Genomic DNA, 54,875 nt, shown 5'->3' with positions numbered 1-54,875 from the left:
GAAAATATCTTCAGGCTATCCCTAGCGAATAATGCTTTTTACAAACCAAATTATCCCTTAGCTGTTTTTTGCATTTACACAATTCATATTTTCCAAGTCAAAACAACTGTAGTTTACATGTCAATTCTTCCTTCAAATAAAACTGATGTTTCAAACAACCCAATCCAAAAATGGGCAGAAGAGCTAAACAAGCAATTCTCCAGTGAAGGCATACAAATGGCCAATAGACACATGAAAAACTGCTCAATATCACTAATTATCAGAGAAATGCAAATCAAAACTACAATGAGGTATCACCTCACAGCAGTCAGAATCGCCATCATTAAAAAGTCCACAAACGATAAATGCTGGAGAGGGTGTGGAGAACAGGGAACCCTCCTACACTGTTGGTGGGAACATAGTTTGGTGCAGCCATTATGGAAAACAGCATGGAGATTCCTCAAATAACTAAAAATAGACTTACCCTATGATCCAGCAATCCCACTTCTGGGCATATATCCAGAGGGAACTCTAATTTGAAAAGATATATGCACCCCAATGTTCATAGCAACACTATTTACAATAGCCATGACATGGAAACAACTTAAATGTCCATTGACAGATGACTAGATAAAGAAGTTGTGGTATATTTCTACAATGGAATACTACTCAGCCATAAAAAAGAATAAAATAATGCCATTTGCATCAATATAGATGGACCTGGAGATCGTCATTCTAAGTGATGTAAATCAGAAAGAGAAAGAAAAATACCATATAATATCACTTATATGTGGAATCTAAAAAAGATAAATGAACTTATTTACAAAACAAACAGACTCATAGCTATAGAAAACAAACTTATGGTTACCAGAGGGGAAGGGGAAGGGAGGGATAAATTGGGAGTTGGAGACCTGCAGATGCTAACTACTATAGATAAAATAGATAAACAACAAGGTGCTACTGTACAGCACAGGGAACTATATTCAATATCTTGCAGTAACCTATAATGAAAAGGAATATATGCGTGTATATGAATGACTGAAATATGCTACACACCAGAAATTAATACAACATTGTAAACTGACTATACTTTAATTTAAAAAATGACAAAACGTAAAGAATGTGACCAACGGTATTTTACTCCCAATTGTCTACTTCTTCTCTTGTAAGAGCACTATACTTCCAGGATACCTGATGTACCAACATGGGATCCTGCACAGTGTCACTGCAGACCAAGATGACATATCACCACTAGCCAGCTGGATGACCACAGACAAGTTACTTGCCCTCTCTGAGTTTCAATTACCTCATCTACAAAAAGAGGTAATTAATAATAATTGTATTGGTTATAATGCAAATAAAGGCATTAATATATAAGTGCAGTGAATTTTAGTTCTTTGTCCTATCTTCATGTTTTATTTGGCCTCCCCACCATGAGCTTTCAGGGAGGGGTGGTAGTAAGGGCAGGGCCTGAAGCCCAATAAATGTTAGCTGTTATACTGGAATCGTAACTTCTGTGAAGACTAAAACCAAATGCAACTTCATGTGCTGACTGATGTCTGGCATTCCACAGTTAAGGTCTCTCTTCCTTCATCTTGAAGCTAATGTAGGAAGATTCCACTTTGCTGAAAATGTTTGTTTCAATTGTTTGTCCCCAAAAGAAAGCTACTAGTATATATAAGATTATGTAATAAAATAAAATAGCTTTCAAAGTTGTAACCTATGGTTGGAGAGGAAATAAATAAAATAGAGACAAAAAAAAGATCAATGAAACCAAGATATCTTTTTGAAAAGGCAAACAAAATTGATAAGCCTTCAGCTAGGCTCATCAGGGAAAAAATAGAGATCCAAATAAAAATAAGAAATAAAAGAGTAGAAATTACAACCATACCACAGAGATATTTTTTAAATCATAAGAGAATACTACAAACAGTTATACAGCAACAAATTGGACAGCCCAGAAGAAATGGACAAACTTCTAGAAAGACACAACCTGCCAAGACTGAATCAGGAAGAAACAGACTGTCTAAACAGACTGATCATTAGTAGTGAAATTGAATTCATCATCTAAAAACTCCCAGCCAAAAAAAAAAAAAAAAAAAAAAAAAAAAAAAAACCACATTCCTGGACTGGACTGCTTCATGGGGAATTCTACCAAACATATAAAGAACTATATCTATCCTCAAACTATCCCAAAAAAGTTGAAGAGGAGGAAACACTCCCAAATTAATTCTACAATACCACCATTACTCTGATACCAAAACCAGACAAAGACACTACCAAAAAAGAAAATTATAGGCCAATATCTCTGGTAAGTGTGGATGCAGAAATCTTCAACAAAATATCAGCAAACCAAATCCAGCAATATATAAAAAGGGTCACATGGGATTTATTCCAGGGATGCAAGTCTGCCCTTATTACCTCTTTCTATACGGTATTTTTGTTAACACATTATAGTAGATATAACATGTTTTCAATACTTTTACTCTTTGACCTTTATCCTATAGCTAAGTGATTAACACACCATCCTATTGCAGATGTAGAGTTTTCTAGACCTGATTGAACGTTTACTTTTACCAGCATGTTGCATACTTTTGTATGTTTTCATGTCACTGATTAGCTTTTCTTCGTTTCAGCTTGAAGAACTCCTTTTAGCGTTTCTTGCAAGGCAGTTTAAGTGGTGATGAATGCCCACAGCTTTTGTTTGTCTGGGAAACTTTTTGTTTTTCCTTCATAACTTAAAGATAGTTGCCAGATAGCAAATTCTTGGCTGGCAATTTCTTTCTTTCAACACTTTGAACATGTCATTCCTCTGCTAGAGCTTCTGCTGAAAAATCTGTTGATACTTTAATGGGGATCCTTTGCAGGTTACAATATTTTGCCCCCAGTTTCTTTTAGAATTCTTTATCTTTGGTTTTTGACGGCCTCATTATAATGTGTCTTGGGGTAGGTCTTTTTGCACCGAGACAGTAGGGTTAACTGCTAGCTTTACACAGTTCAATTATCTTTAGCTTTACATAGTTCAGTTATTTCCTTAAATAAATTTTCTGCTCCCTTCTCCCCCTGTTCTCCTCCTAGAACCCCAATTATTCAAATATTTTTCCTTTTTTATGGATTCCAACAGATTACATAGGATTTCTTTACTTTTTCACAGTCTTCTCTTTTTCTTTGTTCACCTCTAACTGGGTTATTTCAAAATTCCTAGCCTCTAACTCACTTATTCTATCTTCCATTTACTCTACTCTGCTGAAGATGCTCCTTATTGCATTTTCTATCTCATTCATTGAGTTCTTCAGCCCCAGAATCTCTGTTTGGTCCTTTCTTTCTTTCTTTTTTTAAAAATTATATCTATCTCTTTGGAAGAAATTTCATTTTGGTCATATATTCTTTTTTGAGAACTTGTGGAGTTGTCTTTCTAAGTTTTATCACAGTTTATTAAGTTTCTTTATAACAGGTGTTTTGTATTCTTAACATTAGGCCACAAAATTCTGTGCCTTTGAGCTCAGTAACTGGAAAAGTATTATTTTCTTTTTGTGATGGCTTATTTCCTAGGTTTTTCATATTTCTTGTAGTTTCGTGTTGCTGCTTTTGCGTCTGAAGTAGCAGACACCTCCTTGATGTTTGCCAGTTGCTTTCAGATGGGCTATTCTGTTCACGTTGTTGTTATTATCTGGGGTTTAATCTGTTTTTGTATTGCTACACCTGCTCCGCTCTTCTTGCTCCCTCTTGTGGTAGGAGTACTTTTTATGTCTTCTTGGTTCTTACCAGTACTAGGCTGGCTACTGGAATCCTCTCTTTCATTTTCCAGAAGATGGTGCTATAGTTCAAGTTTGTGTTTTCTTGCCCACAAAGCATGGCCTGTTTTCTGAATTCTCCTTGTCTGCTGGAGCTCTCTGTCTCTCTGCCTCCTGTGTAAGTGCACACAAGGAGCCAGTGCAGAGTAGGGGAAGGTGTGGGGCCAGCACTGGAGCATTGGAAGCGCCCACAGATCTGGTAGAGAGATCCCAGGGTGCGGTAGACCCAGAGGATTGTGGGTAGACTTCCTCCTGAGTGCAGTCAGCAGGAATGAAGTCCCTTATCGGCCTCTTTCACAATCTCCTCCCTCCCCAAGTCATGGAGGTCCCACTTCAGAACTTTGGGTGCTGCTGGAGAGAAATGGGTTTCTCCAGTCACTTCCTGCACAGCTGGGGTAGCCAGGCACTCACACTCACCACTATCCTTTTTCCCCAAGGGAAAAGTCACCACCTGGATAGGTCTGCCCTTGTCCCCACCCCCAACAGCATTGCCTTCTAAGGGGTGAAGGGGCTAGGAAAGTTCCTCTTACCACCACCTACATTGCAATCAAACTCATTTTTTTTCTAGAATGGGATTCTGGAATCTCTCCTCAGGAAAGATGGACTTCTGCAAGTTCTCTTTCATGCGTGGGTATCTACCCAGGCCAGCACCCTCCAGGTTTTTTCCTGGCCATGCTGAGAGAGGTCTGGGCAGGTTTGCTGGCTCCCCTGGTTCCACAACTCATAGCAAGATCTGTGCACCTATTGCTGTATGCACAGGTGAGCAAGTCTCCTCCCAGATTCCTTGGCATAGAGCATTAGACCCCACAACACCCACAAAGGTGCTTTTGTTCATGGATAGATATCTATTCATTGTTTAAAAGGGAGGATAAAAAGGAGAAACGTTTTACACCATCATGATGCTGACACCACTCCAGGCAGCACTTCTGGTGTCTTGTGGAGGGACATTAACGCAGCTGCAGTCAGACAACTGGTTGGCTAGGACTTGGCTTTTTCCTGATGGCCTCATTCACAGATCTGGTGGTCAGTTTGGGCTGCCACACCTTGATTCCCCTCCACATCACCTCTCTAGCAGGATAGCACAGACTTGTTTTCTTGGCAGCTGGGCTCCAAGAGAGCCAGTATCAACACGTGAAAGCTTATCCAGCCTCTGCTTGCTTCAGACTTGCTGATGTCCCATTGGTCAACACAAGCCCCAGGGCCAAGTCCAGAACTGATGCAGAAGGAGACCACGTGGGGGTGGGTCCTGAGAGGCAGGATGCCCTGGGGGCCAGTAATGTAGCAATGTGCCATATTCGAGTATAACGCAGCAGGAGAACTGGGACGGGAAATACCCAACTCCAGCCCCGTCCTCCTGTCTCACTTAAGGGGGAAGGAGGAGAAGCTGAAAAGCACTTGTGAAGGTCAGAGCCCAGGAACACAAGCTCATTAAAAGGCTGAGACTTAATCACAGCAGCACGGGCTTTACTGATGCCCTTGATGGGTTGTGTCATAGAAGAGCATTAGGGGCAGAGAGAAAATAAGATTGGACAACGTTCAAAAGCAAAGTGGAACATGGGCAAAGGAGAGAGCGAGGACAGACAACCTAAAAGGGGCTTGTGGTAAAAGAGAACAGAAAAGGTACCTGGAGGGAAACATGACATAAAGAGAGGGTTTTTTTCTTTTAATGGGAAATATTGTAACATGCTTTTATGCTTATAGAAGAGACCCAGTAGATGGTTCATAGGACCTCTATTTCTCTATAACCTTTGAAGGACAACTGTTAACATCTGCTTTAAAGTTTCTCGAAGCCAAAATTCCTTTCCCACACTTGAAGTTTAGGATTTTAAGGATTCCACCAAGCACGTGCTGAAACGGATCCTAAAATTACTTCAGAAAGAAATGTCTGGCTTTGCCTGCAGGGGCCCTTCTCTCCAGGTCACTTAGTTTTTGTAATTTTGTCACTGGATGTCAACCCTGCGCCGTGCTGATGTGGATTCCAAAGCACGTGGACTCTTCCTGTTGGCAATAAAGACACCAGCATCTCAGTCTCTCGTTAGCAAACTGTCTCCTTCTGAGCTCCTAGCAAATCTTGGCTGGTAGTAGTGACATTCAGAGAAGACTGACCGACAAGTTAGCTTTCAGCTACTCCTCTAAATTCTCTAAATTCACTCCTTACATCAAAATTTGGACACCTAACGGATAAACAGTGTCATCCATTTATCACTTCACTGGATCATCTTTACTGAGTTACATTTCAGTGTTATTCCCTCCACTTTTCCTAAGAAGCAACCATATTCAGGAGTTACATGTGTGTCAGGAGAATCTCACGTGACTTTTATTCTTTCCCATGAGTCGAAATTTTCTTTTTCCCTCATAAGAAAAGAAGTTTTTGTCTGACATGGAATGGGCTTAGAAGTGGTTGTTCCTGTCCTCCCAAGAAAGAAAGCTGAATAGACTGAAAATCAACAACCTTTCTTAGCTCCGTGAGAAAACTGAGGTCACAAGGCAAGTCGTCACTGAAAATTATAGAGAGGCAGGTGAACACAGAGTCACAGCTTCCTGGGAGCAGAAGCCCACTGCTGGAGCCAGTATGGGCAGAAAGGCTTGCTGGAAGCGCAGTGTGGACCTGCTATAAGTTACAAATCCCAGGAGCCCCATCTTAGCGGAGCCTTAAACATTCATAAGATTTACCTTCAGGAGCCCCTCTGGGTCCTCAGAGTAGAGATCAGAGAAAATTACCCTCATGTTTCTCACAAGGGGAGAGGACAAGTAGCTATTTTGAAATAAGTCCATAGCATTCTGTTCCTTTTAACAAAATCCTGCCCTCAAGAGAAACTATTTAACCAGAGCCTAACCAGCTTAGGTTTTACCAGAGCCCAGCTGACCTGAGGAAAGGGAAATAACCAGCTCCAGCCCTCTCAGTCCTGTGTGACTTCAGGGGGAAGGAGTGCGACAGACGCTGGGGAGCATCTGAGAGGGTCAGAGCACTCTTTTCACGGCTCATTAAAAGACTGAGACCTAATCGCGGGATCCTAGAATGCTTCTCCTCCCCCGGTATCTTAGCATCGCATCATTTGGGCTCCTAATAACAGAGTCAGCAGAAAAGCAAATAAAAAATAGGTATTTGTGATCAATTGCTATGAGTTATTGGTCCCAATTCTTTATGCCCCTGTGGTTCTTCACACTCACACGCTTGCTACGGCTTCAAGGTACGCAGGGTGCATGTGTCTCTGCCCCTTGACTTGGGGCTTGGCTACGTGACTGGCTTTGGCCAATGGGATAATAGTAAATAAGTGAAGAGTGAAATCTGCTTGTACGGAGGGTCTTGCCCTCTTGTGTTCCTGTCATCCACCACGAGAAGAGTTCCCTTCCGGGAGCTGCTGCCCCTTCAATCTGGAACCCAAAGCAAATACACATGGGCACACCTTGGCCTGGCCCATAAGCTGCAACCACGTGCAGCCAACCCACTGCCTGAAGCCCAGCTACCCAGGGAAGCCCAGCGGAGGTCAGCTGAACAATAGTTGACATGCAGGTCTGTGAGCATAAAAACTAATGCTTGTTTTTGCAAGACACTGAGTTTTGGAGTATGTGTGGTACAGCAAAAGCTGACCAATACAGAAGTTTGTAGCTAGAAGTGAGCTGCTGCTGTAACAAAAATGTAAAAATATATTTGGGACTGAGAAGCAAGTGGCCAAGAAACTGTTATAAGCTGGAAAAATGATGGCCTATGTTATGCAGTAGTAAGATATTTGATAAAATTGTCACCTGCAATTATTGAAACATAACGTACCTAATGAAATGAGGAACAAAGTTTTAAGCTGGACTGTTGGCTGTGGACTAGCCACTACTAGCTACATTTGACAAAAGTCCTAGGGCAAAGAGAGCTAGGAAATGAGCTTAGGGGGAAAAAAAAAAAAACTGGCCAGATTTCAAGCAGAGATTAGAGGGACTATGGAGATCACAGAAATTGCAGAGTTGGGGAAATGGAACTATTTCTCTTCAAATCACAGGAGTGGCTATTAAAACACAGCCTTGAGAAAAGGACCAAATCAAAAGTATAGCTCTTTATAAGCCCTTGGAAAGGACTAAGGGAGCACAGAGCAGATCCTTCCAGCTGCACAAAAGGACCACTAGAAATACAAAAAACCTTGGCCCAGGAGCCTGAAGGGCCCCCAGATTTCCTTTTCCGTGTCTAAAGAGAGCCGTATTCCCAAAAGAGTGGTAGGTGTTGCTTTGGGCACATGATACAGATTGTAATCAAATACTTAGAAAACTCACCAAGTTTTTAGGAGAACTGTGTGGGCAAAAGTCACCTTACAAACCTGGACTATTAAAAAAAAATTCTGAGTCTGTTCAAGATGTAGAAGGATGTGTGGGAGTCTGTATTTTAAAGACAGGGAGCAGGTTGAGAAGGCTGCTCTGCCACCAAGAAGGGCATATTCCTCCATGGCCTCTTCAGAAGAGGCTAAGGAGAATGACGGACAGTCATTCCGTGAAGAACGTGAACTTTGGAGTCACTTCCAGGGGCAGAACCAAGGGACATTCCCTGCCCCCAGGACAGGGGGATCTGACAACACTTATGGAGGGGCTTTCAGAATTGCTAGGAATATGACGGCTCAGCCTGTCACTCCTCCTCCTTTCAAATCAACGTGTTCCTTGTGGTTATCCGGTCCCTGCGCCACCATCCTACCTAGGGGTGGGGAGAGGGATAACTTGCCTTCTGAGTTCATAGGTCTCCTGATCAAGTGGACCTGATGGAAGTCATGAAAATCTGGACTTTGAACTGATGTTGTGATTTAGATGAGACTTGTAAGGGATCTTGGAATGGGTGTGAGTGTATTTTGCATGAGGGAAGGTCGTGAATAATTTTAGATCGAATCACTGGTTCCAATTATTGACTCCCTTGTGGTAGTACCATACACTGACACCTACTATGGATTGACTTGGCCCCTAAAAATTCACGTGTTGAAGCCCTGACCCCCAGTGTGACTGTCTTTGGACACTGAGTCTTTGGGAGGTAATTAAGTTTAAATGAGGTTATAAGAGTGGGCCCCTAATCCAGTAAGACTAGTGGCCTTATAGGAAGAGAAAGAGAGGAAGAATTCTCACTCTCTATCCACATATAGCATTGAAGAAAGTCCCCGTGAACACGCAGTGACATGGAGGTCACCTACAAGCCAAGAGAAGAGGCCTCAGAATGAAACCTACTTTGCCAGCATCTTGATCTTGGACTTCCCAACCTCTAGAACTGTGAGAAATAACTGTCTTCTTGTTTAAGATATCCAGGCTATGGTATCTTGTTAAGGCAGCCTGAGCAGACTGAGACAACACTCTTACCATGGCCTCCTGGTGGGCAGAGAGTGTTTCTCCAGGTCTTGACTTTGGGCCTGGCCATGTGACTTGCTTTGACTAATAAGATGTTAGGGGATATCATATGAGTAGAGGATTGACATGTACTTACACAGCATGGCTTGCCTCTTATGCTCAAGTGATCCCTCCAGCCTGGTCCTTCCCCACAAAATCCAGTGGTTTACATAAAAAGTATTTAATTTCATGTTTACTGGTCTTTAGGTCAACTATGGGTCAGATGATCTAGGCTGGGCTCCACTGGCAGCTCTTCTGCAGGCAGAGAATTGGTTGGGAGTGGTTCCAGGCTCTGGGTTGAGTTAAGGTCAGCTCCCCACGTTGTCTGAAGACCAGGCTCAAGGAGCAGCTACCCAGGAGAAACTCTTCATAGCCAATCATAGAAGCATCAGAGGCAAGCCCCACTGTGCAAGCACAGGTCAATTCTCTGCTCACATTCCGTCCACTAACATCCCACTGCTGTGCAGCAAAAGCTGACAACGACATTACTTGAATTTTGAGACCACATTTCCTCAAACAATGCTGTTGTCCCTCTACCCTTGATATCTCTTCTTCGTAAATTTCTGTCCACTGATCCCCTCACTCTGCTGTGGGCTATAATTCCCCAGATCATCTTTGCCGGATTCAGAATTGAGCAGGGTAACTCTCCTCCATTGAGATGGTCTTGTCAGCTGTCTCAAAAATCCTGAATAAAGTCCTACTTTTTCGCTTTAACAAGTGTCAGTATAATTTCTTCTTTAATGAGTTTCCAACAAAAACCCAAACCCAGGATCTCGTTTCTGGAATGAGAAGGGCTTGAGGCCTTCTCCGCTCACTTTTATTGTATTGTCCACAGAGCTGCAAGCAAACAAATCCTTTGAACATTCTGGAGAAGACCATTCTATACAGTTACTTCCTCCACAGCATGACATTCTTGGGATGTAACAAGGCAATAACTAAGAAAAGCAGGAAGTTCCTTCTCCGTGTATATTACATACGAAGTTCTGAATATATGCCTGCCAGGATACCAGCAGGCTTCCCGAAAGATCCCAGACCCTTCCTCACCTTCCTCCACTCCTTCGCTGGTGATCTCTTCAGAACGCATTCCTTGAAGCGTGGCGAGTGCCTTGAGTGCTCAGCCAAGCAAGTGCAAAGCACTGGTTCATGCAAATGAGCACAGGAACGCGTACACCCAGGTTACACTCAGTTCAAACATAAATCCAGGCTCTTCCTGCCTCATCTATGCCGAGGTCGCACCGGCGCGCCGGACGCCGACAGAGAGGGAGCAGAGAGGGCAGAAGGCACGACTGTCCAGGCCGGCAAGGTGGAGCCGGGCGGAGGGTCGGGAGCTCCGCCGGGAGGAGCGCGCGGCGCAGACCGGCCGGAAGCCACGCCGGGAGGAGGGTCGGGAGCTGGCGCGGGCGCCGTCCCCCCGGCGCCGCCGAGGCCTGCTGACATCAGCCGCGCTCCTCCCCTCGCCTCCCAACACCCTCAGCTCCCGGCCGGACCCTCCCTCCTCCCACCACGTGTCCTCCCCGCTCCCTCCCGAGGGGCCGCGCGCACTGGAAGCCGGAGAGACGGAAAGGATGGCGCTGTGACAGCCGGGCCGGAGCCCTTGGCGTCTCCACCCGCGGCCCCGGCCCGCGCCCCGGCGCTCGGCCCGGCGGTGAGTGCGCGCGGGCGGGCGGAGCGGGGGCGGGGACCGGGGGCGGCGCGGCCCGCGGCCCTGGGCGGCTCGGCCGCGGCGGGGACGGGGGCGGGGGCGCCTAGGCTGCAGCTGCAACCGCCGCCGCCGCCGCCTTTGTTGCGGGCCCGCCGGGGGAGGCAGGCGGCGCCGGCCCCGGCAGCTCGGCAGGTGCGCTGGGGCCGGGAGCGGGCCAAGCGGGGAGGCGGGCTGGGCCGGGCGCGGGCAGGGGGGCGGCGGGAGCGCCCCCGGCGCGGGGCCGCGGAGAAAGGGAAATGGGACAAGATGGCTGGAGAAACCCGAGCGCGCCCGGGGGCGCGGCGGCGGCGGGCGGGGCGCCGGGCAGCGGGGGTGGGCGGCGGCGGCCGGAGCTGCGGGCACCTCTTCGCCGGCACCCACCTCCGCCGCGGGTCGGCGCGCCCCACCCTCTCCGCAACCTCCCTCCAGGGGAGCCGGCGGGATAGGCCATGGCCAAGTTCGGCCCCAGCTTTAGAGATCTGAAGCCTGTTCCGCCCGCCCCAGACCTATTCCTGCCGCATTCGCCTGTCCTTCTTGGAAATATCGAAGAAGTGACTTTGAATTCTCGAAGGATTTTTCTTTGGAAGCCCCGGAGGATGCGGTCGACAAGATGCACATTCACTCCACACCCAGGAATTGCCCGTGCCCCTAGAGGGCAGGAGCGCGGCCCATTGTACTGGTCAAGGAGTTCAACGAAAGAGAATTTGCGGCCCAGAGGCATCGAGTTATTTCCCGGTGGGGATAGGCCCCCAGAGCCTGGCCCCAGCTGATTTGTGCACCTTCTTGGGTATCCAGGCGTTAGCCCTCACGAACCGTCACTGATTCCTGGGCTTGGAAAGTCACTTAAGGCAGAACGACTCGAACTTCTGACCAGGCTCATGGACAGAACCTTTGAATTTGGAAGATCCAGGGGATGGGTATTCTGGGCCAACCAACCTCCTGATGCTGAACTGGCCTGTAGGAACAACCCCGTTGTGCAAGTGCTCTGTTTTCAAACACCTTCCTTGATAGGAAGCCAACACCCCTGTCTAGCTGCTGATTCCATGTTTGGGTGGCACTAGCCGTGAAAAAGTTCTGCCTCCCCATGCACTCTTCGAAACCTCTTCTCGGAATGTTTACCCACCCGCCTGTTCTGCCCTTGGGTCTTTACAGAACCAGTCTGGTCTCTCTTCCCAGATGGCTTTTTAAATATTTGAAGGCAGCCAGGTATGCTATCTGCCTGCACCCCTTCTTATCATAATTAAATATGTCACCTTCCAGCTTCCTGGTGCTTTCCCCAGAGCCCCTACTCCCCAGGCCTGACTCTGTCCCCTTCCTTCAGGATCCAGCCATACTGTGCTTGGGGCTGAAAAGGTTTGTGTAGGCTGAGCTGCCCTCCCCTCGCCATCACAGACTTTGCAGATGAAGAGTTCACACTAGCCTGATTTTTCTGAAATGAATCTTGCTTGCAGAGATGGAGTCCACAGCCTACCCTCTTAATTTGACCCTGAAAGAAGAGGAAGAAGAAGAAGAGATTCAGAGCCGGGAGCTAGAGGATGGCCCCACAGACATGCAGAAAGTCCGAATCTGCTCAGAGGGTGGATGGGTAAGTAAGAAGGTTTGGGGTCCACTCTCGGCTGTCGGGCAGGCCTGGGAGCCAGGCTTGTGTTAAGTCTTCTCCTCAGGCAGACGTAGGAAGTAAAAATAGTCTAGCCCAGCCTGGTGTATGTGCATTCCTGAGAAAACAGTCCTGTAGCTTTAAAAGGCACAGTGAAGAATGGAGGAACTGGTTATGGGAACAGTCCCCCTTCAGCCACATAGCTTATCGCCAACAAGATTGGAAGTCCAGGAGGCCACGACTGCATCTCTCCTGTGCCCCTGGATTCCCTGTATCCTACTCAGTGCCAGGCATATCGTGGACACCAGCTAAATGTCTGCTGACCTATGTTAAAGAAAAATTACTCTGACACTTGTTCAGATGATAAGGAAGACCATTCAGGACTATTTGAGAGAGGTTTCAAGACTGTCACAATAAAGGAGAGAGGTGATGCGCAACAGTAAACACGAAGTGGGGATTTATGGCCAAAGAGCAGAGTGGAGGGCTCAGCAGGTGGAAAATTACCAAGAGGAGACATCAAGGGTGGGGGGTTCTTTCTAAACTGACTTAGGATTCTGGCTAAAACTGGGCTGGGTGTGCTGAGGACAGGAGGGGAGCCAAGATGGAGGCCTGGTGGAGAAGAGGACTCAGTGGAGCCTAATTAAAGTTTGGGTGAAGACAGAGTCTTTGTCACCTACTGCTGGTTGAAAGGAACCATTTAAACTATTTAAGGAAGGCTTGGTGCACTGAGCTGACAGGAGGAGAGGATGAGGCGAGGCCAGTGGTTATGTGTGAAAGCCTCTTACAATAGTTCACACTGGAGAGGGCTGCCATCCAGCTGGCCTGGCTGGAAGAATTGGGTAGTAGCAGCAGTGAATAGGGAGCATATCCTAACAGAATCATGTGATGGAGTAAGAGCAAACTTATAAAAATGTAAACCCCACGAGGGGCTGTGTGCTACACTGAGTCTGAGTTCTCTCCTTACATGCCGAGGACGTCACCCTCAGGGCCGCTCTTTCTAAAGGGCCCTAGGGTTCACTCCAGCCACCATGCAGAGGCCTGAGTGGCTGGCAAGAAAGCACAGGCTGGGGAGCCAGACTTTCTAATAACTCTGTGACCTTGGGCAAGATACTTATTAGCCTGGTTTCCTCACCCATAACATTGCGGGAGAAGTCCCCCATCGCTATATTAAAGGATGCAATAAGAGAATGCATTTAGCCATGCCAGAGGGAGCACCCTCCATGGTTCCTGGCACACGTCAGGCACTCTGTCGGTGCACTGGGACCAGCCTCTACCCTCAGATCCCTGCCGGCTTTACTGGGTAGGTGTGTGGCCTCAGCGGTGTGCCTGGGTGGTGTGTGAGAAGATAAGTGTTGGAGGGCCCGCTTGCTGGGCCGAGCACATGAGCTGAAGGGAGAACACCTATCTGATGAGGCCTTGATCTTCTGCGGGGAGGGCCTAGGGCAGGGATCCAGGGCCCCTACCTGTGAGGCTGAGCCAGGGTGTCTGGGGGTTGGACACTGCTGCCTGCTTTCAGAGTTTTGCCAGGGGCCGGCCCTGTTTACCTTCTGCTGCACTCGGCCAGATAAAAGGCCTCTGTGGAGAGAGGAGAGGCCTGCGCGGGAGGGCCTGGCGGAAGGCTCGCTGATTCTCACAGAAGGTGGCTGTGAGGGGAATTTCTAAGCCGCTGCCCTGTGCACCTCTGGAGCATAATGTGGGCTTGTCTGAGGACCCTCCATGGCTCGATCAGAAATAGGAGATGAATCCAGCCCTGGCCTCCAGCTGCCTTCTCACCACTTCAGGGCTGCTGACAGTGGTACCACGCCTGGGACGTGTTACCTTCTACTAAGTATCCATATCGATGGCCCCTCTGAAATGACAGGCATAGCAGGTCCTGTGTCCTGTTTTATCAGCAAAGGGAAAGCGACTATAAATAGGTATGGCCTAGATCTGGAATTTCCTAGGGAGAGAAAAGGCCAAAGGGAGAGTTGTTGAAAAGCCTGGGAAGTGGGAAGGGGTGGGATGGAAAATTCCTGGCCGACTGGCTTTCCAGATCATTGAAGGCTGAGCAGAGCCCAGAGACCAATTCATTCGTACCTCTTGGTATGTTACACTTGGGATTTTTGTCCATTCTAACTCCAAAGAGCAGGCTCAGTTTTGTGACAGTTGAATTTTAATGATTATTTGAAACGATTCCAAGTGGAACAAGAGAAGGGAAGTCCAGAGATTATTTGCTTAAATCTTGTACGCAGAAACATGTTTTTAAGGGATTACTATCTACCAGAAGTGTCCTCGGCTTAGGGAAACAAAACGGAGTAAGCCCAGGTTCTGCCCTCAGTGAGCCTACATTCTGGTGGAAGGAGCAGATACATAAGGCAAGAGGCACCCCCACAGCATCGAGCCCAGGACATTTCAGGGCACGCGGCCCGGCTTGGGGTGGGCTTCCTGGGAAGCAGGACGTCTGGGCTGAGTCCAGGAAGGTGGGTGGGGGTCAGCCAGGCCAGGAATGGGGAGGACCTCTGAGGCAGCGGGGATCCATATGCGGAGACACGGAGGGTCAGAGACACGGAGATTTGTTCAGGGAACTGCGGGCAGCGGAGGACCCCTGAGCACGGGAGGTGGGAGTAGGGGCGAGAGCGCTGGTCACCAGTGAGACCACTCTGTCCTTGTAAGGCCGGGAGCCTTGAAGTTAGATAGCACTAGGTCCCAATCTCAGCCCTCCCATTTATTGGCTGTGTGACTTTGGACCAGAAACAGGACTGCTCTGAGCCAGTTTCCTCCTTGATGAAATGGAGTTGTTGGGGAAAATAAATGAAGTAGTTCCAGGGCCTTCCCTAGGAAGTTCTCCCTATGTGGAAGGGGCCGTCAGGGTGAGGAGGGACGAGGTGGGCTTGGGGAATCAGGAAAGGCCAGGACATCTAAATGATTGATGGCCAGATACCTAAAGAAGCTGCAGACTGTGCACTGAACTTTTCTAAGCTGATGAGAAATATTACTGTGATCCCCTGCACTCCTGAGTCAGCCACGGGGGATAGCTCTGAGAGCAGCCGTCCACTGATCCCTCACCACTGAACACGATGAGCTTTGGAGTAGGAATTTTTTTGTTTCCATGGAGGTACTGGGGGTTGAACCCAGGATTTTTAATGACCGAAAGAAAACATAGTAAAAAGAAAAGCAAATAATTGAGCAAGAGGAAGTTGGTCTGCGTGATTTGGCTGCATCCAGCCTCCCAGGTGCCCCCTTCCACTGGGGGCGGGGAGGTGGGGGGAGACGGTTAGGGAGAGGGGAGCAGAGTGCCCTTCCCTGCCCTTAGGGCTTTGTGCTGTGTGTCCAGGCATCAAAGCAAACCAGTTTGCTCTAGTATCTCATTACATAAATTCAAGCTCTAATTAGTCCTTCTCTCCTCCTACTCATGCTCTTGTGGATTGGAAACGGCCGGATGAGGCCCTTTCTCTCACTGGCTCCTCCCTGGGCAGCTTTGGGTTCTGAGTCCAACGCTGGGGCTAGTTCCCCCGGAAATGGAGAATAGTGCCCAGGAAACCCCACCCCCACCCCGGCCTGAGGGTCTGTGACTGAGGGGGAGAGCAGGGTAGGGATGGGCATGTTGCAGGGGGAACTGTCTCAGGGTGCTTCCCTGAATGTGGTTGGTTCCAGCACTGGATGAGGGGTGAGCAGTGATGAGCTCTCCCTGTGATGTGATGGGATGTGATGTCCAGTGTCTCCTTACCTGGTTTTTGGTGGTGGGGAGTTTTATTCTCAAGGTGCCGCTCGCATTTGTGAACGGACGGGCACTCAGCAGGGCACGGGGGGACCTTGCTGGTGTCCGGGTTTTGCCTCTCAGATCCCTGTGAGTGATGTGTTCCTGGGTCCCAGCCCCTCGCCTGTGAGATGAAGGTGTGTGATCTGTGTCGGTGTGTGCCTGCGAGTCGCTGAGAAAGGCCTGTTCACTGTTGCAGGTGCCGGCCCTATTCGATGAGGTGGCCATATATTTTTCTGATGAGGAGTGGGAAGTTTTGACGGAGCAACAAAAGGCCCTCTACCGGGAGGTCATGAGGATGAATTATGAAACTGTCCTGTCCCTGGGTAAAGCTTTGTTTTCCTTTGTCTCCTAGAAGCTCTGAGCCCAGAGAATTGTTTCCATGTCTTCCCTGGTGTATCCAACACCCCTCTCTCTGGAACTTGGACTCTGTCCCCTCAATGCCTGTGCCCATTTAATTTCCTGTTTTTGATTTAGGCAGGATATAAATATTGTGTCTTTCTAGTTGGCAACTTGTGCCAGCTCTCAGGCCCATCCTCATTCAATCCAGGCATTCACATCAAAAAAAAGAAAAATTAAGACATAATCTAAAAAATGTCACCACGGGTCTGAAGCTGTGCTTCATGTGTTCCTTAGGCAGGAAGGCAGGCCTCCTTATTACCCTGTGAGCCTCAGAAGCTTGGGGACATAATCCAAAGACTCCTTGCTTCCTTCCCCACATTGATATCCATATTATTAGAATGTTAACCATTTAGACGGATTTTCCCATTTGCTCATACAGGTAGCAGAACATTCATTAGATCAGTGGCTGCATCCACCCACTTCCCTGCTAGATGCAGTTCTTTTTTTTTTGGTTGTTGCAGGTGATCCATAAATTCCCTTGGACAGACATAGTCCAATCATAATTTTTCTTTAAGTATCCCTGAGCCCTTTCCCCTGCCTTTCATAAATCTCCATATTGAGAAGACCCTGGTGGGGTGAGAGTGGAGGGGAGGGTTCCTTAAGTATTATAAAGTATTTATTTTGGCAGTGCTCCAGGACCGCAACACACAGCCGTTACCTGTTTTATTTCCTATAAACAGAATTCCCATTCCCTAAGCCCGACATGATCACTCGGTTGGAAGGGGAGGAGGAATCTCATCATTCTGACGACTGGCAACTCCAAGGAGGAACTTTTGCAGGTACTATGATTCACCCAATCCAGCATCCAGCCAGTGGGGAATGATGAAGATGGATTTTAAGTTTCCATGTACGTTCTGTGGGGTATTAAGAAGTTTCAAAATCTCTTTCCTGTGCTGTGTGACCTTAGGCAACTTCATCCACCTCTCTGAGCCTTCATGTCTTCATCTGACTTTGGGTAATATAAATCTCAACGTGCACCCTTGTGATGGAGTTGAAGCAAATTGAAGTTTGTATGGTGTTGGTCCAGCACACATCCTGGGTGCCTTGGTAGCATACTGTACACTTTGAAAACTAAGGGAGATAGTGTGGCAAAGCATGCACCCCAGGTTATTTACTTGTCCTGTCCTTTTCTTTTTGGATAGAAAGAGCAACAGCAGTTATAGTACACATTTGAGCAAATATGTCTAAGAGGCACATGGTCTTTTATCAAGAAACATAGTTATAAGGGTAGGAGTTGGATAAATACAGCTTCCAAACAGCCAGAGTGGTTTTATTTGCCTTCTCTCTGTGATCATTTAAAATGCCATATTTCATTAATTCTAAGACACATTTTTTTCCCTCACCATTTTAACATCTCTGCAATTGAGAATGCCCCTTAAAATTGATAGCATGTTTTAGTTTAATTAGTGGCATTTTTTTTCTTTTTGTTTGTTTTTTTAATGGAGGTACTGAGGATTGAACCTAGGACCTTATGCATGCATGCTAAGCATGCGCTCTACCACTGAGCTATTATTCTCCCACTAAATTTTTTTTCTGTAATGGCATACGGTGGTGCATCTTGCAATGTGTAGCATCTTAGGTTTGGTGAGATATGGTAATTTCCCTGAGACACGTTCCATTTCTGTGACCACCTTCTACATAGAAACATACAATGAAACCCAGCTCTAACACTGGTATGCAGGAACCAGTTTTCTGCCTTATAAGCTTTGCTAAGTGTGGTAGTACTGTAGATTTTCTTGGTTTAAAGGATGTGATTCATCCCATGATAATCCAAATTCTGTACTATTATGTGTAGAATGGGCTGTATTGGGCTTCTCATCCAGGTAAAGGTTATTTTGACTGAAGCATGGCCCAGAAAATTAGTATGAGATCCAAGCTTGGTGCCTGTGTTCAGTTTCCAGCTCTGCCATTTTCTGGCTCAGCCACCTTGATGCATTACTTCATTACCCTAGACTCAGCTGCAAAGAAGTAGCAGAGAAACAGTCGTGAGAATTTGATGTGGTAATCCATGGGAATTGGCACATGGGTAAGGATTTCGGAAGTGTTACATGTTATTAAACCTACTGCTTCTAGTAAACCTCAGATTAAGGTATTCCTGGTATTTCGAACCCCCCCCCCCAAATCAGGGAGTGAGCTGGAAATCATTTTACTTACTGGTACTATCTTCGCTCCTCCTTGTCTGTCTGCCAGAAAACGAAGACTCCGACGTGAAGCCTCCAGATTGGGCAGGCCCGATGAACGCGGCCTCCCAGTTTCCCCAGCCTCAGCACCTGGACGGCTTTGGCCTCCGTATGCCCCGGGACATCACAGAGCTGCCCGAGTGGGGCGAGGGGTACCCCTTCTACATGGCCATGGGCTTCCCCGGGTACGACCTGTCGGCCGACGACCTGGCCGGGAAGTTCCAGTTCAGCCGGGGCATGCGCCGCAGCTACGATGCCGGGTTCAAGTTGATGGTGGTGGAGTACGCCGAGAGCACCAACAACTGCCAGGCGGCCAAGCAGTTCGGCGTGCTGGAGAAAAACGTCCGCGACTGGCGCAAGGTGAAGCCGCAGCTGCAGAACGCCCACGCCATGCGGCGCGCCTTCCGGGGCCCCAAGAACGGGCGCTTCGCTCTGGTGGACCAGCGAGTGGCGGAGTACGTCCGCTACATGCAGGCCAAAGGGGACCCCATCACCCGGGAGGCCATGCAGCTGAAGGCGCTCGAGATCGCCCAGGAGATGAACATTCCAGAGAAAGGGTTCAAGGCCAGCCTGGGTTGGTGCCGAAGAATGATGCGAAGGTATGACTTGTCTCTGCGGCATAAGGTGCCGGTGCCCCAGCAGCTGCCCGAAGACCTGACGGAGAAGCTCGTCACTTACCAGCGGAGCGTCCTGGCTCTGCGCCGGACGCACGACTACCAGGTGGCTCAGATGGGAAATGCAGACGAGACGCCCATTTGCTTGGAGGTGCCATCGAGGGTGACTGTGGACAACCAGGGTGAAAAGCCGGTCTTGGTCAAGACGCCCGGCAGGGAGAAACTGAAAATCACAGCCATGCTGGGAGTCTTGGCTGATGGGAGGAAGTTACCTCCATACATCATTCTGAGGGGCACGTACATCCCCCCGGGGAAGTTCCCCAGTGGCATGGAAATCCGCTGCCACCGATATGGCTGGATGACGGAGGACTTGATGCAGGACTGGCTGGAAGTGGTGTGGAGGCGGAGGACGGGCGCAGTGCCCAAGCAGCGGGGGATGCTGATACTGAACGGCTTCCGGGGCCACGCCACCGATTCGGTGAAGAGCTCCATGGAGAGCATGAACACCGACATGGTCATCATCCCGGGGGGCCTGACCTCGCAGCTGCAGGTGTTGGACGTGGTGGTCTACAAACCGCTGAATGACAGTGTCCGGGCCCAGTACTCCAACTGGCTCCTAGCGGGGAACCTGGCACTGAGTCCCACCGGGAACGCCAAGAAGCCGCCCCTTGGGCTCTTTCTGGAGTGGGTCATGGTGGCGTGGAACAGCATCTCAAGTGAATCCATTGTTCAGGGCTTCAAGAAGTGCCACATCTCCAGCAACTTGGAAGACGAAGATGATGTGCTGTGGGAGATCGAGAGCGAGTTGCCAGGAGGAGGGGAGCCGCCCAAAGAGTGTGACGCGGAGAGCCTGACCGAGAGCAACTGAGGGAAAGCCAAGGTAACCAGTCGGGAGTAAAGGCCCGGCGCCTTCCCCCAGGGACAAGTTGGGTTCCACAAACACCTTTTCTCTTGCCCCTATTTCCCTCTGTATCCTAGAACTCTTTGAGCCGGCAGCACAGTGCTGTATGTAACGGTCATGAGCGTCTTCTCCTTCATGTGAAACTTTGGCTGCTTCGCTTATTGCCTGGGTATTTTGCTCTGAGGCCTGGGCCCAGAAGCACTTGTATAATGTGTAAAAAGAACAAAGAGTGGGCTGCCAGAATGTTTCATCTGAGAGCCCTGATGCTGAAAGTATTTGGGCCGGGAGGAGCGTTGTCTGACATGGCTCCATCAACAAAAAAGTTTTGTCTGAATAGCCAGCTTTTTTCTTCCCCGTATAAATCTTGCTGAACATTCAGGGCCAGTGGGTGGGTGTACCTGATCCACGTGGAACAGTTTTGCCCACTTTGGCTGACCTGTAGGGCCGTGACATGAGGACAGGTGTGCCTTTGGACTGTGTCCTCTGGGTCTCAGGTCTCCGTTTTGGGGTCGTCTGCAGTAGCCGAGTGGGAAATGAAAGAAATAGCTTATGCTCGCTTTTCCCTAGGAATTCAAAAATGTTTTTTAAAACATTATTTTGATGACATTCACATGGAGTGAGCAATTATAGTAATTTCTCATAGTCCACAGACATCTGAAGGATGATATTATTAAATTGAAACTTTGCATCAAAAGACAAAAAACCACAAACCAGGGTGCTTATCCAGGACCACAGAGCGTAAAGTCGAGGACTGAGGACAATTAGGGTCTGGAATTTTCAAAGTTGAGTGTAGAAGGGCTTTAAAAGGAAGCGGGGAGTTGGGGACTAGCAGACAACACTAGAGCGTGAGCCTCCCCACCTTGCACACACCCCATGAGAGTGGAGAATGAGCACATACAGTGGGCGACATTCAGAGAGAACAGACCCAATTTCATTGTACCTTCTTGTTCTCATTTCCCTACTTGTCACTTCCTCCAGACACACTGTTTATTATGAAGAGAGAGCATTCCGTCTTTTATAGAGGACCTAAAGTATCTCGACACGCTTTTCTTTCCTTTAAAGTGTAATTAGGTGTTTCCATCCTACCCTCTCCAAATGAAGTGCTAAGAGAAATCTTCTGTCACCCCCCGCCTGTATGCTGTATAAGTTGAAGAGTGACTTTTGTCCCCTTCCCTGCCCCCAAATCAAATTGTACACCTGTCACTGAACCCTATTGTAATTCTGAGATCCCCAGAATTACGGAGTCAAGGACTGCTTACCATTACATTCAAAATTACCAAAAGTGCTTCTTTTTCCTCTCATGTCCTCTACTCTTTCACTCCATGAATTCAGCCTCCTTTTGTGTTAAATATACTGCCTCCACTGGGTATCGAACTTTGAATTATAGTGAATTTTTATCTTTTTACTTTTTTTCCCCCCTCTCCTTTTTAGATAACATTTTTGTGCATTTTTAATTTTCTAAGCTATTTGCTACCCCCAAAAGACTGAATCAAAAACTGCCCAAAGAGGAAAGGAAAAAAAAACAGTGCTAGGCTGCAGCTGTGAACGTAGGCATGTCCATCCAGTCCCATCCATGAGCTTTGGCTCATCTTGACAGCCACAGTTCTCCGTACACCTGCCCTTTTTTTTAGCTGAGGAAGTAAATAGAAGTAAACAGGTATTCTCAGTGAACAAGACATTTAGGAGGAGACATATGGGTATAAAACTGCCACTTCTCATCTGTTTGGAAATTTGACTCACGGGATAATTATGTTTGTTTAAAGTTACACAATGTCTAAAATCCAAAGGTTAATTCACACTTAGGTTCTCTCTGTTTTCCAGTAAATGAACTGTGTCTGGAACAGCTGGGGAGGAAAATCCTCAAGAAGATTCCTCAAAGTGTGGATGCACAGGGAGCAACAGGAAAGGGCCGTGGGGCCCGGAACCGCCCAGGCCTGGACAGCAGCCTGAGCGTCCCATCCTGGGACACGGCCCGGCCCCGCCCCACATCCCTGAGGTGTCAGAAAAGTCCAGGACCCTTAATCTCATCAAAGCCGTGACTAGAAAAGAAACTGCTTCTGCCTCATTTCTTGTTTTAGAGATTACTCCATGTGTCCATCGGAAGAAACCTGTAAATAGGAATGAACAAAGGTATTTCCTGGCGAAGAGACCATTTGTTCAGCACCAACAAGCGACTCAGACAGGCCCAACTCCGCCGGTTCCTTTCTGTGGAGAGAACCCCAAGTAAATGTTTTCTTCTGCCCTTCAAAATGCTTCCATCCGTAGAACCTGTCCCCACACAGGTCGAGACTACAGAAAAGGCTTTGTGGACTTGGTCATTGATGCACACCTGCTACTTACACATTTTCTCTTTTGGAAAAATGAGATGCTAATGATCACAAAATTCAGACATACTGGCCTGGTGCCAGCAGATGGCTTTTCTAGAGACAGACTAGGTTAGTGTGGAAGATACAGGTTAAAATAAACTATGCTGTTTTATTTATCTTCCCAATCTGGTTGGCAGCTAGACTTTTTTAGGGTCTCACTTAATGGCCCTAATTTTCTTTATTATTATATTTAATGATAGGGTAGCATTTAGTGCCCAAGCTCTTCTGTTTCTCAGGCTGCCTGCAGAAGAAGTCACGATAAATTATCTGCTGTCTACATGGTACAAGGCTCATTGACTCATCTGATACCTGTTTTGTTAATTTCTTTAATATTTTTATCACAAGAGTGGTAAGAGGGCTTGGGCCTTCGGCCCTGCTGTTTCAAGACTTCTAATCTTCTGTCCTGCAGGAATAGGTGGGAGGTCTTTGAATTTTTACACTATAGTAATTTGCATTCCCACATAAGCTGGGTGTTAGGAAAACATTCCTTCAAAGCTATCTGTGCTACAGAAAATATGCCAGAACCTCATAGACAAAGCCATTGCTAGAAATGTCATTCCAATGTCAAATCTGGATAACAGGCTACCGTAACCACTCTTCCCTCCTGTAGACCCAGCTCATTTGTATAACATACTCCTTTTGGCATCTTGAAACACCTATTTCTACTCAGGTACTCATTTACCTATTAGTGATTCACCTTCCTCCTTATTTAAAACCAGTTTTTCTCCAAGAGGGGAAGTTTCGCTTAACTTCTGATATCTGAATAACTTTAGATATTTGAATTATTTCCCCACCTGCTTTTACTGTAATCCTTGTCATCTCAAGTGGCATCCAAATCCAGCTACTGTTCATTCCAGAAGTTTTCATTCCCTCCTGTTCCTCTTAATTTATCCTCCACTGTCCTGGTTCCTGGCCCTTTTCCTCTCTATGTCCAATTTTACTTGCTTTGGGAGTTTAAAGGACTTTTATAAGACCTAATTTTGGGTTCCTGCATTGGAGCCATAGTTATCTTGCAGAGAAGAGTAGAAAATGGGTTCAACTCCTGTTTCATTCCACTGACACCTCCTTGAGTCTCATCGTCAGCTGATAGATGATGCCTTACAGGTTGCATAGCACTGGAACTTCCCTAGAGTAATGGCTCCACTGTCAGGGTTTTTCTGGGCTCATTCTTCCACTGACTTAATTATGATCTATGCCTAACAGAGCCCCAGTACGACTATTTTGCAGAACGGCTATTACCCTAGAATTACTAGAGCACATATTGAAACATAGTTGTACTCCCCAGTAGGTAGGAACTGACTCCAACAATAAACTTTGTTAATAAAGACCATAGGCTATGGTGGTTTTATTTATTGTTTACCTGCTAGCATTGTAAAAAAGTCACATTTCAGACTCTTGTTTACACTTTATTCTCCACTCAGTTTGGTGCCAATAGATTGCACCCTTGAATAAAAGGTCTGTTCATGGGATGACAATGTAAGTGATGTTTATGTCTTTAAAGACGAAGAAAAATGTTATTTGTGTTTTTAAACTGGCTTTTAAAGGTGAGGGAAAGGGACCTGGCATAAATAGCTTTTTTCCCTCAGTCATGTTTGGATGCTACATTACCAAAATCACACGAAGGAAATCCATAAAGGGATATTAATTTTATTTATTTATTTATTTTTAATTGAAGTACGGTCAATTTATAATGTTAATTTCTGGTGTACAGTGTAATGATTCATATATGTACATACGTATATATGTTCCTTTTCATATTCTTTTTCATTATAGGCCATTACAAGTTACTGAATATAGTTCCCTGTGCTGTACAGTAGGACCCTGCTGTTTATTTTATATATAGTAGTTAGTATCTGCAAAGCCCAAACTTCCTATTTATCCCTTCTCCTGCTTTTCTCCCTGGTAACCATGTTTATTTTCTATGTCTATGAGTCTCCTTTGTAAATAAGTTCATTTGTGTCTTTTTTTTTTTAAGATTCCACAAATAAGTGATATCATATACTATTTTTCTTTCTTTTTCTAGCTTACTTAACTAAGTGTGACAATCTCCAGGTCCATCCATGTTGCTGCAAATGGCATTCTTTTTTATGGCTGAATAGTATTCCTGTGTGTGTGTGTGTACCACAGCTTGTTTATCCAGTCATCTGTCTATGGACATTTAGTTTGCTTCTATGTCTTAGCTATTGTAAATAGTGCTGCTGTAAACACTGGGGTACATGTATCTTTGAATTAGAGTTTCCTCCAGATATAGGCCCAGGAGTGGGATGGCTTGATCACAGGGTAAGTCTTATTTTCAGTTTTCTAAGGAATCTCCATACTGTTTTCTATAACGGCTGCACCAAACTGCACTCCTACCCACGGTGTAGGAGGGTTCTCTTTCTCTATACCCTCTCTAATATTTATTATTTGTGGACTTTTTAATTATTCTGACTGGTGTGAAGTGATACCTCATTGTAGTTTTGATGTACGTTTCTCTGATAGTGACATTGAACATTTTTTCATGTGCCTATTGGCCATTTGTATGTCTTCATTGGAGAAATGTTTGTTAGGTCTTACGCCTATTTTTGGATTGGACTGCTTTTTTGTTGTTATTGGGTTGTTATGAGCTGTTTGTATATTCTGGAAATGAAGGCCTTGTCGGTTGCATTGTTTGCAAATGTTTTCTCCCATTCTGCAGGTTTTCTCATTTTATTTATGGTTTCCTTTGCTGTGCAAAAGCTTGTAAGTTTAATTAGGTTCCATGTGTTTATTTTTGCTATTTCTGTTGCCTGGGTAGCCTGCAACTAGGAGAACTTTGCTATGATTTATATCAGAGAACGTTTTGCTTATTTCCTCTTCAAGGAATTTTATGGTGTCTTACACTTAAGCCTTTAAGCCATTTTGAGTTTATTTCCGTGTATGGTGTGAGGGAGTGTTCTCATTTAATTAGTCTACATACGCTGTACAGCTTTCCCAGCACCACTTTTCTCCGTTGTATATCCTTGCCTCCTTTGTAGATTGACTATAGGTGTGTGGGTTTAAATCTGGGATCTCTATGCTGTTCGATTGATCCATATGTCTGTTTTTGTGCCAATACCACGCTGTTTTGATTACTGTGGCTTTGTAGTAGGGATATTAATTTTAAAAGAGTGGGAACATGCTAGCAAGTTGATAAACAGAGGACTTAGTTTTCCAAAGTATGATGAACCTGTGTGCCCCTTCATGGTGTGCTTTTAGTAAAATCAGCCCTGACAATTTACCGTGCCCAAAGATTCAATTAAATATTAGTCTGCTCTCCAAGAATAACCTAGACACTTTTCCTGTTTTAAGCCATCAGTATTAAATGCTGAACCAATCTGTTGATGACAGCATCCAAGTCTGAGCCCTAAAACCAAGCTTCCTTACCATTATTCAAAGTGGAGGCATTTTGATTTGACTCAAAAGACATGATGGAACAAAGGTATTTATCCATGGTCAAAGAGAGGAATCATTTAAAAGACAATTTATGAAATTCAATCAGGAACATCCTGATCACTTCAGGCAAGGGGAGAAGTGTTGGAAGAACTGTGTGCTTGGTTGATCCCAGCAATGGTTGATAAAGGTAGTAAGAATGTGTGCTAAGCCTGGTAGAAAATCAGCTGCGCCTTATCAGACCTGGCTGTGCACAATGACACACCTAGAGCTGAAAGTCAATCACTGAAACCCCTATGGGAAAAATAAGCTTTATTCTAAGTCTAAAGTTATCTGGTTTCTAACAGTTTTTTTCCTCATTGAAATAGTTATTTTTCTAAATGATGCTTGGTAATAAGCACTCGTGATTTCTTAAAAGCCTTATTGTAGAAGAGACTGCACCTAGGATCCCACAGTTGGCAGTGGTGCGAGAGCTGGAGGCAGCATCTGGTGGAACAGAGGTCTTTGAATCTCAGAGTCTCTCTTGAAAAATCCTAAGTATCACTCTTGCCATCTGCCTGCCCTGCCCTCAACTCCATCTCTCTGCTGCACAAAATGATTGAGGAAAACTGGCGTGTAGGCTCAAAATTTACAAAGTGAAGGGAGAGACCTCTGGTGTCCCATAATCCCACCAAAGTTGGTGATTCCAGAGATTTAGGCCAGGTCCTAGAGAGTAGTGAGGAGCTTTTCTGTTTGGAGGTTCCTCTGCTAACAAATTTCTATGGAACCTGCCACTGCAATGGGCAGGAGGACACATTTGAGGCTTTTAGCTGCCTCTCCAATCATGGAACATGGGAAATTTAGCACATACTTAGCATTAAGGCTCAGATACATGGATGATCCAAAGCAAAACCCTTATATGCAGTCAGATATCAGCTTAAATTCTTACAAACCCTAAAAATTCTTGAGTTATCTAACAAAACTAAAGAACTTTTCAGATTTGTGCCAATAACTGAAACTAAGCTGTTTTTTTTTTTTTTTGTCTTAATCTACCTGTCACACAAGGAAGAAAGGGCACGCCTTAACTGGAACCTGCTTCTTTATCTTTCTCACCTAGTACATTCTTCTGAAAAGTCTCTGCTAAGATCTCATAAAGCAAGCTTCTTCATATTTCTGTAGAAGGCAGTATGTCTGGTACGTTTACTTTAATAAACAAACAAAAGTTTTCTCCCAGAAAGTTTATTTGTCACATTTAAAGTACAAAATGAAACACACAGATGCAGATACTGGACCATATATGCAGACCTATACATACGTTACTTAGACCTACTTAAACCCATCTGTTCAGCCTGATACAGCCACCAATAATCTCTCTTGAATAAAAAGCAACATATCTCTCAAAAACAAACTTGTTACTAGCAATGCTGTCTGTCACTTGAAACAATAGAAAAAGATATTTCATAGGAATAAGCAAATTACCAAGTATAAATCCAGTATGTTTACATGGACTTCTTTAAACATTCTATAGGAATAACACATGAACCTGCCAATCAAAGCTTTCAGGCATAATAACTACGAAAGGAACTTGCGTTATGAGAAGATATTTTATGAGGTTAATTACATTCTAAGCGATTGCTTTGATTCTGGCTTTTAATTTAAAGAAAGGACTTTGTCTAATAGCACAGCATTTCTAAGTCTTATTTTTTATGGAGTTGTAATGAATCTTAAGGCAACTACCTAAGTCTTAAAAATTAAACTGGTCACTAAAAATGATGACCGATTTTTAACTATGTGTTAAAAGCACAGTTCTTCAGGAAAATAGCAGAAAGTTTGGACTTGCCAGCTAGAGAATATGTGATGTCTCTGAACACAAAGACATCCCTGCTGATAATGGGGACTAAGTGATAACAGCTTCTTTGTTCTAGAATGTCACCTACCTCACATGCAGACCGTATGATACTACCCTAAGATGCCTAAACATCTCCATTCCAGGCACACAATTTTCTCAGCGCCTACTCCCATAACTGAGAGCCCATACATACAGAGATATGAGTCATTATCAAAATTAGATTTATATTAATGGCTTCACAGTAGCAACACAAAATGTACTCAATGTCACATTTCCATAGGAAAGGTAATATTTACACTAGACACTTCAGTCTTGAAATGTGGACTTGAAAACATTCAATCCCCAATAATCAATGAATTTGCTGAGGGTCCCACACCTCAAATCCTAATTCAGCAGAGCAAAAGCCCCTCCTTGGCTGCCAGGCGCTGGCGGTGGACTTTGTCTTGCTGCAGCTCCTCGTGATTTGGATGCCAGAGTTTCATGATGATCCTTTCAATGTTGAGCGCATATACGGTATGTGTAGGAATGACTTCCCTGTGTACCTGGGATTGAAAAATCAGCACATCTCCAATTATACTTCAGTATACTTATTTTTCCAACATACAAAATGAAAGTAAGGTTTATATCAACAAAGGCTCACACAAAAGACACACAAACCTATAAACTTTAAGCCAGAACCTACTGAATCCTGAATCAGGTAACACGAAAACAAGGATATAACAAGGCTCTAAAATAGCAAAGGGAGTTTTCTTTATTTCACTGGGGAGGTGAGGGATAGGGGAGTTTAGTTAGGAAGGACTCCTGGGCTCAGGATCTGAAAAATGAGGCCAGTATTGATGGGTTTAATTACAAATAATAAAAACTGAAAAACACACTCAAAAAAGCCAGGAAATGGAAAAGCTGGTGAATACCTTTGGAGACCTGAAGAAACTCTGAACCTACCCATAAATCGAGGTAAACCTTAAGGAGCCAAGAGTTACCTGCAGAGCTTCAAAAAGGTCGTACATGTTCACTGGAGGCAAAGACGCGGGCGGCGTGTCCCCCGAGCATGCCAGCAGGAGCGCAGCCTGCTGCTCGGCGTCGTCGGGGGGCGGGTGGGATGCCGGGTTCTGGCCAGCACAGGGAGCAGAAAAGGCTGGGGGGCTGAAAACAGAACATTTCAGAAATATTCCCCGATAACGAGGCTGGAAACAACCAAACAACTAGAATAGGGAAAGGTGGCTAGAAAACTTCCTATAAAATATATCTAAAAACGAATCAGAAATCCAACTATTTTTCAGCCAGTGTATACACAAACAGGCTGTAATTTTAATTTTTAAAGGCAGCCATCTGTCGGGCTGGAAATAAAATGTCATGCAACTGCCTTTACTCTCTCCTTCCCTCCTTCCCTCCCTCCCTTCCTCCCTCCACAATGTTAAAATATTTACTCAGTCAGGATACTGAGCCAAAATTGTTTCCTGCCCTTAAAGAGCTTCTAGTTGTTAAAAAAATTAAAAAAAAAACTTAATTAAAGGAAAATGGAATTACAAACAACTGATTTGGAGAGGAACGTAAATGGTACTGGAGACAATGGGATCAAAAACAACAAACATGGAAAGAAGATACAGCACAAAAGAAGCAACAGGCAGAAATGGCGGGTGGACAAAATCCAGATCTTGCCAATTTCCCAAATTAGAACCCAGATATAACATCAGCTGGGGAGCCAGGCATTTTTGCATCATCTACAGTAGGAGAAAACCTCTGCAATTGTGGAGAACACGCAGGAGAAACGACAGTGAGGAGGGAGCTGGGAGGATGGGAAGCACTGCCGGGGCGTGAGCAGTGCAGGCAGCAGACGGGCAGCTCAGCTGGAGACACAAGCCGGGCAGCGGGGGAGAGGCCATCCCAGGGAAGGGCCGGCAGGCGGAGGGCTGGAGGGCCAGACACCGCTCCAGCACTCACCCACAACCAGGGCCCACTTTCTGGGGTTTGTTTTTGTCTCTAGAGAAGAATGACTCCCAAATGAGAACAAATAATCCCAAACAGATATGCCGGAATGAGACCGAGAAAGGAAATCTTCACCTATGGCAGTGTGAATAGTGAACCCAATTTAAGGTGCTGCTCTTCAAAATGGGCCTTGTGAGCCGTGTCAAGGGCCTTGAAACAGGCACCAGTCCCACCCCTCCCTGTGGTGCTGGCGCAGTCAGCTCAGCCCTCTCACCTGCAGCCCCAACACTCTGCCTGCCTTCCCTGTCACCTTTTCCTCATAACTTTCATCTCCCTGTCATCTCTTTACCTTCCTTGTCCCTGCAAACAGACAACACAGAGATGAAGGTAGCCCAGGTCATCTCAGAGGGAGGACTCGGGACATCAGAGAGGTCCAGGGAGCCCTCAGTGGAATGCAGGCAGAGGGGTCCCAGACACTGGAGCTGAGAGACCAGAGCTGCATAAGAGGATGCCAAGAGCAAGCTGACAACACTCAGCACAGGCCACTATCTTAGGCTGCAGCTACAAAAGCCAGATGAGGACCTGGAGAAATACCCACCGCTCCTCCTCCCACCACCAAGAAACCCAGCCTTGACCCAGCAACCAGAGGCCACGTTTCTGAGTGAGCGCCAGCACGCCCCCACCATCAGGCAGGTGCTGTCCGTCAGGAGCCAGCAGGACGCACTGCCCCAGGGAACGAGTCCACTGCAGCTCAGAAAGGGAGGGGCACTCACATTAAACCACACGCAGCAGCCAAACTCTACAACTTCACTTCTGATATAAAGAGAACCAAAAGGGTTCACTAGTTATCAGGCAAGGATGCAACTTAAGAAAATAAAACCGCACAGCTTTCAGAGCTACCACAGACTTGTAGACACACAATAACCAATTATTTAACAGTGGTCTATTATGTAAGAGTGGTGTAACGGACTAGAAAGGATGGGTGCAAAGCCACAAGAAATGTTATATACCTTTCTATTAAGTTGTTGTAAGCTACTACACTATTCTTCAGGTATGGCTGGGGGGTCACGTTACTACCAAAGGCATATTTAAAATGACCATCACGTAATCGATAAGCTTTCCTTCTTGACACAACTGATGTCAATATATCTTTAAGGTGATTCTGTAAAAACAAGAAGAAAAAAAAAAGAAAGAAAAATAGCATGAACTCCTCTTTAAAAGCAAATCATAAAACTTCCATTGACCAAAAAATGTGGATTGGCATTTAGTGGATGGAGAGGTGAGACAAGCCAGCAAGTGCTGAAACCAAATGAACGTGAGAGCCACAGAGCCACAGAGCCACAGCAGAGCAGGAGGGTAGAGGAGGGGGCGAGACGTGCTATTTTTATTTAGTTCTATTTAAGACAGGCTTGCTCTACAAGAAATTTGTTAGTTTTTCTATCTCTATATTGACTCCTCTCTCTCAACAATGATTTTCAGATAGCTTTAAATAAAAGTACAAAAAAATATATAATTTTTTAAGAGGCAGACAACCTTGAAGCTTGGTTTAAAAATGGGACAAAAAGTTTCAAGATCAGGGATGCACTGGTTATAGCACCCAATCTACTAACATCCTTGCATGAAAAGAACCCTGGCTCTCTCAAAAGCCATATGAATGACAGGCACGTAGGAAATAAACAGAAAATTAGGTATGTAATATCTCTTCACCTCTGTGAGAGCCAAGTACATAGGAGAGGGTTAGAGAGTGTCTGTGAAAATAGGACAGAACTAGTCCCAGCCTAGCACTATTAACAGGGGAGCCAGGGTCGGGCACGGTGTTAGCAGTAAGATCATCTCAAATCGGGACTTCATGGTACAGTTTATAATTTCCACACACAGAAGTCACTTAATGTTTGTAACTTCATGAGACAGCTATTATTATCTTTGAGGTACAGGCGAGGAAGCGGAGGCCCAGAGAACTGAAAGGAGTTACCCAGCATCACCTAAAAGCCCCTGTGCACTACAGACCTGGTGCACATTTCATCATGCACCTCACTGCGGACAGTGAACGGAGGAAGGAAGCGTGTGCTGAGACAAGAATCCCACGGTTCAGACGCTAATTCTGATAATGCTCTTCAGTTCTGTGCCACAGCAAAATCAAGTGATTTTAATCTTTAGGATTCTCAGTCTTTTTTTTTTTTTGCTTAAAAATTGTTCTCTTGTTGACAAATTAGACATCAGATCAAGCAGAAGTGTCAGGCAGTAAGTAACCTGTCTAAAAAGCTTAACTAAAGGCAACTGTTTGGACTGTGATGTGTTTCTCCTCTCAAAAGAAAAGAACTTCAACTATGACAATTCTGAGATCAGAGTGACACTTTGGCTCTTTTCTTGCAGTATCAACTCTGAACAATACACACAAGCCTGTCACAACTCAATCTGTCAGGGTGTTTCTGCCACCAGCAAACTAACCTCCACCGCATAGACCACAGCGGAGACAGCCTCCTCGGTGACGTTGTCCAGCCCGTGCTCGTAGGCAGTCACTATCATCCTCCCTTCAAGCTGACCCCGAGTGGGAAGCATCATTGTGTGGGAACAAAGTTTCAAGTCATCATCATCTTGGGGATCCTTTGCCACAAACTGCTGGGCTCCCGAGAGGGGATTTTGAGGCTGGAATCTATGCTACGGGTAAGAAAACTTCTCAAATTATTCATTACCAAGGCAAGTAACAAGACACAAACAAAAGTCATCAGTGTACTAGACCTGAGATCCCACAAATTAATGCGACCAAAACCATACCACAAAGGTTTAAAAAAAAAAAAGGAACTCATGCACAGATAATCAGATTCACACCCATTACATGGTAATAATGAAGACATGAATTAAGGGGAATTATGGTAGTATGTACAGTAGTTTATTCTATTCAGTTAATACCTTGGTAATCACAGAATATATGGCCCTGTGCTAAAAATAACAAGCAAGGAGAAGGAAAAGATATAAAACTATTTTCAAACAAGTCAGAGCATTTGAAGTATACTTGTTATGTAAGCAGATTCCGAAAGTATAAATATATAATTAATGCTTCAAAAAAGCTCGAAAAAGCCTAGCCAACCAATACAACAGATCTAATAACAAATATTCCAAGAGAACGTGGTGTAGTGTAACTCTTCAGTTACTATTATCTTCTACCTAAAATCATCAACACAGAATCTTTCTAAGACACAGTCTTTAGCATTTTTAAAAATAGTTTTTCCCAATCTTTTCCACTCATAAAACCTCAGCCTTCCTCTGGGAGATTCTGAGAGCCCATTTACATTCTCCATCATCAGCAGGAGATAAACCCCGTTAGCTTTTGTTTCAGCCCAACATATAAGATTTTTGTAGCAAACGTGGTTTGTCCCATTTGAAGTTTGTACTATAAGAGGAACACCTGTTGTTTTTCTGGTTTCCAAGTAAGTACAAAACAGTATTTTATATCGAATATGCCTTTTTAAGTCAAGTGTATGCCTCTCTGGAGATACAGATGCTCTGCAGAGCAAATATTACTGATATAAAACATAGAGCAAAGGTAAAAATAAATATTTGTTGATGTTAATCAATAAAGCTATCAATACCCAGTCACATCTATAAAAGGCACACTTTTGGGAAAATTGTTCCCTGGATATAAACTGGAAAAAGCAAGTTATTCTAACATGTTTACAAGTTTCACAGTGCAATGCCTTCAAGACTTCTCTGAGGACCCCCAGAAGGCTCAAGGCCCAGCTGGGCATCACCAGGACCCTAGGAGCAGAAGTCTCAATCTGAGAAACATTATTCATTCAACAAAAAAATTTAAGAGGAGAAAGATACACAGGCACAGTTTTTGAATCACTGAAAAATCATTAGGTACTAATGATAACATATTTAGTATTTATGCAATAACCAGCTGGAATTACAAAAATTCAGACATCTGGGACTCACAATCTTTGAAACCTTACCAACTTTAAATACAGAAACACCTTTTTCTCCCCAAATCATGCTCCTTTTTTTCAACGCTGCTACCAGTTATAACATTCATTTAAACACTAAAGCCAATTCCGTCATACCAGTACTTAAGTCAATCGTTACCAAGATCTACTGAAGAACAACCTACATCAAATTTCTGACGAACAGAAGAAAGCTTTTTCTTTCCCTTTGGTTTTCCAGGTTTGGCTGCAGAACCCCCTGTCCAGGGCAAAGATCCAGCACCCTCTATGAGACAGAAAAACAACAGTCATTAAGAGGAAAGAATGACAACTGGTAACTGCTAAGTTTGCTTAAGTGCTGAAAGTAATAAATGCTTAAAATTCAGGTCTTCTCTTTCTGCTTCTCTAAACAAAATTTTGAATTCTCTCAAATCGCATGTTTTTCTAGCTATAACCAAAATTGTTCTTTTAAGAAGACAAATTTGTTTTTCACATTTTTAACTGTTTATTGGCTGTTTGTTTGCTTACTAGTAGCAGTAGTAGTATAAAAGTAGGCCAGAATTTTCTAGTTCAAGATGGAGAAGAGGTATTTATCTCTCTCTCAGCCAAGACTTTACTAAAAACGACAGCAGAAAAAAGTAAATGGCACACATCCACAACAGAGATCAAAAGAAAAATGAGTGGTGGACAAGATGAGATCTCAACAAATTTCAAGGATGGGTGGAGAGGAGTCGACTTAGAAAGTGGACATATGATCTGTCCAAAGCTGTGATCTGAGCTAGGCAAAGTTGGTAAGTGAAGTGGAAGCAAGTCAACCTGCCCAGTAGAAATCCACAAAGAATCTCGATTTGGAGAAGGTGAGGGCAGTGAAAACCAGGAGGGACAGTATAGCTAAAAACAAAATTAATGGAAGATCTATACTGGAGAGTCATCCACACAAACCCCTTCCCTTGCCCCTAGGACAGGGCCCCTTGTTCAAAAGAATTTCAAGACAACCTCAGCAGAGCTTTAAACTAAGTGTGGGGGCCCTTCTGAGTTCATGGGCAGTTCCTGGCCCATGAAACCAGCCCTGCTCCCTCCCACACATGGTTTACGTATGTGTACACTATGTGTACCAGTACACTATGTGTACCTAGTTAAATAGAACAAAATTTCTGGGATTTACCAAGGTAGCTGGCATAGACGTTAGCACCCTAGAGCACAGCTCTCTGCAGGCTGGCAGCTGAGGAACCCCACTGCAATGGCTGGCCCCCTCCCCTGTCCGCTCACCCTAAAGCACAATCTCCAGGCAGTTTTATGCTTCAATCTTAAATATGAATCACTAGCCATCTGATGATAATCTGCAACATGATAGGGAAAACCAAGCTAAACAAACAAAAAGCAGAGATCCTAGAAATAAGGAATTCAGACAACACAAAGGACTTTGAATAATTTCTAACTCGTATCCTCAGAGAAGTTTGAGAAGACGTGTATCCATAAAAACAAAAAGAAGATGCTATAAAAACTGCTGAGTTAGTGAATGCATTGGACAGAAAAGCTGAAAGAAAGAATTAAGGAAATCTCACAAAACACAGAGCAATAAGACAGTGAGACAGATGTTTAAAATCAGTAAATTGAGAAAAATCTTTTAAGCCCACTATGAGGAACTATTGAGGTCCCACCAGAAAAACAAAAAACAAAAGCAGTTGTCTTTGTGAACAGGTCTAGGAGTGAGAAGCTTTTCATGACCTTCTATACTATTTTTTTAAAACTATGAACATATATGATGTTAAAAAAATCAAAGTAATACAAGCTCATTATAAACACTTGGAAAAAATACCCTCAAAAATTTTTTTAAGAAAAAAAATCACCTATCATTCTAGCAAAACATTATTTCATGTTGATGTTTGTGGAAGAATGAGTTTGTAAAGCTTTGAAAAAAAAAAAAAAAAAACTCCCAGTGCCTCAGTTAAAAAAGGACTGTTTGGGAAGTCAAGTTCCTCTTTTCCATCACTTTAAGTGTCTTCGGCACACCCAGATCACACCTGGTAAGGCCAGTCACTCTTAGGTGATTTCCCACAGAAATCTATTCCTGACGCATGGAAGTGGATGTGAGGTGATGCTGCAGCTGAGTGGCCAGACACTCTGGGTGAGGAAGCGAAGCACGGTCAGAACTGACTCCAACCCCAAGGGAGGACGGAGGGCTTTATGGCAGCGGTCAGATTTCAGTTTGGATCCAACCCTTCTACTAGCTAAAGAAGACCTCAGGTAAGTTCTCACTTTCTCTTGTTTTCTTCTCTCCGAAGTTTGTTTCCTAATCTATAAAGAGACTAACACCCTGAAGAGTTGTTGTGAGGGTTAAAGATAACGCACGCAAAGTGTCTAGGGCATTGCTGTTACTCAATAAATAACTTTATCTAAAATCCTCTTTCCTGTCTGGGTTAGAAAAATAGTAAGCAACCTGCCCACAATTATTAAAGTGCAAAAAACTGTATCTCTATGTTTTACTTTTAATAGAAATCACCTCTTTGTGGCCAGCAAATATGAATTTCGTTTTGAGGAAAGATATTTTGGGTCTTTGGGAGAAATAATCCCTCAAATTCCAATGTTTCTTTGTTTATTTTTAAATAACCAATAACAAACATTCAAGGACATCAAAGGCTTTATTTAATTAAAATCAGCTGCCTATACTTACTAATATCACTTCTTATTTGTTTTGGCATGTTTTATTTTAAAAAACACTTTTTACATGTTCATTCATCTGCTTTTTTATAACCCTGAAAGGTAGATATTACTGTCCCTATGCTATAAATGTGAAAGCTAAGAACAGTCAATAATTAACTACAGTATCTAAACAAGTGGCAAAACCTGAATTTGAATCCAAGTCTCTTGACTCTTATCAACCAAGGTTTTTATTCCCGAATATCCCACTTACTGTTTTGGGTGTGGGGCACTCTGGAATATACCCACCTAAAAAGTGAGATCTAATCCTCACAATGTTGGCTTTTCAGGTCAAATCAAATTTTATACAATGAAGTGGATTATCCTTATGATCTAACTGGCTAAAGTCCGCTTCTATTTAAATTACATAAAACATCAGAAATCTGACACAGTGTAAGACTCTGCAGAGAGGGCCTGATGAGGGCTGAGGAAAGCAGCCTCTCCTCTCTAACACCAGTCTCCACAAACCCTCCTGCCTACCACTCTACATACCCATGGCAACTTCTGTGAGTGGGGAGGAGCTGAGCTTCAGGAGAGCTTATCTGAATTCTCTATCGTACAACAGGGTTGGTACAAAATACTAGCCATTTCTAGATAAATGTGGGCTTTTAATAAATGATCATCAGAATCACCACAGGCCCTTTAAAAACAGCAACAAATTCACCTTAACCGACAGCAGGAGGAACTTGTAAATCCAACTGTTTAACTAGAGCCCCGGATAAGTTTTATTACGAGGCAAAATTTTAATGTATTTAATCACTTACTTTTGACTAACTGATTAAAATAAGATGGCTGAAAGATGTGACTTGTACCACTTACGCTCCAAACAATCAGGGGCAAAGAGGTCATTCTGTCTACACCTGTTGAGGCTGAAGTGACAGACTTAGCTCCCACACACCTCCCCAACATGCTGCTGTTCACTCCCTTTGTTCTCCACCAACAATCTGCCAAACACACGCTGAAGCTCTAACCTTCCAGTGCTAATTTCTCACTTAGGAATACGAGTGAAAGTCCAGGTTCTCAACATATGCTGTGGCTTCCCCTCCCTCTAATTCGTCTTCCCTCTGTCAATGGAAACCCTCTCCTACACCAAACGCCCTCTCTTCACTCTCCTCAGCATCTTTATCCTGATCACCGACCCTCCTCACCACCTCTCATTTACTTAAGCAATCTAAACCCTGCTGACTGGGGAGTAAAGCCCGAAAGTCAACGTAAGGACAAGGAAACCACCTGCTTTAAAAAGAACCTACGGGGGTGGAGGGAGGGTATAGCTCAGTGGTCGAGCACATGCTTAGCATGCATGAGGTGCTGGGTTCAATCCCCAGCACCTTCATCAAATAAATAAACCCAGTTAACCCCACCCCCCAAAAAAAGAATTAAAAAGAAAAAGAATTATAAAAAAGAAAGAAAAAAAATTTTTTAAGGTTCTATAAAAGAATCTGTACTACATAATAAAATGTTTCTTCTGAGCAGTTCAGAGAACATGTCATTGATAAGCAACCCAAGTGTCTGTTAAATGAAGCAAAAGCCGAGTAAGCCTGGTGCTCCGTGGCTTTGCTGACTGACATCCCCGGAAGCATTTCCACTCCCTTACCTGGTGTAGACACCAAAATCTGACAACGCGTGAGAATAGCCAGGAGGAAATCGTTGTGAGAATGGACTGAAAAAGGGAAGAGTGTCACAGGTCAAAGACAGAATATTTACAACATAAGGAAACTACTGTTTCAGTCTAGTTTTTAAGGACTTTCAATATCCCCGACTCTGCCATTCTTTTCACTTAATTTTTAATATCCACATCATTTAAATGACCTACAGACCACTCAAACCAAAATTTTATTTTTTTAAGTGAAAAGAATTTAATTTACTGCAAATCTGGGAAAACTTCAGAACAGTTAAATAACTCCCCAGGTAACTCTTTTACCATTATCCTGTGTGAGAAGTCTATGAGCTTCAAGGTCAAACTCTTCTTTGCTGATCTTCTGCTTGAACCACAACTTTAAGTTAGCCCAGTATCTGCAGAGGCAGAAACAATATTAAGAACCACAGGTCTGTCTTCTTTCCCCAGTTCACCTTATCTGCTTCAAATCCCAGGGGAGGAAGGAGATGTTTGCACTCCCTAGTGTTATGGGCTCAGTTGTGTCCCCACAAAATTCTGAAGCCCTGAGCCCAGTAGCCCAGATGTGACTGTATTTGGAGACAGGCCCTTTAAAGAGGTAATTAAGTAAAAATGGAGTCGTCAGGGTGGGGCCTAACCCAGTGTGACTGGTGTCCTTATAAGAAGAGATCAGGATACAGAGAGACACCAGGCAACGGGCAACAGGAGAGGCCTCAAAAGGCAACAACCCTGTTCACACCTTGATGTCAGAACTTTCAGCCTCCAGAACTGTGAGAAAATAAATTTCTGTTATTTAAGCCACCTCATCTGGTCTGTGATATTACATTATGGCAGCCCAAGCAAACTAGCACACCTAGGAATCAGAATACCATCGGAGCAGGACAGTCCTCTCCAAAAGGGACTTGACTGGTAGTCACAGAATCAGACTCATGAGCCAAGGAGCCAAAAACCACAGCATCACCTCTCCTTCCTCACCATCGTTTTTCTAAACGACCTCCTCCCCAGGAACCTACAATTAAGATTTATATTTTAAAGTAGTATTAAAATGATCACATACTGCATATTTAGAAATTGCTAAGAGAGTGAGTAGATTTTAAAAGTTCTCATCACAAGAAAAAAATTTTAAGTATGGTGAGAGATGTTAACTAGACTTACTGCGGTGATCATGTTGCAATATATACAAATTTCAAATCACCTGAAATACAAATACTGTGTCCCTGAAACTAATACAATGTTATATGTCAATTATACCTCAATTAAAAAAAGATTTTAAAATGTGTGTTTCATGGGTTGAGGAGTGAACATTAATACTGAGTCTGGGTGACCTCTTTCCTTTCAAATGAACTGGAGTTTTTACTCTGGCTGAAGTAATGGGTTTCACCTCACCACAAAGAAAATACCTGTGCATATGAGAAACTTGGTGGTTTTTAAAGTGAAAACCAACCACTAATCATAAAAAGTTACTACGTGACTGGTAGAAGAAAAAGATTCAATCTTTTATACCCTAACAACATTATCAGAAATAGGAATAAAATAACGTGACTTTTCACGTCCACACCCCTTATTTCAGTCCTTAAGAAAGCTGCTCCTTGTTCATGAAACAGAACTAAAAATTACTCAGTACATTTCTTACAATCACTTTCAATTCATGATTAGCTACTTTCTAATGCTCATTTGAGTTTCTAACAGAAAATAAAAACAGATTTCTAAACGAGAAGGTTTAATGCTCTCACTGTCTTATTATACCCCTGGCAGGGTTCCTCCTGTACATAGCAAAAGTCTGGCTAAGTAAATATGTAATTGCTTGGGTTCATATGCTTATATCTTACCCCCTCGGAGAAAATCCACAGCTTTAGTGGAGTTTTAAAGTTGCCCAAGACCCATTTCATTCAACAGCAAAACTTGTTTAATTCGTTCTAGAGCGTGGCACCACTTCTCACCTGATAGTCACACGCCTATTAGTCAATAATAACTTCCAACAGTGAACACTTAAATGACATCCCTCTTTTTTTTTTTTAAAGACAAGAACAATTATAAAATGAAATAAAGTTCCGCAGAAAAACAGAAGTCCTTTCCCATCCCTTTCTATACAACAAAAGAGGATAGTAAGATGACAAAAACTTCGTTATTTAAAAGCCCTGTGTCCCTATTGTACAAGAAAGTCACAAGTATCTTCATAGAGTGTGTGAACTTGCTCCAGAACTAAGGCAAGGCTCTACCAGGAAGCTCTGCCAACATGATGCTCTGTCTTCTCCAGTGGCAAACTTTCTAACCCAAATAGCAAGAACTGGCTCTCGAGTTGAAGACTTGCTCCCCAACCCCGGTCCCTATATCAGCTTGCTGTAGAGCCACTGATAAATGACTGTTTTCCTCAAAAATACCAAAAACAAAATCAGTCAACCTCTATGTAGGCAAGGATGATGGGTGACGAGTATAAGTGGGTCAGACAAGGAAGCACTGGAGATGCCTGGAGAAAATTAAATAACACATGGCTAAATCATCAAAAAAAAAAAAAAAAAAAACAAAACAAAACCCAGCTAGGGACCCATTTGAAACTGACACTCTACTGGGTACTTTACAAAGTGAGTTAGCTAGCAAAGCTCATGTCTTTCAAGAAGGTGACATGGGCACATGACCTGACATAAAGGACATGCAGACTACTGCATAAACAGAAAATGACTCATATCTGAGTTCCTTATATACCTTTTATGTTTTACCTACAACCGAGGACCCACTGAAATGGTCCGGTTGTACAAACCAAAGCAAACTACTAATCAAGGAAATGTGAGAAATGACTACACAGCAATATCACAGATTGTTCAACCAAGAAGCACTTTTTATGGAGCAGGAGGGGAAAAAGACGATGAGAAAATGGGAAAAAACTGATATAGAAGAACACTGTACCACTAACCGCTCCTGGCACAAAGGCATATTTTGACTGCATTGTTAATGGAGATTCAGCTACAGATGCACCAAACTTAGCTTTTGCATCTGTATTTGACAGCACTGACCTTTTAAAGACCAAACGGGGTATACTAACTTCAACATTTCTGGCAACCCCGCACCTGTGTGAAGAGTGTGGGGTCACAGTGTGGGGTCACAGAGGTCACCATAGCATCTCATCAGTCAATTATGCACACAAGCCAGGCCCTTCAGGTTTACTGGGACATGGAAACCTTCACTTCAAAATATTTGTAAGCATCCCAGATATAACAGTGAAAAGTCCACTGTGCTTAAAAATGTAAATTTTAGCAATCAGTATTACAAAAATAAGCCATAGCAATTAATGAAGATAAAAGCTGTCAATTTTACCTATTAAAATAGTTAAGAATTTTTAATTAAGGAAAGAAATAGACTGAAAGTAAACATGAATATTAAAACATAACCTTAGAGAAAACATTTTATCTTTAGGAGTCAATTAGTGTTTACAAAAAATTAGATAACTATGCCAAAATAATAGATCAGGTTATTAGATTTTAATTCTAGTCTTTGTAGTTTTATTTATTAACGTTCCTAATATCAAAATAATCTTTAAAATTTATACTTTGTTTTTAGTTACCCCATTTCGGCCATGAGTATTTCAAGAAGTCTTACGTGGGAATTGTGCATATCTTGTTAGGATGAAAAATATACTGTCAATTCTGCCACCCCAAAATTTCACAAGAACTCCAAAACTCACGTATGACTTCTAACCTAACTTCAATCCAGTATGATAAAGAATAGAAAGATGAGAAGGTGAAAGTGTTGGAGAAAAAGAAAAGTATTCCCCAAACAAAAAAAGAAAAGCTCCTCGAGAAACATCATTTGAAAGTGCGCGTCTACTGAGTAATGCAAATGTGTAGAAACCACCTAGCAGCGCCAACACACGCATTGTAATTTTAAACGTTTAAAATTTGCTTCTTATACTTTTGAAAAATAAAGTTGTAATAATAAGACTGTTTTGAAAATTTCCAAACTCGTCCCTGTTATCTCGGAGGGTTTTTTCTATGACTTCGGCCTTGGCTGAATTATTGATTCAACACTCGGCCATTTCAGCAACGGGCCCGACTGTGTACTGGGTCCCCTGCTATAACCTGGTGAAAGTCTGGCTGAGCGCCTCTGGGGTCCTTTGCAACCCCCTATAAGGAATCAGAGACAGAAGTCAGACGCGAGGGTCCCACTCCTAACGTGACTTTTGAAGTTACTTAACCTCTCACGATCTCAGTCTTCTCATCTATCAAAAGGTAATAATAACTGTACCTATCTCACATCTCCCTCGTGAGGGTTAGATGAGATAGTACATTTAGAGCACTTAAAAGGCGTTTGATAAATGTCCGCTACTGCTATTATCACTGTAACAGCAGTAGCGTTCGGTGGCTATTTTACCGATGGGTCTGTCGGCCTTCCGAAATTGCTGTCCACGCTCTTGCAGACAGTGCCTGCACAACACTCGAGCTCAACAAGCCTCCGCCTCCAGGAAGCCCTCCTGGAGCGGCCGCCCTACGCGGTGCCAGCTCGGACCTGGCTGCTGGCAAGCACAGGGTCCCACACCCTCGCGCCGGGGCCCGCACCGGCTCTAAAGGCCCTTGGGCGTCACTGAAGGCGTGGGGTGAGCTTTTCCCGCCCCACCCAGGGCACAGCCTCGGGCGAAGGCGCCCGCCCGGGTCCCGAAAGAACCCAGGAGGCCCGGCCCCTCCAACCCGGTGAGGCGGGCTTGCCCGCCGGCCCCGGGCCGGCCCCGGGCCCGAGGAAACCCAGAGGCCCCGCCGCCCGCGACGCGAGGGCTGCAGAGGCCTCGCGGCCGCAGGGAAGGACTCCGGGATGGGTCGTCAGCCCGAGGCCGGGGGAGCACCCGCGCGGAGGCCCGGAGCCTGCGATCAGACAGCTCTTACTGTTTCACGTTGTCCCCCAGGGCCTCGCTCAAGTTCTTCTTGGCTGCCTCCAGCTCGCTCACAAAGGTCGCCATTGCTCCCCACTCTCAGCCCGACCTCAGACCTCTCGGCCAACGCGACCAGCAACCGAAAAGCCAACTCGGCGAAGGCTTCGGCTCCGGAGGCTCCGATGCTCCCGTCTGCCCCGCCCCCAAGCGCTCAGAAGACGTTTGTTTTTCGGCTCCGCCCGCCTTCCCGAAGAGAAAGTACTGAACCAAACTCCGTGTTTTCGCGGTCCTCCTCCTCCCGCCCCCTCGAGTCACGTGACCGCCTGACCTCGCGCTCTCGCGCCCCACCTAAACGCGCCCGCCCGGCCCGTGCTGCAGCGGCACCTGCAGGGCTGGCGCATCCCAGCCCGCTCAGTTTACCGCTGGGCAAGTTTCGAATTCGGCCCCGTATCCTTTTACCTGGATGAGTATCTTTTCCCTGCAGGTGGACAAGCAAATGTAGTATTGATTTTATTCTCTTTCGTTGCCTTATTTTTTTGCCGATCACTAATCATCTAACATGCCATTTCATTAACTTGATTATTTTCTGCCTTCTCCAACTAAAACGTGTAAGTTCCTTGAGGACAGAATTTGTGTTTTATTCACTGCTGTTTCTCCTTCTAGAGCAGTGCCTGGCACATAGTGGCCTCTCAGTAAATACTCACTGAGTAAATGAAGTAATTATGAAAAATAGGGAAAATACACAGAAGGGTAAAAGGAAAAGAAAGAAAAAATGTTACCAACCACCCCCGGACAAACTCTTAACTGAGAGAGATTCATCCTCCTCATAATTTATAATCATACTCTATCTAAAGTTGTGCATCTTGGTAGGATATTTTGTTTTTTCCCAATATAATAATATAAATACTTTCCCCTGGTATTACATTATCTTTGTAATAATAATTTTAACGACAGCATATTAAATACCCCACAGGAAGAAGGCACACAATAACTTGTTTCCCAATTGTTAGACTGATTATTTCCATTTTTCTATTAAAAGCAATATTGTAATAAACTTTATGCATAAAGGTTTTCCTTATTGAGGATTATTACTTTAGAACAGAAAAGCTTTACTCATAAAGTTCCTGTTTTAAATGATAGAAATGTTTATGAGTCTCGGTGCATATTGTCACATTACCTCCCCCACATTTAAAATTATCCTAAATGGCTTTCAAATCTTGTGTCATTTCTTCACAGAGATCCCTTCAAGTGTCTTCGTTCATTCAGCAAATATACTGTGAGCTCCTGTTATGTGCCTGCCACTCTTTTGGGTGCTGGGGATACAAGGATGAACAAGACAGGTAATGTCTTCCTATCTGTGTCATAAAACCCAAAGAAATGTTGACTTATGCTTTCCATGGCTCCCCACTGACTCCTGAACAAATTCCAGCCTCGCTAGCCTGGCATTCACATTTTCTTATGACCTGGCCTCAGCCCAGCTGTCTACATCAGCCCCTTAGAATGCACTCTACATTCTAGTTACTTGAGTTTCTATAACAAACCACATGATTCAGCATATATATATATATCCCCTCTGCTAGTTTTGAGACCTGTGGGTGGCTCCCTACATTTTTTGCAGTCAGGTTCAAGTATAAAAGGGCCCATTCAGCAGGAAGAGGAAGGGGCACAGAGGTTTGGTTATATCTTCCAGAAACAGTCCCCACTTCCCATTTCTATCACTACCTATCCACTAAGGAAATGATGACTCATCTCTTGGAGTCCATGCTTGAAAACGTGCATACCTCTACACGTCTTGCTCAGTTGACTAATTCTTTCTCTCTCATCACTTTGTATACCTATTAGCACTAATTTCAGTGTAATTAATTATTCAATGTTCATTTAAACTGTAGGGTTAGACAATAGAACAAAGACAAACAGACATCTGACCAGTGTACCTCATAGAAATGAATACTAAAACCATTTGTAATTTGGTAGTTTAAAGAAACTAATTTTAAATCTTCTTTTGGTTATAGCAATACTTGTAAAAATACATACCTCTTATAGACAACTATGAAATAGCTTCAGAGAATGTGTGTGAAAGTCGTTTATAAAATGTGAAGAATTCTACAAATGTTAGTTTAATCTAGTTTTTTTTAAATTGAAATATAGTTGATTTACAATGTTGTGTTAGTTTCTGGTGTACAGCACAGTGATTCAATTGCACATATATATTCTTTTTCATATTATTTTTCATTATAGATTGCTCCAAGTTATTGAATATAGCTTAATCTAGTTTTTTTAAATCTGGCTTTTTATTATTCTATAGCAATTTTCTCTTTCCCAATTGCAGGCTAGTTTGAGCGTAAGTAGTAAAGTCAACTCAATAGGATATTGGGAACAGACAGTATGAAATAAGAATTTCCATAATTTACATTCTCCATGTCTTTTTGCCATTTCATTAAGTTGAACTGCTGAAGGGTGATAGTAGTATTTATATATTGCCTGTTTTTATACAACTTCTTACAATATATAATTATAAAAATTATGAATATAATTGTGTACAAATACAATACAAAGAACCCTCCCCCCAAAAGTCTGTTTTCATAGCTATTTTACTTACGTAACCATGAAAGCTTGCCCTCTGCTTGCTTAATTCTTCCCCAATTCTGTATTTTATGAAGCACTGGTTTGTTGTTTTGGCAGTAGGATTTGGTGTTGATGGAATTGTGAGATGTCTTGGCTCTGGGGAGGGTAATGGTGATGGTGATGATAATTTCTCCCAGATATGATATTTAGGTACTTTAGACCTATTTATAAATCACTGACTTCTTCTTTACACTGGCTAGTGCCTAACACAGCAGAAGTATTTGATTGACTTTCTTCCTCTGCTCATTGGCATTGATTCATTAACTTTCTTCTCGAAGCACTGTCTGCAGATATGTGAATTGTTTCCATCTCAGACGTCAGCAACTCTGCTTTACTGGAAGAACTCTTACAGTTCAGCTTTAAAATATTATTGATAATATTTTTAGTTGCCCTATTGAAATTACCCTTACAATCTTCATGGTAATTGGTAATACTTATTATGTAGTATACTATGATATATATGGTACATGCATATGGTACCTACATGTACAGTTATACTATAGAACATATGTTGAGTGTCTATCTGGTAGAATTAAATATTTTAGAAAATTCTGTATCATATTCTTCCTCATCTGTGTCTATATTGATCTACAGATTTTATTATGGTTAAAGGTTATAGGCTAGAATGTACTAGGTCCTAGTAAAATTTATGGTTGAAAACACTTGGAGAATCATGTCACATTGACACCACATATATTTATTTTACGTCTGCCAGAAGAAGGTAAGGAGGTTCTTAATCTTTTTTTGGTGCCACAGACCTCACTGACAGTTTGTTGAAGGCTTTTTTAGCTCTTCTCAGAATGTTTCTAAATGCATGAACTTCATAGGATTACATTTAAAATCAATTTTATTGAACCACAGTTCTATCCATGCACCCCAGCTTAAAACCTTCTGAAGCTTTATAGGTGCTTAGGGCACTCAGGCTGCTATAACAAAATATCCCAGACTGGGTGGTTTAAACAACAGAAATTTATTTTCTCACAGTTCTGGAGGCTGAAAGTCCATGATTAAGGTGCCAGCAAGTTTGGGATTCTGATGAGGGCTCTCACCTAGCTTGTAGGTGGCCACCATCTCTCTGTGTTCTCACATAGCCTCTCCTCGGTGTGCGGGGAGAGAGGGACTGAGAATGAGAGAAAGATAGCACTCTGGTGTCTCTGCTTCTAAGGACACCAGTCTATTGGATCAGGGCTTCACCCTTATGGCCTCATTTAATCTTAATTACTTTCTTAGAGGCCCCATATCCAAGTACAGCCACACTGAGGGTTAGGGCTTCAACATACGAATTTTGCAAGAGTTGGGGATGCAAATATTCAGTCCGTAACAGTACTACAGGGAGTTAACTCTAGATTCTCTTTCTCTTTCTCGGAAGCTCTTGGAGGTAAGTTTAGGACTCTGAGAAATGGACGGCATCTAGGGATTCTCGTGAATAAAAGACACCTAAGGAACCTCCAAGAATATTGAAAAGTGAGCATTGTTTTTACAACGTATTTTGGTACTATCGTGGTTGTAATTAACTTGATTAAAGCATTTTTCCTGGAGTTCGTCTCACAATAGAAGAACACACATTTAAGGAATAGAAAGACGAGGTATGATCTGTAACATAGATGGAAGATAATTAGAAGCCAGCCAACCGTACAATACTTTGTACATTGTAAAATGTAAATAACTCTAAAAATATTAGCTTAGTCATTTTAATCTCTTCTTAAAATTACCCTATAGCAATTTTTCTTCCTCCAGTTGGAGGAGTATGAGTAAAAGAGAAAATATTGTTGCAACTAAAAGAAGATTTAGAATTAGGACAATCAGCTGAGAATAGAGGTAGAGTTTACCTTCAGCTCAGAGGGCAGAATATGCAGGAGAGCTGGACCACTAATTGGCTTCTGAGGACACAAAGAGGCAGCCAACAACTGGCACAGCCTCACAGATCTCCCAGAATATTTCTGTGCCTCGAGGGGAATCTGAGAAGCAGCTTTTCATTCTCTTACCTCTTCTCACTCTGGGAGCCTGACAGCCAAGACCCCCTTGGTCCTATGATAGTAGTAGGAACGCTACAGAGAGTCTGTAATGAGATAGAGCTCCTATTAAGAATGAAGTCAGTCCTGGGCATAATAGCAGAGGTATTTATGGGACCATTCTTTAAACTTTTCAAAACATGAGTTGTGAAATTGCATATGTTGAAAAGGAACTCCTTCAAGCCTCTGTAAACAGCTAGCTGAACTGAAGTTTGGAAAACTTCGCTGAAACCTTTGGCCTCAACTCAGAATGTGGATAAGAACTTTTCCAAGGTGCTAAAACGTATTTTTGGGTAGTGATGGAGGTCAGACATTACAGAGATCTTTGGCACTGGGGGCAAGAAGAGATTCCAAACTGAAGCACTGTCTCTGGGGTTACTCATGACATAGGGAGACTATGCCGGATGGAGATTAGGCTTCACACGTCACCCTCTGGAAGGAGGGAAAGCCACAGTGCTGATCCAGAAAGATGTCTTGCTGTCTGCTGTTGCCCTGAGAAGCCTGACCCCAGGGATAGAACTTGATAAGTGAATTTTAAAAGATTTGGCCAGGGTTTGTTGAAATCCGGCAGGTGATTTACTGACTGCAGTTGTACCAAAGACAGCATCCCATCCATCCACTTGCTGGAGGCTTAAGCTGTGCCTGTCTTGCTGGGGTCAGGATGGGCTCGTGTAGGTGGATCAGTAACACCTTGATTAAAAGTACTGTCCTTCCTTGCAAATCTGTGAGCACTAGATACATTGTTACTATTTTCCTGACACCTCAAAGAATGGCTCCCACCTCTGGCCTACTTTACTCCAGAGAAAACTCAGGAAGATCACGTGATGAAGGAAAGGCCAAATTGTGGGTCCTCTAATTTTGCGTCCCAGATTTTCCACCACTTCTTGTTAAAGAGGCAGTTTAGGTTCTTGGATTTGCAGATTCAGTTTGGGTGCCTGTCTCCTTCGGGCAGCCGGAGCTGTCTTCCGCCTGGGAAGCCTATGTTCAGCGCCACCAGTGTACCGGGTCAAGGCCGCTCTAGAGCAGCCCCAAATGATTTATGCACCTGGAAAGCAGATCCGCCATCCCGGAGCGGGTCGCGGTCCTGCCTCTCCCCAGGAGGCCTAACAGTGGTGGCGCGCGGGCCCGTGAACGGAAAGCGACATCGAGCGGGTTTGGGGAGCCGAGACCGATGTACTGCCTCTCGCGCGGGCCAGCACGCCTGCTGGCATCGGTCCTGGCACCCTTGGCCTAAGCTGAATCGCGCGGGCGGCGACCAGGTGCGTCCTGAGCGCCCTCAAGTTCAACAACGCACCCGCGTGCCCGCGCGAGCGCCGCGGCCGTCCCCCGTATGACGGAAAGGACCTTCTGTGCTGTCACTCAAGTCCCGAGGATGGCTCGAGAGAGCCCAGGGTCCCGGCGCCCCGCGCACGCCCTTTGGATTTCAAATCCCGCCCCCAGCAGGAAACAGGTGTAAGTGGGGTCGTTAGGCAGCTTTGGGCGGAGGGATCTTTCTGCGGAGCAGGGCAGTGCTGGCACAGCACCGAGAAGCAAGGCAAGATTCAGAGCTGGTCCCTGCCAGCAGCCAGCAGCCCGCCTTCCCTAGAGAAACGGGGAACGGCCCCGGGCGCGCTGCACCTCCACGCCCGCCTGATGTCTGCGCTACCGCCACCAGGGGGTGATGCGCCTTCATCCTTCCTCCAGGATGCAGTGGCTGACTGCGAAGACAGTCTGAGACATCGCAGCGCCAAGTTTCAGCTCTGGGTGCTACGATGGGCCACTGGCCGGGCTCAGGTGGTCACTTAACCCCGTGCGCATTCCTCCTACAGATTAGAAGGAGGCCCTGGGAAGTCCTGGACTCACACACCTCGGCCGTCCAAAGGTGAGAATTCTCAGACCTTCCAAGAATGTTGGAGAGCGATGCCTGCTGGTGTGTTCAGGCTTGACTGGTGGACAGTGACTGTGGCATTAGGCTATCATAAGGTTCCTGGCAGGGAGGGGCTCAAAATCATTGCCAGATTCCGGACAAGGTTGTCACCTACAGAAAGGATTTGATGAATTGCCACATTTGGGAACAATCTGAGAGCTGAGGACCAAAGGCACCTTACAGCATGGTGAAGCCAGGGGTATATGGGGCCACAGAGGTTGCCCAATCCGGAGAGCTTGGGCCCGGAAGAACAGAGCGGAAAGTCCATTGTGAGATCAACTTCTCATCCGGCCCTAGTGAGTAATGATGGCTGTCCTTGACCGACTGCCTACCAGGAGCCAGCTGGAGCTACTGCGTTACCTCCTTTAGTCCAAACCATAACCCAGTGAGGTTTGAGCTGCTGCTGTCCCCATGCCATGGGTGAGGAAACTGAAGCTCAGGAAAGTTGGGTTGCCCTAAGATACACAGTAAGTGGCAGAGTTAAGACTGAAATCCAGGTCTGACTGACACCAAGCCCGTGTGCTTATCCCCTTTGCCATAATAATCAAAGTCAGCTCCACTGAGCATTTCATAACGGCCAAGCAGTGTGCGGAATGTTTTTGTAAAGCTTTATTTAATCCTCACAGCAACCCTGTTATCATCACAGTACCTTGTACAGTTATCCCCTGCTTTTTGCAAGTTCTCTTCACAGTCCTTGGCTTTTATGGAAGACTTGCGTGAGTCCCTGTTTTTATTAACGGAAAGAAATTGGAAGAGAAATTGTCTCCTTTACGCAAAAAGCAACAATCATGTTCCGAATGTTTTGCAGGAGCCCTTATAGGGGCAGTGCGCTCCCCAGGCAGTGAGAGTGGCACCGCCAAACTCCTTCCCTGGGAACTACGCTCAGCATCAGCATCAGCATCATCTCAGCATCAAGCCGCTGAACTTTGAACTGTGTCTGTGAGCATCTGTGCTTTATCTCGATTTGTTTTGCATGTGTGTTAGCAAGATGCATCCTAGGGTGATTGCTTTTTCCCTTTACACCATTTCAGCTTACAAAAGGTTTCCTAGGAACTTTCTACTTTCAGATAATGGAGGAAACCTGTATTTATATATAGTACCTTCTTATAGCCATGGTACTCCATTTAATCCTCACCACAATCCTGCGGGGTAGGTACTATTATTATCACTCTCATTTTGCAGGGAGGTAAACTGAGTCATTGGGGCTAAGAAACTTGCCCTCAGTTGCACAGCTAAGAACTGGTAAAGTTGGATTTGAACCCAGGCAGTCGCACTCACCACCGTCAGAGCTCATCCCAGCTTCCCTGTTTCATTGCTCACTCTGTTGTGGGTGCTTCAGCCCGCCTCTTCTCAAGGATTTCATCTGAGACAAGCTGAGAAAGTGTGAAAACTCCTTGGTGCCCTCTTACCAGCGTGGCTAATTCTGTCCTTTCAGCCGTCTGCGTTGTGTATTATACTACAGCGCCATGCAACCCTGTCACTGCGGGGGTGGAGCTCATGCAGGCCCGACATCCACATTATGAGACACCCTCTACAGAACATACTGGCCTCTTATTGGGTGCGTATCAACTAGGTTAAGAGATTCATACAGAATAATCTTTTTCTTTCTCTTCTCTCTTCTCTTCCCTCCCCTCCCCTCCCCTATCTTCTCTCTCTCTCTCTGTCTTTCTCTCTCTCTCTTAGCACAGATGTCTGATGCCCGGGCTTGTTGCCTCCCCCATTTATCAAGTGTATTAAAGAGTCCAAACCTAGAAAATAATATCTGAACAGTTGACCCAAATTCAAGAAGATGAGGCAGGTCCCACCCAGGCTTCTTCCACATGGAAATAAGACTCCTGCCATTTTGTTACATTGTTTGAAATGGATTTTGTGGAGTTGTATCTGTATGTTAGAGCCCGATCCAGTTGTCTTTACTCTTACAGTTTTCCAGTAGGTTGCTTAAGGCTTAGGACTTAAAAAAAAAAAAAAAGGCAAATAAGAAATAGCAGAAGTGTGCTTTTTGCTACTTCTCCATCAATATGATCTGCTGGGAACTTATGAATTTACATTTATATACTAAGAGGGTTAGGGCCTGGGTAAGTCAGATTCATGGAATCTGGCTGCTTCCATAGCAGTGACTTTAACCCGGGGAATGCCTGTCTAAAACCAAGTGGGCAGCAGCTGGAGGTCACATTTTCACTAGGTCTGCTGCACTGCTGTGCAGCTCACACCCCACAGTGCCCGTTGTGTTGCTGGGAGGCTGGGATGACAGGTTTTTGTAGAATGCCAGTAGCAGGTGCCTCAGCCTTTTCTGCTGTGTGCCTGTGGAAGCAGGACACTGCATGTGTTCTGAGGCCCAGCAGAGCCAGTGTCTGATCAGATAATAATGTTAATAAGCATTTACCAGGCACTTAATATGTCCACACAAATTATTCTAATGCCTAGTTTATTCCAGTGGTTTCCATGCCATGTCTAGCCTATTTCAGTGGTTTCCAGTGTTATCCTAGGGGTACTTAGGAATCAGCCAGACCAGGACAATGGAATCAATTCTATCTGGTTGCTATGGGGATCCCAGGGGAGCCTAGAGAAGACGTGAGGAGTGTCTACTCTCCATTTCTGGAAACTGATATGGCCAAAGACTACTGAACTTTGAGCACTCTAACAGAGAATCATTTCTATTTAATTTGCCCCATTGTAACTTTGATAAGATAAGTTTCTCAACTTCAGTGTTAGAGTCACCTGGGGAAATTTAAAATAACTCCATGTCCAGGCCACACTCCAGACTGATTAAATCAGAATGTCTGGGGAATGGAGCCCAGGGGTCAGGAGTTTTCAAAGCCCACAGGTGATTACAATGTACAAAAGTAGTTAAAATCATCTATATCTGAGTGATACACAAAAATGTAAACTATGATGTCAAAACATAAAATGTGAGGGAGGAGCAGAAATATGGTGCTTTTAGAACGTGCTTGGACTTAAACAACCATCAACTTAAAATAAACTACTAAATACATAGGTTGTTATATATGAATCTCAACCACAAACCAAAATCCTATAATAGACACACAAGAAATAGAAAGGAATACAAACATAACACTAAAGAAAATCATCAAATCACAAGGGACGAGAGGAAGAGGAGGAAGAGAGAACAAAAACAATCAGAAAACAACAAAATGGCAGTAAGTACGTACCTGTCAATAACTATTTTGAATGTAAATGGACTAAGTGTTTCAAAGGACATAGGGTAGCTGAATGAATGAAAAACAAGACATATGTGCTGTACATAGAAGACTCGCTTCAGCTCTAAAGATATATACAGTCTGAAATCGATGGAATGGAAAAAGATACTCCATGCAAATGGAAACAAAAAGAAAGCTGGGGTAGCATTACTTATATCAGATATATGCACCCCTATATTGATTGCAGCACTATTTACAATAGCCAAGATATGGTAGTAACCTCGTGTCCATTGATAGATAAATAAAGATGTGGTGTATTTATACAATGGATATAACTCAAGCCATAAAAAATTTTGCCATTTGTGACAACGTGGATGGACCTAGAGGGTATTATGCTAAGTAAAAGTAGTCAGACAAGAGAAAGACAAACACTGTATGATTTCATTTATACGTGGAATCTAAAAAACAAAACCAAAACGAAGCAGAAACAGGCTCAGATACAGAGAACAAACTGGTGGCTGCCGGAGGGGAGAGGGGTGAGGGGCTGGCTGAAATAGGGGATGGGTATTAAGAGGTGCAAACCTCTAGTTATAAAATAAGTCATGGAATGTAATGTACAACATAGGGAATATAGTCAATAATATTATAATTTGTATGGTGACAGATGGTTACTAGACCTATCATGGTGATCAATTTGTAAAGTATGTAAATGTCAAGTCACTATGTTGTACACCTAAAACTAATATTGTCCATCAACTATACTTCAATTTTAAGAAATTAAAAAAAAAATTCAAGTTCAAAGTGCCAGCCTGGTTTGAGCTGTGCTGTGGGGGTTGGGGAAGTGATTAAGGGTGGACTGGTAAAAGAGGAGCAATTACCTCTTCTAGGCTGACATGGTGGCTGGACACTTCAGGAAGGGGTCAGCTGTGGCATGAGCAGTGACCACAGGCAGAGCAAGGAACAGTGTCCAGAGCCAGGTAGTGGCAGAAATACAGTGGTGTCACAGATTGACTAGGAACCTACATCAAACCCTCTGACTCCAAGACTGCCCAAAGTCCCAGTGCCCCTGGGACTGAGGCTGGAGGTTCTGTGTGAAGGGACGGGGAGGACAGGCAAAAGTCATTACTGTTTGGACTTTATGGTAAATTTGACCTTGCCTGTACTGATGAGCAGGTCAAGCCTGTCCCATATTGGCTGTCATCAAATAGCTCAAGAGTATAGCTCAAGCCCTGGTCAAATTTCCCTTTAAAACCAAGCCTGACTCCCAACTGTATATAAGTTTCTCTTTGTCTTTAAGTGTTAGGCGGAAGTCTGTGTTGCTGTAGAGAAAAAAAAGTGTGTGAGCAGTCTCTCCCAACAGCCAAGCAGCCCGGCAGTCAGAGGCCCAGGCCGCCCGGGCACTTCACACGTAACACACATCATGCTGGAGAGCAGCCTCATTAGATAAAAGGCTCTTCCCTGGCTGGTGCGTTCATAAGTAGCAATGGCCACATAAAGTTTGTGCTTGTCTTAATCTATGTTGGCTTTGGACTATTTTGTCTCTCCCTCCCCGAAACAGAACACTGGGAAAAAGGGAGGCAGTAACCTCAGCTGAACAAGAAACAGTGTCATTTTGAAACATCTGTAACATCCCTGTTTACCTTTTTCAAAATCCTCACCAACAGTACAGTATCCCCTCTAGTCATAATTTCAAGCGTTGTGTCTCCATAGTGATGATTCAGGCTCCTGTTGCCATGGTGATCGTTCTGTGAGCTAAAACACTTCCATCAATTCTTCCCTCTTTCCCATTACCAGTGTCAAACCTTCAGTCTAGGCCCTTATTATGTCTTCAGGACCTAGCACTGGGCCTGACAAATAATAGGTGATCAATGTATTGAATGAACGTGCCTGACCAAGACTATTAAGATAGCTCATACCTGGTCTTTCTGTCTCCAGGCCTTATCCTGTGGGTATTTAGGCTTTATCTTCTTTCTTTTCTTCACTAGAAGCTTCAAGTTACTGAATCAAACACATGCTCATTTTAGAAAAGTCAAAACAATATAGATGTCTACAAAGTGAAAAGTAAACATTCCTCTTGTCACTAAAATAAATTCCAGCTGCATCAATGATTTAAAAAATTAATGTTCCAGAGGAATTTATAACCTGTGGTAAGCAAGGCCATTTTAAGTAATAACAAAATCCTAAAGCCATTAAGAAACAAAATTAATATATTTGAACATATAACATTTCAAAAAGCTGCATGGGGGAAAAATGCCATTAACCAAGTCAAAAGACTAATGACAAATTGGAAAAATGTATTTGCAAAGCAAAGGATAAAAAGTTAAACTTCCTCAGTTATCAA

The 54,875-nt window shown here is 44.1% G+C and overlaps 2 protein-coding genes and 1 long non-coding RNA gene across 7 annotated transcripts; 2 read left to right on the top strand and 1 right to left on the bottom strand.

The window, feature by feature from the left end:
• The first annotated feature begins 10,611 nt into the window (after positions 1-10,611).
• On the top strand, positions 10,612-23,928 carry POGK (pogo transposable element derived with KRAB domain). Of its 4 annotated transcripts, none has more exons than XM_032463818.1 (6): positions 10,612-10,764; positions 12,252-12,385; positions 16,333-16,459; positions 17,216-17,314; positions 18,726-20,209; positions 22,052-23,926. In XM_032463818.1, exons 2-5 carry the CDS (start codon positions 12,254-12,256, stop codon positions 20,195-20,197), a joined length of 1,830 nt encoding a protein of 609 aa, XP_032319709.1. In that variant the 5' UTR covers positions 10,612-10,764; positions 12,252-12,253; the 3' UTR covers positions 20,198-20,209; positions 22,052-23,926. The 4 variants fall into 4 exon arrangements, with proteins under 4 accessions (XP_032319709.1, XP_032319710.1, XP_032319711.1 ...); XM_032463819.1 differs by lacking the exon at positions 10,612-10,764 and adding an exon at positions 10,841-10,953 and having other exon boundaries at positions 22,052-23,924; XM_032463820.1 differs by lacking the exon at positions 10,612-10,764 and adding an exon at positions 11,115-12,006 and having other exon boundaries at positions 22,052-22,386.
• A 3,118-nt stretch (positions 23,929-27,046) lies between these two features.
• TADA1 (transcriptional adaptor 1) lies at positions 27,047-43,124 on the bottom strand. Of its 2 annotated transcripts, none has more exons than XM_006193962.3 (8): positions 42,847-43,124; positions 38,282-38,373; positions 37,955-38,020; positions 33,849-33,946; positions 32,189-32,398; positions 30,751-30,902; positions 28,795-28,957; positions 27,047-28,356 (listed from the first exon to the last, which is right to left on the bottom strand). In XM_006193962.3, exons 1-8 carry the CDS (start codon positions 42,918-42,920, stop codon positions 28,204-28,206), a joined length of 1,008 nt encoding a protein of 335 aa, XP_006194024.1. In that variant the 5' UTR covers positions 42,921-43,124; the 3' UTR covers positions 27,047-28,203. The 2 variants fall into 2 exon arrangements, with proteins under 2 accessions (XP_006194024.1, XP_032319708.1); XM_032463817.1 differs by having other exon boundaries at positions 27,189-28,356; positions 32,189-32,393; positions 42,847-42,923.
• A 788-nt stretch (positions 43,125-43,912) lies between these two features.
• LOC116658663 lies at positions 43,913-52,785 on the top strand. Its single transcript, XR_004313895.1, has 3 exons — positions 43,913-44,173; positions 49,279-49,331; positions 50,185-52,785. It is a non-coding gene; the product is annotated as an uncharacterized LOC116658663 (long non-coding RNA).
• The last annotated feature ends 2,090 nt before the right edge of the window (positions 52,786-54,875 follow it).

This window comes from Camelus ferus, chromosome 21 (genome assembly GCF_009834535.1).
Source record: "Camelus ferus isolate YT-003-E chromosome 21, BCGSAC_Cfer_1.0, whole genome shotgun sequence".
NCBI classification, from domain to species: Eukaryota; Metazoa; Chordata; class Mammalia; order Artiodactyla; family Camelidae; genus Camelus; species Camelus ferus.
This window is presented reverse-complemented; position numbering and strand designations above follow the sequence as displayed.

Bases quoted from the DNA above. Each gene is read 5' to 3' on its own strand.
- POGK (XM_032463818.1), top strand. From the start codon at position 12,254: ATGGAGTCCACAGCCTACCCTCTTAATTTGACCCTGAAAGAAGAGGAA. The intron at 16,460-17,215 runs GTAAAGCTTTGT...TCCTATAAACAG, and splicing joins TGAAACTGTCCTGTCCCTGG to AATTCCCATTCCCTAAGCCC. The intron at 17,315-18,725 runs GTACTATGATTC...TCTGTCTGCCAG, and splicing joins CCAAGGAGGAACTTTTGCAG to AAAACGAAGACTCCGACGTG.
- TADA1 (XM_006193962.3), bottom strand. From the start codon at position 42,920: ATGGCGACCTTTGTGAGCGAGCTGGAGGCAGCCAAGAAGAACTTGAGC. The intron at 38,374-42,846 runs GTAAGAGCTGTC...CTGCCTCTGCAG, and splicing joins CTGGGGGACAACGTGAAACA to ATACTGGGCTAACTTAAAGT. The intron at 30,903-32,188 runs GTTAGTTTGCTG...TTGTTTTTACAG, and splicing joins CTGTGGTCTATGCGGTGGAG to AATCACCTTAAAGATATATT.